This window comes from Dendropsophus ebraccatus, chromosome 9, assembly GCF_027789765.1.
Source record: "Dendropsophus ebraccatus isolate aDenEbr1 chromosome 9, aDenEbr1.pat, whole genome shotgun sequence".
Classification (NCBI taxonomy): domain Eukaryota; kingdom Metazoa; phylum Chordata; class Amphibia; order Anura; family Hylidae; genus Dendropsophus; species Dendropsophus ebraccatus.
In genome coordinates this window covers 105,659,937-105,714,499 of record NC_091462.1, presented here as the reverse complement: position 1 = coordinate 105,714,499, position 54,563 = coordinate 105,659,937, and the positions used below count along the sequence as shown (strand labels likewise).

At 44.2% G+C, this 54,563-nt stretch overlaps 1 protein-coding gene across 4 annotated transcripts; it reads right to left on the bottom strand.

The window, feature by feature from the left end:
- Positions 1 to 12,740: 12,740 nt before the first annotated feature.
- C1QTNF8 (C1q and TNF related 8) lies at positions 12,741 to 29,746 on the bottom strand. 4 transcript variants are annotated; one of them, XM_069982131.1, is made up of 5 exons: positions 29,621 to 29,746; positions 26,277 to 26,379; positions 26,078 to 26,140; positions 14,428 to 14,667; positions 12,741 to 13,496 (listed from the first exon to the last, which is right to left on the bottom strand). In XM_069982131.1, the coding sequence occupies exons 4-5, from the start codon at positions 14,645 to 14,647 to the stop codon at positions 12,949 to 12,951; spliced, it is 768 nt and encodes a 255-aa protein (XP_069838232.1). In that variant the 5' UTR covers positions 14,648 to 14,667; positions 26,078 to 26,140; positions 26,277 to 26,379; positions 29,621 to 29,746; the 3' UTR covers positions 12,741 to 12,948. The 4 variants fall into 4 exon arrangements, with proteins under 4 accessions (XP_069838232.1, XP_069838234.1, XP_069838235.1 ...); XM_069982133.1 differs by lacking the exon at positions 29,621 to 29,746 and adding an exon at positions 26,901 to 26,917; XM_069982134.1 differs by lacking the exon at positions 26,078 to 26,140.
- Between the last annotated feature and the right edge of the window lie 24,817 nt (positions 29,747 to 54,563).

The window sequence follows — 54,563 nt, the reverse complement described above, 5'->3', positions numbered from 1 at the left end:
GAATAACAGGTCATCTGGTCTCATTAGCGTACAAATGACATGTTTACATGTCGGGAGATGGAGAAGGAGCTGCCTGTATGAGTGGGAGTCAGGAGAAGCTCTCGGCATCCACAGGGTCACAACCAACCTTAATTTATCCAATGCCATGTAAACAAAGGAAAAAGGAGAATACAGAAGCCAATTAAAATGCTTGGAAACCTATTATACCTTTTTTTGTATGATTATCCTTAAAAAAATAAATGTAGTTAAACTGAACTTTTAGGGTTTGGAGGGTTATATAAGACTAGAACACATGGCTGACCCCTCATATCCATAAACAAGACCTCACAGGAAGAACTCTGCCCAATAGGGCTGACCGCAAATAAGGACCTACTGTGTCTGAGATACTAGTTATAGGGCACTCTGTGGCTGGCCTGTTATTTATGGGGGCATTCTCTAGCTGGAGCACTATTTATAGGAGCACAGTCTGGTTGGGGCACTATTTATGGGAGCACAGTCTGGTTGGGGCACTATTTATGGGAGCACAGTCTGGTTGGGGCACTATTTATGGGAGCACAGTCTGGTTGAGGCACTATTTATGGAGGCATAGTCTGGTTGGGGCACTATTTATGGAGGCACAGTCTGGTTGGAGCACTATTTATGGAGGCACAGTCTGGTTGGGGCACTATTTATGGGAGCACAGTCCGGTTGGGGCACTATTTATGGAGGCACAGTCTGGTTGGAGCACTATTTATGGAGGCATAGTCTGGTTGGGGAACTATTTATGGAGGCACAGTCTGGTTGGAGCACTATTTTTGGAGGCACAGTCTGGTTGGAGCACTATTTTTGGAGGCACAGTCTGGTTGGAGCACTATTTTTGGAGGCACAGTCTGTTTGGGGCACTATTTATGGAGGCATAGTCTGGTTGGGGAACTATTTATGGAGGCATAGTCTGGTTGGGGAACTATTTATAGAGGCACAGTCTGGTTGGAGCACTATTTTTGGAGGCACAGTCTGTTTGGGGCACTATTTATGGAGGCATAGTCTGGTTGGGGAACTATTTATAGAGGCACAGTCTGGTTGGGGCACTATTTATGAGGCACAATCTGGTTGGGAAGCTATTTATGGGGCACAGTCTGGTTGGGGCACTTTATGGGGCACAGTCTGGTTGGGGCACTATTTATGGGAGCACAGTCTGGTTGGAGCACTATTTGTGGGAGCACAGTCTGGTTGGAGCACTATTTGTGGGAGCACGGTCTGGCTTTTGCACTCATATGGAGTCATCTCTGGCTGGGACACTTTATTATATAGAGTCATCTCTGGCTGGGACACAACATATAAAGTCGTCTGGCTGGGACACTACATATGGAGTAATCTCTGGCTGGGACACTTTATATAGAGTCGTTTCTGGCTGGGACACTTTATATAGAGTCGTTTCTGGCTGGGACACTACATATGGAGTCATCTGTGGCTGGGACACTACATATGGAGTCATCTGTGGCTGGGACACTACATATGGAGTCATCTGTGGCTGGGACACTACATATGGAGTCATCTGTGGCTGGGACACTACATATGGAGTCATCTGTGGCTGGGACACTACATATGGAGTCATCTGTGGCTGGGCAGTGTATAAGAAATGCCCTTTGTTCACACAACTATCTTTGACTTCTAGAAGACATATGCAAATCCTGAAGATGTCCAAAGTGATTGGTTAGTCCTGTCACTGTCAGGCATATTGGGAGTTGTTGTTTAGAGAAATTTGGTTGATCATATTATCAATTATTTGTAGACACATGACCAGGACGTCAGCCCGTCCGCCAGCTGTTCCGGCCTTCACGGTCTGCCCGCTGACAATACCTGTCTGAATTCATCCCGCATCCTTGCGGTAGAAGAAAAGCTTTTGTCCACTGGAGGCTGATGGAAACTTGGAAGGGCTTGTACACATATTGCTGCTCCACTCTGTTTGACCCTGCATCAGAAGCTTTTTGTTAAGGTATGACAAGCTCATAATACAGCTGAATACTCTGCACTGTTTCCTTGAAGTATTTTATGACGGTATTATTAAAACCGCTTTTTGTTTCACACGCAAGAGAAATCTGCAAACGGCGGTATGACCTTATGCTTCTAAGGCAGCTGCTTTTTTTGCATTGTGTTAATTGATACAGGTCGTAAATGGATTATCAAGCTGTATTACCTTCATGTAATGGCTCTCAAGTCTTCTGATGGGCTCAAAACCTCAGTCACATAGCACGATACAAGGTACGGCATGTTCTCCAGATCCTCCATAATTCATTGTTCGGAAACAAAACCTCAAAAATTAGGAATCTGGATTCTAACAGTGACGGAAAGCAATGGAATATAGGATGTGTATTTGGTGTCACATTTTAGGGTCTGGATTAGAGATGAAAGCAACTCAATCATGCTCGAGTCCGATCGTTCTGCATTTGCATACTGCTGACTGAAGAAGTTGGATGCAGCCCTGGAAGTCCTTGAAAACATGGGCAAAGACAGTATACATGTTTACCAGACTCCCTAGGACTGCATCCAACTTCTTCAGCCATCAGGAGTCAAATTCCAAATAACTGGAGCATGCTTGAGTTGCACTCATCTCTAGTCCGGATGAATTTTCTAAGCTAATTTTGACCCCTTTTACTCTATGACCTTCAGTAGCATAACTATAGCCCACCAGCCCAGCCCAACCCAACCCAAAGAGTTGAGTAATAAGATATGTAACACTTATCATATTCTATGAAAATTGAGCACCCTAATTGTGAAAGGTGATGTCAGGAGGTTGCCAACATGGATCCCTCCCTTATTGTGAAAGCCAATCTATGGAGGTTGCCAACATGGATCCTTCCCTCATCATTAGTGTTAAGCATTCTCAGTCAAGCATAGTGCTCGATAAAGCATCGGGGTGCTTGGGAAAATGTGGCCATACACCTTCAATAGCAGTCGTTTGTCTTCCGCTTTCACAGTAAGCATGTCAGGACGGGGAGGTAAGGACAAGACGAGACAGTGTGACCTGAGCCTGAGCCTGGTTAGGAAGTTAGTCCCTTGGGTGAGGGAGGAGTCTTAGTGGAGATTTTGTGGAGAAAGGATGCAGCTCAGATAGCTCTCCACAATGGTTCTACCTGGGCCCTGGCCCTCTGTCAGGTCCCCTCAACAGACAAGTCGCAGTCTTAGTCAGTGCCCCGCATAAGTAGGACGCAGGACAGACATCGCTTACCAACTTCTTTCCTGAAGCACCCACATGCTTTGTGATGCAGTGATAAGCCGTTCAGGAGAGGAATAGCCAACAAATCATCTCAAACTACTCTGTGGACTACGAGTAACCACAGTGCAGGACAGTATCCATAAAAGAGCTAAAGAGCTAGGAACTGATCCGGGTGGAGCAAAGTTACTGGACAGCCTATGAACTCCATCTTGCAGTACGAATGTCAGCCAGGAAACCCTTAGCACTCTGCTCATCCCAGGTAACAAGGTCTAGGGCCTGTGTCACCCATCAGTATGGTTCAGCCAAAGCTAGTGGGCATAAGGCAGTGTGAAGACTATAGGAAAGGTCAACACATGGGCACAGGTTTCTTCTTCTTCTACAAGTATCCTTCTACACACTCCAACATCCCGGCAGAGCACATTACTACTTGAGTTGAGACTCTCACGGCACCCCCCTCTCTACTACGCTACCTCAGTGCAACCTTATCAACTCTACTACATCCTACTCAGCACTTATCACACAGATCTGGTGGTTTTATGTTTGAGTATTTATTGGAACTGTATCAAGTGTATTTCTGGATCCGTTGTATTCCCTGCTGCACCTTTACAAGTAGTAAACCAAGTCAACATTATCCACTGAGTCTGTGATTATTTATTACCACCTGCACAGTACCTACACCGTAACCTTGGGACATCTCCCCTTCCTGTGGGTGGTGGGTCCTACCTCTATTCGGGAGGGTCATTACACCGCTCTGGCCACCTGTGACTACACTATCCCAAGGGACCAGGCAGCAACCCATCAGGACATCGACCACAGGGGAGAAGGGTACAACTGGCCTTACACTATAAAAGCGGGCGTGCCAACACACCTGTGTGCCCACCAGGCACTGGCGCCACGTAACAAAACCCAAAGGTCCGGTTGTATCTAGGCCATCCACCACGAGTGGCGTCACACTTCCATCTAGCAATTGACCGGCCGTCCCACCGCTTCAACATCATCCGGGGGCTCATGACACATTCATTTTAATGGGGTTCATTACTCGAGCATTGAAAATTGCTGGACTTAAGCATTTAAGTGCTCGCTCAACACTTATCATCATGAAAGGTCATCTCAGGAGGCCAACAGGAGATCCTTCTCTCATCACGAGAGGTGATCTCACTCCTTAACATTGTCCAATTGGCTTATTTGACATGGTGGACTGTAAGGGCCCTATTCCACCGGACGATTATCGTTTGCATAATCGTTAACGATTAACGATCTCAAACGACCGCTATTGCGAAAGACCTGAAAACGTTCACTCATTTCCATGGAATGATAATCGTTACTTATGATCGTAATGGCGATCGTTTTTCTTCGCTATTTATTCGCTATTGCGTTCGTATCTATTATGATGTCTTATTCAATGCGAACGATTTGCGAACGAGCAACGATAAAAATAGGTCCAGGTCTTATAAAGCGATTGACGATTTCGCGTTCGGTCGTTAATCGTTAACTGCATTTCAACCGAACGATTATCGTTTAGATTCGAACGATTTAACGATAATCTGAACGTTAATCGTCCGGTGGAATAGGGCCCTTAGGCCTGAAAGATTAAAGCAATTAACCGGATTTTCACAACAACCGCGCCAATGGCTGACAAAGAAAAGAAGAGGTTGGATTTTCCCTTTACAACAGAGGATACAAACAGCTGGGATATAAATGGCATCAATTTCATTCCTACCGGCAATGTAAAGAGGCACGCGCTGAGAACCCGATGTACACTCACCGGCCCAGCACGAGGTGACAGGTTTGTAAATGGAAATTTCCAGGGTGTTATGGATATCATGAAATGCTTCGACTCTCTATTCCTAAGAAAATCTGCAGAGACCTAGTAATGATATTACATGAATCTATCATTTTTTTCTACATTGTGGACTGTACATGGTATAGGGTTCCACTGTATCTGCTGCGTTCTGTATTAAAGGGACACACCATACCATACGAGATTGCCCCCCTTATAGAGACAGCTACCTCAGTGTTGTGTGGTGTCTGGTTGGCAGTGGTGTACACTGACGTAACTTCATATACCATGCCTTCCTGCAAAATTAGGCCAAGGGTTTTCCCAGAAGGGGTTTGTGGTTGACTTGTACCAAATCGATGGTCCATCCTGCAAGATGTTCTTCTATTCTTGTCAGCAGGGAGTAACAACAGGGGGAAGCTGGGAAAAATCCCAATCAACATAGATGCACTTAGTATAGCACAATACAACAAGCCGTACATAATTTTAGGACACGGCCATGGGATCCTTAGAGTAGGGTGTAACCCCAGATTAGGATGGCTCCTAATAGCGCCACCCACTGGCAAAAGGCAACACAGTGTAAGCAAATGAGGAATAAAGGGTTCCTAATAAGTTTTTTGGTGTCTTTCTTTGTGACTCTCAATCAAGAGTATAAAAACATTATTTTTAAATTTTGGATATTTTTGTAATTTGTAGTTAAAGGTAGAAAGTCTTTGCTGGTATCAGTGGTAAGTCATGTCTATTACACAAAAATAGTCTAGTTTTCTGTTGTGATGTGGAAAAATCATTATGGAGCTCCGTACAGAATACAACGTGCGTTACGCTCCAGGAAAAGATTTGGTTGAGGTGAGATGAAATGAGATAGGAAAATAGTCAAGCCTCTTCTTCTAAGACTACCAGGGACCCATGACCCATCTGAACCTGGTAATAATTCTGCCTCAGGTTTCCTCCCACAACATAGAAAAATGTTGCGGTGCTGGGGTGAAGGCTGCCCGACCCCCCGCTAGAGACCCTTATACTTACCCTTTCTCTCCAAGACCCCTGCCTGGAGCCGGTCACGGGACGGAGATATCCCTGTCGAAAGCTAGGCGCACACACTAGTCTGACGCCCATAGAGAGGGCGGCCTTCACCCCGGCACCGAGGGTGACAGGCTCCCTTTAAGGTTACCATCCCTTTAAATTAATATTAGCATTTTTCTTATTGTCCCCCACCCGTATTGTTCCCCACCCTGAGTCGTATGAATGTTCCTACTTTTATTAGGTAGCAGTAAAGAATTCTTTCCTATAGTGGTGGATGTTGTATAACGTAGCTCACCTTGGGGTCCATTGTCTCGTGGAACAGAACTGTATCTGACTTTTGTGTCTATTGTGTCCTTGAATGACCATGAATCGGAACATCGTGATCCTGGATTGTGTTACAGTGCTCAGTACTAGGTAAAGAACAGACAGGTTGTTGTTTTTTTTTTTTGTTTGGATCAAGCTTGTCAATGACGACTGTTAACAATGTGAAATATAGACAATGGGGCAGATTCATTAAAGGAGAAGTCTGGTGAAGTATTGTATTGCCCCCAAAAAGTTATACAAATCCCCAATATACACTTATTACTGGAAATGCACATAAAGTGCCTTTTCCCTGCACTTACTACTGCATAAAGGCTTCACTTCCTGGATAAAATGGTGATGTCACTTCCTGGGAAAAATGGTGATGTCACTTCCTGGATAACATGGTGATGTCACTTCCTGGATAACATGGTGATGTCACGACCCAGCTCCCAGAGGAGAGGATGATGGCAGGGGATGCTCAGTGTCCCCCCAGTGCCCTGTGTCCCTCAGTGTCCCCCTGCCATCATCCTCTCCAGTAGCCACAGCCCGCACAGCTCTGGGAGTCGGGTCGTGATATCACCATTTTATCCCGGAAGTGACCTCACCCTGTTATCCAGGAAGTGACATCACCATGTTATCCAGGAAGTGAAGCCTTGATGCAGTAGTAAGTGCAGGGAAAAAAGCACCTTATAATTTCCCGTATTAAGTGTCTATTGGTGATTTGTTTAACTTTTGGGGGTCAATACAATTCTTTAATAAAAAATTTTTTTAGCTCTGGTTATCCAGGCATGATGGAACTCTGTTTAGCTTTGGCTGTCCAGGCACGATGGAAATTGTAGTTTTGTAACTGCTGGTGGGCCTGAGTTTGACACCTGTGATCTACATCATGAATGTCGAGGTAGAAAGTAGATTCTTAAAGCACAGGGCCATATATCCACCATCTCCACCTTACTTGGCCCTAAATCAGACTTTCAAATACTCGTGTTGTACAAAAATGTTGAACGTTCAGGCTCGGCCGATCCCAGTCTCTTGGCATTTGACTCCCAGCAGCTGAAGACGTTGGATGCCACCCTAAGGCTGCCAGAAAAACATGGATATAGACTATGGCTGTACCCATGTTCTCCACGACTCCCTGGGGTGGCATCCAACTTCTCCACCGGGAGTCAAATGACAAGCGGTCGCGTTCGGCCAAGCCCGAACACTTGGTAAGTTAGTTCAACACCATTGAATACCTATTTGCAGGGGCACTGTCACTTTAAAGAATTTCTGACACATCCTGGAGACATGTGAAAAGTTTTGATTGGTTGGGGTCTGGGTGTTCAGACCCCCACCAATCATTAGATAGAGTCAATAGAAGCATAGCAGCTGTCTGTGAAGCTCAGTCAATCACTGGCCGGGTTGTTGCCCCATCTCAGCTGGTGATTGGCTGAGCGGCCTCTCACTGCAAAGATGGGTTTGGAAGCTTCATCAGCCACTGCAATGAGCGTGAGAAAGCCAGGAGGACACCAGGGAGAGTGGAGAGGTAAGTAAAATGTTATTATTTTCTATATTAGTAGCAAGGGCTGCACAGACATTGCTAGTAATGATATATATATACAGCCCTTGCTGCACGATAATCGAACAGCGTGATAAACAAGCACCGAGGCTCAATAAACAAGCACTGATCTATTAGATCAGCACTCACTTACTGTAATATGGCCATTAGCCAAATGCTTCTACCAGCTCTATCTTATGATCGGTAGGAGCCTGAATACCCAGACCCCACTGATCAAAAATGTTGACGCGTCTCTAGAACATTTGCGACCAGCCTAGTTGTCATCTGGAGTCGTCACAAAGAAACTCACACCACTATGTGATCACTCAAACTAGAGTGATGCAGTCTGAATTTTGGGATTGGGAAACTAGGGAATTTTCTTGTTAATTAGGTCCCCGAAGAAACGGAGTAGGGGCTGAAAAAGAATTGATATATGGGCACTTTATGGAAATGTTATTTGGCTACTGGGGTTATCAATGGAAATGTTGTCATTAGGATGGTCCAAGTCTCTTTGAAAAAAATACTCAGGTCCATCTAACACCCAGAAATGATCAGCAGTGTAGACTCACTGTGCCACCTAGCTGGTTTATTTAGGATCACTCCTGAGGGCATTGCGTAAGTCCCTGGTTTTAACCCTTTAACCCTTGTATAAGTGGTCCTGGTATACTATAGGCTGTGGCCAACCCTGGGACAGGAAAACCACTTTGAAACACTGAGGGGTCAGGCAGGATAGTAGCCAAGGTCTGGACTGGCAGCATATGTGTGGTGTCCCACAGTTAACTTTCTGACCCGAGCCTAAAGCACTTATCCCTTCAGTGGTAATGAAGTTGCATTCTCTATTTTTACCACAAGGTGCCAGTGTTATATTTCACCTTCGTTATATGTTACATAGCTGTAGTCACTCAAGGGTTACTGTTTTTGTACCACATGGTCTGTGCCAGCCAATGAGAGATGCTGTTCTTCTTCTACCTATCCCTGCACTCTTTACACAACACTACCCCTAGGGGACAGTGCAGTGTGTAGTCTAGTGGTGATAGTGGACACACGTATATGGAGAACGCAGGGAATCTTTTCCTAACAACTACACTTGCACTAAAGATGCAGTGCTAAGCACTAAGTCAGAGAACACCTTAACCCACGCAGTGAACCTCTCTTTACAGTGCAGGACGGTATCCTAGACAGAGGAACTGACCCGGATAGAGAAAAGCAGCGGTATCCAAGGCCTACGTACTCTATCTCGCAGTGCAGGTGACAACGGGACACACTCGGACACTTAGCTCATTTCAGGTAACCAGGACTGGGGCTTGTGTCACCCTCGTAGGGCGGGTAACCCGACACTGCAGGGCAGAAGGTGGTTTAGCGACACTCAGGTCGAAACACGGCACAAGTATTCTCTTCTTCTCAATATCTTCTCATGTGTTTCTTCTCACAAGTTCCGGCAGAGCACATTACTAAATTGGGTTGGGGCTCTCCCGACAAACTCCTCTCCACTCCTCTGAACTCTTTTATCCTACCTCAGCATGTCAACATCTCTCAACACAGATTCAGTAAACTCAAGAGGTCACTCGTTACTTTATTATCCTGTATTGCAAGAGACTTGTCAGTAAAGATCAATTTATTTGTTCTACTGGGACTCAATGGTAATTGCACCAGCACCTCTACACACACTCCACACCATCCTTGGGACATTTTGCCCTTATGTGGGTGACGGTACCTACAGTCCAGGTGTGTAATCTCCCTACCGTGATAAGAGCCCAAGGGACCCATCACAGCTCGACAGGTCACCGACCATTGGCGATCAATATAGCCAACCACAAAAACTAAAAGCAAGTATACCATCACACCTGTGTGCTGAACTAGCACTGGCGTCACGACTACATCCTAACCGGCTGAGCCATATTCCAACCACCGACATAACATCATCTAGGTGGTTGAGCACCGGATCACCCGGTAGCACACACCACATATGTTGTATGGCCGGGCAAAGGTGGGCAAAGAGGTCAGAGTGGGCAGCACAGGTTCTTTAGTAAGGGATGGGCCAAGGTCATAAACTGCAGATACAGTGGCTTACAAGGCAGCAGGCAAGGAAAAGGTCAAGGAGACAGATGCCTGACAGTCATAGGTTGGTTAATAAATTAGACTTAATATAAGCGCAGTATGCAGTATGCTCCTAAGCTCCCCCTATAGGCAACGACGTGCATCCATCATTTTATTATTTAACTTTCTGTTCACGCATGGGACTTACAGGTCGCATATTGTTGGTGACCGAGCTTTCTTAGACGGACATAACATAGAGAAGCAGCTCCTTCATTTCCGGGCTTCATGGCCCTTTAACAGTAGACAATTCCTCATTCTTCTCTTGTCTGTGAACGTTTTCGCCTGAAGTAATTTCTTCTCTGTAAATGTAAAATTGCCGCCACCTTTGAGCTAAAGATGCAATTATTTTTTAAACCCATTTGCATTGAACAATAGTATTTATATAGATTTACCCACACTGAATGGAGGAATAATGCAATCATCCATCTCATTGTCTAAAATAAGCAATTTCAGGTTCTCGGAACAATTTAGAAGTAGGTTATTGTGTCCCAAGAGTTCTGATAAAGACATTGTATTATTTTTCTGCATTGATAAAAACAAACACGAGCTCTAAAAAAAAAAAAAATAACGCTCTTCATGGTATGATGAGATTGTGACCAACTGGAGATTTAAAGGGGTCCACCAACAACACTTAACCCTGTCCAAAGCTTATGAGTGCTGCGGGACCGAGCCATTGGAATTTAGCAATCTAAAGAACTAGGTCTACAGCAGGGATGGGGAACCTTCAGCCCTCCAGCTGTTGCAGAACTACAATTCCCATCATGCATGGACAACCAAAGCCTTCGGCTTTGGCTGTCCAGGCGTGATGGGAATTGTAGTTTTTCAACAGCTGGAGGGCTGAAGGTTCCACATTCCTGGTCTAGAGTCTCCATTATCGAGTGCTGTATTTGGCTATCTCTAAGAGTCCCATAGTCAATGAATGGATAATTCCATGGATTTCACTGTTTGGGAGATGTGCGTCTAACCACAGGAATCTGCACCATCATGTGTACAACCTCATGAACCCAGTCTCCATGTGCCATATGAGGGCAGTGGCATAGCTAAAGGTTCACCATTTTATTTCTCTGACTTCTAACCTGTGTGACTCCTGTCAGTGCTGCTGCACAGACCTCCATATACTGCTGAGTATTTTGCTGAATTTTAGCAGGTAAGGCATAAGTAATCAATTCGAATTTAGAAGTGTACCCTTGGGCTGCCTCGATTTGTGGGCCCGGTCACAGCTGCGAACAATGTGACTCCCAGGGGCATAACTAGAAATTGCGTTTTATTTTCAATTTCACTGTGCATATAATTTTTTTCTGGTTTCGCAATATATTTTATGCAAAAATTAAGTCTGCCATTGCAAAGTACAATTAGTTGCACAAAAAATAAGGGCTCATGTGGGTCTGCAGGTGAAAAAATGCAACTGCTATGGCCTTTTAAACCCGAGGAGGAAAAAACGAAATCGCAAAAACGAAAATATGTCCAGGAGGGAAGGGGTTGAAGACCAAAAAACTAAGCAAAGCAGGTTTTTGTTACCATAGTTTTTCTTCACTGAATGCATCTATATGCATTGAATCCTCAAAAAAACTTTGCTTAGAAAAAGTTTAATGAAAACATTTTTAATCCAAAATAAAGAGAGTAAAAGTCGATGCAAAAGAATATAACTACTATAATACTGCTCCTATATACAAGAATATAACTACTATAATGTCGCAAGGTAGAAAACAGAAACTGGGGCACTCACCAACGATTCCAAGCTTCTATATCTTTATTCCGTCAGACTACAATCCATAGGTGAGGGAGGACAGATGGACTGGCGGGCGCCTACACCCTCGGAACGATGTTTCACGCCCACTCGGCACTTCTTCCTTCCCGGCAGGAAGAAGCGCGAGTGGGCGTGAAACGTCGTTCCGGGGGTGTAGGCGCCCGCCAGTCCATCTGTCCTCCCTCACCTATGGATTGTAGTCTGACGGAATAAAGATATAGAAGCTTGGAATCGTTGGTGAGTGCCCCAGTTTCTGTTTTCTACCATGCGACATTGCATATCCTGCCTTTTCATCCCTGGGAGCACCCCAAGTACAAGCACGCACAGGTTGGGTTTTCCATACGTCCGATATCGATAGCGTTGCCGGCAGTGCTGACTGCACTCTACCTTTCTATTATAACTACTATAATACTGCTCCTATATACAAGAATATAACTACTATAATACTGCTCCTGTATACAAGAATATAACTACCTGTCATAGAACATATGAAATAAATAATCCGGCACTCACAGCAGAGTCACGTCAATCATCAATTTATTGCAGACATCGGGTAACAGGCAAGGAAGGGGGAAGGTGGTAAGTGTCTCAGGACGCAACTGTTTCGTGCAGAACAAACTTTGTCAAGCCTTTTGCTCCTGGCTTGACAAAGGGCATTCCCTGCAAAAAGGTTGTCTCCTGAGATGTGCCCGCTTACCACCTTCCCCCTTCCTTGCCTGTTACCCAATGTCTGCAATAAAATGATGATTGTCGTGACTCTGCTGTGAGTGCCGCATTATTTACCTTATATCTTCTATTGGACGGCTTCTTGCTTTCTGGGCACCTCTAACATTGTGTTGTGCGAATTGTGTTGTTTTGAATTTGTTAAATCCATTGAAGTGTCAGTATAGTCTGATGTTCCCAGTGTGCGGCTATATATCTTCTGGCCATATAACTACTATAATACTGTTGTTTGAGGAAATGAAAAATAAATAAATTCACCAAAACAAGTTAAACCTGGATATTTTTGAAACCTTGTTCTTCTTTATCACTGATGACCTGAAATTATAAATCTGCCAAATCTGAATAACTTTGATAAAATAATATTTTTTTTATTTACAAATGCCCCAAGAAGAACATTTCATCTGCAGCCAATAGTACTGATGCTGTAGACTTTGGGTACAATTTTGGTCTTTGGATTCCGCCAACATGGAGGTCATTGGTGCTTTGGTGGCTCTGTATATACTCAGTCATCCATTGCCTTGACCAGATAACCATTGAAGATAATATAGACGTCACTCATCCATTGCCTTGACCAAATAACCATTGAAGATAATATAGACGTCACTCTCGTCATTATATAATGCATTTTCACGTTCTCTCTTGAACATCCTCACCCAGACTTCATCCTTTTCCTTTAAGTGGAGCATAAGACTCTGACTTTGCATGATGCTACGGTCACTAGGTTGTGCATACAAAATGGCTGTCTCCTCACTGTTCTTCATGATATGTAGATAAGTCTCCTTTAAATTCCAGGTATGTACATTGAGGTTAAAGTAGTAGATCCCAGGAACGTAGCAGACGAAGGTTCCTGAGAACATGTTGAAGTGTTCGTACAGGTTCACAAACTCTGTGTCAAATACAACAGTTTGGAAGTACTCGGTACTGTGTAAGGATTTACGACGAGCCACGGAAAATGCTGCATATTGGATTTTGCAGGAATTCCCCGGAGGACCCGTTTGACCCTTTTGGCCCTTCATTCCTGGTGGTCCTTGAAGTCCTCGTTCACCTTCTTTTCCTGAGACTCCCGGAGGTCCTTTGCCACCCATTTCACCCTTGTCACCTGGAAAAATGAGGTTGATTGAATTCAGACATAATGAATGATAAATTGTATTATTGGTCTCTCATAGATGAGGACAAAGATTGTCGAAGAAGTTTTTGAAATTTCTACTGTTACACAAAGTCAATTTAAAAGAAGTTTAAGGGCCTTATTACATGGAACGATAATCGGCCAAATCGGGCCTTTCCGGCTGATTATCGCTCTGTGTAATAAACACAACAATCATCGGCTAATAATTAATATAGGTTTGGACCTATAATTGTCGGGCGCCGACCTTGCATCGCTACGTGTAACAGCGGTGCGCGGCCGGCGGCTGACGATTTCCAAACCGTATAGATTACCTGTCCATGCTGCAGGGCTCCTCTTGCGCTCTGCTTCTCCTGAGGTCCCGCGCGCTGCAGTTTCAGAGCGGCCTGTCTCAGCTGACAGGCCGCTCAGCCAATCACCCGGTGAAAAGCAGAGCACAAGAGGAGCCCTGCAGCATGGATAGGTAATGTATAGAGTTTAAGCAAGGGCTGCAAGAACATCGGTAATGATGTCCATGCAGCCCTTGTTAAATGATTATCGGGCTGTGTAATAGGCCCAGTAAACGAGCGCCGATCTAGCAGATCGGCGCTCGTTTACAGTTATTATCGGGCCCAATCGGCACGTCTAATAGGACCTTAAGACCTCACAAAGACAACCCTTTCCCATAATGGCCTGGTAGGGGTTAGAGGCATCTTAGAGGGTGGAGCAGGCTTCTGTTAGCTCTTGATCTGCTAGACCATGTATTACATAGTTAGCCTAGTAAGTAATACTATATCTACCATGCTTACACAAGGCAATGATCGACTGAAAGAACTCTTTTAGGAAAACCAGTTATCATTTATCGACCCATCAATGGCACCACTACCATATCCCTTAGACCTCACACTGCAACTCAATCACAACTCACCTTTGAGAATAGTCATATCGATATGAGGCTGGACTCTCGGCATCGGGTAGACAACATATTCCTTCACTCGGCTCTTCTTGGGAGGTACCGCAGGCTCCTCGGAGGCTGAGCAGCATCGGACGCATGAGGGGTTCCCAACTTCCTGCCATAAGAACGTTCTTGGCGTGGCAGCATCAACAGACACAAGAGACGCCAAGATGACGGCCACCAGGAAATGCATCACAGGTCCTTTTGGCGTCACTGAAATACAAATTGTAATCAAGTCACTTTAGGTCGTCTTCTCCTATAGTTTAATACATTTAGTACACAACACTATAAAATCTCTGCTACCAACATGCATTCACTAACAGATGGAACAAACGGAACAGCAAGGTGACTATGTAAGAAAATGCAAACCACAAGTGCCGACTGTTGATAAATGTGGTGGCCGGAATATTTTTCCATTTGAAAGGTAAGCCATTGGCAGTCAGGCGTTTGTTCCATTCCTAGGAAGCATAATACAAGGCAGGGATATGGTTGCTTATGAAATCCAAGTATCCAGGTGTTTATAACAGAAAGCTAAACGTGGTCCCTAAGACTGTCATCTGTGGCCGTGGGACTCGGAAGCTCCTAACAGGGGTGTCTCTAATACAGGGAATCCAGGGCACAGGTCTGTGATTTTTAGCCTGGTGACCCAGATCTCTGGTCAATTGCCTCCCTTTACTGGATCCTCCAGATGCAGATGCAGTAAAGTAGCATGGTGACGCATGAGCTATATGCTATCTGCTCCACAATTTACTCTCACAGGTTGTATACAGTTCATACCTGCAGCCTGTGAGCTGCCACGATGAAATCCCCATACTGATCGATGCCATCATGGTGCCTGCCCGCGCATCACGTAACAGAGGAGCAGCAGCTGTAGTCAACAAGTGGGCAGGATTATGTGTTAGTTTTTCTGTTTAGCCATTGGGCATTACAGTATGAGGGCTCAGGGTGGACTATTAATCTATGAGGACACAGGGGGACTATTACAGTATGGGGGCACACGGAGCATTATTACTATAAGGGGGCACCATTACAGCATGGAGGCACAGGCAGATTATGCCATTGGGGGCATTTGGGGGGTACAGGGAGCATTAGTACTGTATGATGGCACAGTGGGCATTATTACTGCATAGGGGCACAGTGACTATTATTACTGCATGGGGGCACAGAAGGCTTTATTACTACAAAGAGGCACAGGGGGCATTATTACTGCATAGGGGCACAGGGGGCATTGTTGCTGTATGATGGCACAGGAGGCATTGTTGCTGTATGATGGCACAGGAGGCATTGTTGCTGTATGATGGCACAGGAGGCATTGTTGCTGTATGATGGCACAGGGGGCATTGTTGCTGTATGATGGCACAGGAGGCATTGTTGCTTTACTAACATTCATTTTGTTTGTTTTGTATTTTAAATGAATGTCGCCCATCAACTTAAATTTTTTTCTATGTGCCGCACATGTACCCTGTCAACTTTGTTGTTAGGCGACGTCTACCGGAAAACAATGGGGTAGATTTATCAAACATGGTGTAAAGTGTAACTGGCTCAGTAGCCCCTAACAACCAATCAGAGTCCACCTTTCATTTTCCAAAGAGTCTGTCAGGAATGAAAGGTGGAATCTGATTGGTTGCTAGGGGCAACTGAGCCAGTTTCACTTTACACCATGTTTGATAAATCTACCCCATTGAATGTTCTTAGAAATCTTTTTAGCATCTTAAAGAGACTATCTCTGAGCTCTGCTTAAGGTTTTGTTCCAGTTTCGTCACGTATGAAGGTCGGAGACAGGTGCATTAAGAAACAGCATAACATTTGTCCATTTTATACAAAGATTTCGTGCAGACGTGACTGTAATTCATTTTTTACAAGGACCGTGGAAAAATTCGACCTCAAACATACAACTTGTATCTATTTACGGAACACACGATCCAGATGCCGAGCAAGAATTTTTTCCTGTTCTCTTTTAGTCGTCGTTTATTTTGAGCATGAAAAAAATAAACAAATTAAAAACAGAAATTTTCTTTGTAGATAAAGACTTTTGTAGATCTATTAGTACTATGGAGATCAGTCCACCCTTAAAGGGAAACCATAACTTTTTCATACCACTAAAATCATCAAAACCTCAGAATAGCTTTACCCTTTAGACTTAAAGGGAACCTGTCACCCCCGTGCCGGGGTGAAGGCCGCCCGACCCCCCGCTAGAGCCCCTGATACTTACCCCATCTCGCCAAGTCCCGTTCCTAGAGCCGGTCCCAGGACGGAGATATCGGATACTGAAGCCCGGCGCTTGCGCTGCTGAGATGGGTCCGACGCCCATAAAGAATGATGGCTCGAGACGGGGATCTCCAGGACCGGCTCCAGGAACGGGACTTGTAGAGATGGGGTAAGTATCCGGGGTTGTAGCGGGGGGTTGGGCGGCCTTCACCCGGCACGGGGGGTGACAGGTTTCCTTTAATAGCAGAACGTCTTCGCTCTGGGGCATCTTTACCACCCACACTTACTCACACTTTATTTGTTCGCTTTCCTATATGATCTGGATAGACTATAGACTAGTGGTAGTCATTGTGTTATGGGAGGCTCATTTTACAACCACATCCATGGGCCACAAGCATCCCCCCCAACCCCACCCCCGCCAGTTTGAGAAGAGAGATCCCCACCATCACCACCACCACCATGAGAGTCAAGGAATGTTCACCCCATCTTTTAGGCATCTGAAACATAAATACATCAGCACCCTTTCAATATGGGATGCCGACATATTCATACTCTGGCGAGCATGCATTCAGAACCAGCTCAGCAGTATTAAAGAGGTATACCCATCTGGGATACTAATAGCATAACCATAGGATATGGGTTCCACCTATCTTCAGAACGCTACGGTAGAGTTGCATGGACTTTGAGCTTGCTTGAGTTCCTCCAAACCTGAACATGAGGCATTTGATTAGCGGTGGCTGCTGAAGTTGGATGAAGCCCTAAGGCTACCTGGAAAGCATGAATACAGCCAACTCTACATGGATAGAGCCAACTCTACTCTCCGTCCCGTTCTGCCCTGAAACCAGCCGCCGGCGGTGGTCGAGAAGCCAAAAACTTCATGAGGTCTGGCACGATGTGCTGATGTTGCGGAGCACAGTGCCGCTCCCATGATGACGTTCATCAATCAATGTCGGGGTTCCAGGAGATAAATACTTAACATCCCACCTGTCCCAGATAACAATACCCTTTCATATTAGAATCTCACGTTGTCTATATAAGTCAGCCCACTACTTCCCCCGGGCTGCTGTGCGCTCACTAACAAGAGCAATCTGTGTGAGCTCAAACACCATCCAAACCATATAGCTGGAGGACAAGTTTCCTCAGATCCCATCTGCTATTGATTGCGGCCTTTGAAACCAGCCGGCACATCATGCACTGTTGCCGGAGCCCTCTAGGGCATGAGCGCCACCATGGTCCAGGACATAATCCTCTCCGCTTTGGTACGGCATGTGGATTTCTCCTGTTCAAAGTTATCACAAAAAAACAAAAGTTTGAGCTTTCTTAGAGAAAGAAATAATTTTGAGAAAATAAACTTTGGGACCCGTTTCCGCTGGCTGAGGACACGCCGGCTGCGTGAGAATAAAACAAATGAGGGGATGATGAACAGGTTGTTCCTTGTGCCTGCTGTTCCCCGATTCCATTTGCTGAATTTCTAATACGTGTATACAGATAGCAAAAGCTTTGATGTGGTATCAAGTTACTGGAGACAGGCAGGATAAGACTGGAATAATGCACAAGCTGCTTAAAGAAACAGGCAAGAAATTCATGAGATGCCTGTGAGTCTGCAGAACTTTCTGCTTCTGACACAGGAATCTAGCAGAGCAAGGTCAATGTCCTCCTGATCCCCACCATGTTTATTCACATAGGCATGAAAATTCATTGCCGGATTGCCTACAAGGTAGATCTTTGCAGAGTTACAAAATAAAATTCTGGCTACTTGTAGCCACCACTAGGGGGAGCTCATTGCATACAAATTCATAGAGCTTCCATTGAACTTAGAGAGATCATCCGGTGCAACAAACATATGTTTTATTACGATAATGTAGGGGCTGTGCAATTTTGTTGCTTACTAATGTGGTCGTGTTTCACTTTAGGAACTTACAGCCCACGATTTGCCTGGAAGTTTAGGATTCAAGGGCCGAATTTGTTACTTATCTTGCTGACAACACGTCATGCCAGTGAGACTGATATGCTCAGGAGATGGCAGGCAATGCAGACCCATGGTGACATCTATGGCAATAGTTTTCTCCCACCAGATTACCCCTTAATAATGAATCTGTCTTCAGTTGGCTGCTGAGCTCCCTCTAGTGGTGGCTGTAAGCAGGCAGAAATGTATCTCTCGGTTATGGATATGCCATGAATGTCTAAAAGATGCAGATTCCACCTGATGCAGATGCCACCACTGGGACTAACTGAATGGGCTATTGTTGAATGCACATGATGGAACTTCGGCGCAGTCCTCGGTGCGTAAGGTACAACCGTGACTGCATTTTTGGCCATAACCTTCCACTTATTCTGTGTTTTGTTTGTCTTTGTCTGTGCCCAGTCTGAACTCTGTCTTATGTCTTCTGGTCTGCTAATTGTTTTCCCTGCCCCACCCGTATCTGTTCTGCTAGTTTCATCTGGTCAGTTAATGGTTAACCTGGTTTTGCCTCTGTGATTGACAGCTGGTTCCTCCAATCACCTTCTGGACTCAGTTCCTGGTCTCCTATTTAAGATCTCTGATTGTACCTTTGTCTTGCCGGTTATTCCACGGGGCGATTATCGTACGCATAATCGTTAACGAAAAATGATCCAAACGACTGCTATTACGAAAGACCTGAAATCGTTCACCCATTTACAGGGAAAGATAATCGTTACTTATGTAATGTCGTCTTGTCGTCGTTATTGCATTCGTCACTACTGCGAACGACCGAACGACTTCTTATTCAATGCGAACGATTTGCAAACAAGCAACGATAAAAATAGGTCCAGGTCTTATTAAACGATCAACGATTTCTTTTTCGGTCGTTAGTCGTTAACTGCTATTCAAACGAATGATTATCGTTAGATTCGAATGATTTAACGATAATCTGAACAATAATCGTCCGGAGGAATAGGGCCCTTAGTCTCTGTCTGCTTGTGGATTCTGTTTCTTTGTATCTCCTAATTTCTGCTTTGTATCTCTGACCATCCCTGCTTGCTGCCTGCCCCTGACCTTATTGCCTGTTTTCTTACTGCGCCTATTTGATCCTAATTTTGTACTTTTGCTGCCCCACCATTGTGACCCGGATTCCTGACTATTCTTGTTGTGTTTGTTCGCCTTGTCTTTTTGTTTGACATATCCAGGCCAGGCTCCGCCACTCAGTTGCAGGCTGCCATTTTAGGGCAGATAGCGGCAAGTAGGCAGGGAGAGTGGGCGGGGCTGAGCTTAGGCTACACTGTCCGTGTCTCTCCTGCATCTCTCTGTGACCTGAGTCATGACAGCTATTTTGAGCAGTCTCTATAAAAAGATATAGAGAGAACTAATGGTCGAATACTGGGGGTCTCAGCATCAGGACACTCCGATCAGCTCATCATCAGGGACCCATTTAATCACAATTGCCTATAAGGACAATCCCTTTAAATACCAAAAGGTTGAAAAACTATTATTTTCATTTTGAAGAAATGAGAAGGGCGCGGATGTCTTTACAAGCAGCTGAGATGATGAAATACCATTCCTTAGGGAGAGTTAATTACAGAGGGACGAAGACCGGACCTTGTTTTCTGAACCCGAGGTCAATGGCTTCACATAGTTGGTTATAGTTATTTTGCAGTATGGAAAAATCCTTCATAGAGAACCTTCACATTCTACTCATGAATAGATCATCAAGAACGCTGCTAAAGCCATAACATGTTCCAAGTACAAGTGTATTGTTTAATTTAAAAAAAATGTACTGTTGTCTAAGTCTTATCCTAGGGATGTCTGTGCAATGACACCAGCTCGACACTAGATGGCAGAACTGGCTTCATCTATAGCTGTCACCTTACTTGGCACCTATCTGTAGCTTTAAGTACTCAGATTCCCCTAGGGCTGAATAGTATGACAGTATGAATATGACAAGCAGAGATTTGCAAGACAAGCGTACAAAGATTACAGTATATCAGTAGGTAACAAGAATAGACAAAAGGAACCGGATATGATGAAATGGGTAGTAATCCAAACAAATGATAGAAGTCAGGGATGAAGTAGATGACAAAATAGGAATAAATACAAGGACTGAGTCTAAAACTTCACTATAACTATAGCCTAAACTTTACCTATCAACAGAAAAATGAAATCCACTTTCCCTCTCTTTACACCATCTGTAAATACTCAAGGAACAGCAACATGTAACCCCATGCTTGTACCTAGGAGAAAGACATAATACGGCAATAATTCTGAAGACCAAGTTATTTATTAACTTGATACGATCTACGATCCACCCAAAATATACCCTAGAGATACCTCATGTGGTGCCAAGATTTCATAACCACCATCTGCATCAATGACATGTTACATAGTGTATTTACAAAACAATGAAAGGGAACCAGTGACATTGCAGATTGCCGCCATATTGAAGCTGACATAACGTTTATCACGGGAATTGTCACGTCTTTGGTTGCCCACGATTGCATCTAGTTGAGTAGAGAAGGTCTTTTCTCCTATTTTTGTAGCTTGTTTTATGTCCCTATTTGCTGGCCAGATACTACTATGTGTTGTCCTTTTGGCTGGAAGCTGCTAAATACAGAGGAAATAACACTTCTTAGCAGAATCTTAGAACAAGTTAGGAAGATCAGAGGTGTCGATGGCTGTAATTGTTCTCACACCTCTCCTGGAAGTCACTTCATCTTCTGTATTACTCCCAAGGGTTGGGAAACTGGCCAATTGGTCATGGAGGGTGGAGATATATGGGAAAACACCAACAATTAGACTCGCATACAGCCACACTCCAAGTCTGGATTATTTTCCCAGTCCACATGGCTCTGTAGGCTTAATAAAGGGCTGGGTTAATAATTCAGAAGGTAGAACCTGGTCCCCAATATAAAACCTGGTCCCCATTACCATATGCCATTTACAATACTGGTGTCCTCTTGTGAACACCATGTGGAGGAGCGGCCTTTGAACCTTCTCAAAGACTAGGACATAGGTGGAACTACGACCTATGCACCTTCACCCGTATAGCTATACCCCTGGTGTTACTGGTCCAACATTTGCCCCTAAGCACATTCATCCATAGATAAGACTTCATGACTACATAAGTCAATAGTGTCGATTGTTATATGGATTTGACATTTTTATGCAATTTTTGCCTTTTGGGTGGTGCTACAGATACTTTTCTTCCCTCTTGAAGAGAGTTAATTTGCATATACCTTCCCCAAGCAGCACTGCCTGCAAGTATCAATGTAAAAAGAAATAATATACAGTACTAGTATTTGTCACTAGACTATGCAAAAGGGCCTAGACAATGCATTTCGTAGATTTTGTGGTTGCTAAAAGACCTAACCCATACAGAACTAGCCAATGTGCTGGCAACCATTAGACTCAACTTACCCATGTTCTTTGAATAAGTGGAGTAGTTATTAGATACACTGGGCACTGAGAAAGGTTGATAGGAGACATCAGGTGAGAGGGATCCTGTAGGACTAGAATCTCAGGGGAGGAGCTTAACAGACAGGAGCTCATGGGAGGAGCTGAGCAATTCTGGGAGCTTATGGGAGGAGCTGAGCAGTCCTGGACACTTAAAGAAGGAGTTGAGCAATCCTGGAAGCTCATATGAGTAGCAGAGAAATCCTAGTAGCTCATGGGTGGAGATGAGCAATTCTTAACAATAACAGAAGGAGCCAAGCAATTCTGAATGCTCATGGGAGGAGCTTTATAATCCTTTCTGCTTATGAGAGGAGCTAAGTAATCCTTGCTGCTCATGGGAGGAGCTATATAATCATTTCTGCTCATGGGAGGAGCTAAGTAATCCTTTCTGTTCATGGGAGGAGATGAGCAATTTTGGAAGCTCATGGGAGGAAATGAGCAATCCTGAAAGCTCATGGGTGCTGATGAGCAATCCTGCACATTAAAAGATGCTTCTGAGCAATCCTGGAAACACAGGGGGAGGGGAGCCGGAAAATCCTGGAAGCTCATGAGAGGAGATGAGCAATTCTGAACACTAACAGAAGGAGCCGAGCAATCCTGTAAGCTCATGGGAGGAGCTCAGTAATCTGCGCTGCTCATGGGAGGAGCTAAGTAATCCTTTCTGCTCATGGGAGGAGCTAAGTAATCTGCTCTGCTCATGGGAGGAGCTAAGTAATCCTTTCTGCTCATGGGAGGAGATGAGCAATTTTGGACATTAACAGAAGAACCTGAGCAATCCTAGAGGCTCATGGGAAGAGATGAGCAATCCTGGAAACTAATAGAAGGAGCTGAGCAGTCCTCTGAGCTCATGAGAGGAGATGAGCAATCTTGGTAGGTCATGAAGCTCTGGAGAAAAGCTGAGAAGTGAATACAAACTCAGACATCTGCTCATGGCAACTACTTGTAATCATATTTAATAGTAGCTCATGCAGAACTACGCCGAAAGAAATGTTCTCCTTCAATGGATGGATTAAGGAAATCTTTTTAATGACTGTATGAAAATCAGAAATTGTCGCCTGCCACACTGCATACAGTATTATGGAGTCATCCTTGCAGAAGCCCCATATGGTGCACCAGTTTGCCACTGTACTGGGCATTCCAATGCACAAGAGTCCCGAGGGTGACAATTCGATAAAATTACTATTGCATAAAAAATCCCAGTCCATCCCACATCAAGCACAGAGGCTCATAATGGTATGTCGGTCAGTAGTGAGGAATGTATAATGGATACGGCCATTACAGTATAAGGTAGGGTCAGATGTTGTTGTTGCACCCCAACATGATGCATTGTGATATCGAGGTGGGGGGGGGCTGATTTTAGTTTTTCCCAAGTATAGGAGCTTCAAGTTACATTGAAAGTCTTAAACCAGCATCTTGAAGGGACACGACCCTGTTTACATACAGCTGGCGGCATGTCCTGACAGCCCGAGGCTGCTGCCGCACACTGGAGTCTGTAGTTTAACAACAGCTGCAGCGTCACAGGTTGGAGATTGCTGTTTTAGCCAGAGGGCTCATGGCTGTATCTATGGGCTTGTCTCCTCGCAGCTGCTAATCTATAGCCGGCAACCATGGACACCGCGCCCGCCACTCATTACTCTTTATACTCTTAAGATAAAAACACTCCTAGCTGTAGCTGGAAAGAATTTCTTGTACACGTTCTTCAAAGAGATCGACTACTGCTTCATATAACGTGTGCTGAAAACCGTAATGTAAAACAGACCGCTCAGTGCAGTTGTATAAGACTTAACCCTATGATGCCAAGGAGAGCCAGATGATGCCAAGGAGAGCCGTAGAGGTGATGACCATTGGTACCAACGCAGTAATTACAAGTGGCATCAAAAAAACATGCATGGCGCAGGGTTTATCAACGACGTGTTAAATACATGAGGTAAAAAAAATATTAGTGACTTTTACCAGTTTTCACAAGTTTTTCATGCTCAATATTGGTGACATAGAGTGCATTAAAGGGGAAGTCCGAAGTCGGGCATTTTTTCAAAAGAGGCTCCAGGGCTGGGGTCTGATGTCCCCTCCCCTCCGATTCCCAGTCCCCCGGATGCCTCCTGGTCTGATCGGGGACCTGGGTGGTGACGTGTCAGCCTCTCTCAGCCAGTCAGCGGCCAAGGTAGGAGCCCACTAAAGCCACTGAATGGCTAAGCAGGGCTAGCACGTCACCACCCAGGTCCCAGGCCAGGAAGCAGCCGGAGGACCGGGAACTGGATGTGGGGGGGGGGTAAGCCGGGGAGGTAGGTGCATGTTATATTGAGCCAACTCCTTCCCGACTCTTTTGAAAAAAGTGCCTGACGCTGGACTTCTCCTTTAAGCCTTAAGATGGATGGATTGTATATGACTAGAGATGAGCGAACCAGGTTCAGGTTCGAGTCGATCCGAACCCGAACGTTCGGTATTTGATTAGTGGGGGCTGCTGAACTTGGATAAAGCTCTAAGGTTGTCTGGAAAACATGGATACAGCCTATATCCATGATTTCCACATAGCCTTAGGGCTTTATCCAACTTCAGCAGCCACCGCTAATCAAATGCCGAACGTTCGGGTTCGGATGGACTCCAGCATGCTCCAGGTTTGCTCATCTCTATATATGACACATGATAAATGTCCTACCCCTGGCATCATATCAACCATGTCATATAATCTTTGACTCTACACACAAAGCTGAAAATTAGAGTTGAGCAAACTTCCTGAAACCCAAACGATCAGCATTTGCGTTCCACTGCTTGGAGAAGGTGGATGCAGCCCCAAGAACTACCTGTAAAACATTCAAACGATGATCGTTTGGGTTCGTGTGAGCCCGAACTTTTGGCAAGTTTGCTCATCCATGTTTGTTAAGGGTAGAGATGCCCACCCTACCACCTAAAGTGGACGTCAAGATGAAGATGGCACCATGCTCCTCTGACATATGGCAGATGTGGTGTGCAGCAGCACAAATTGTTACCTGGATGTCAATCAAATTTTATTTATTTGCTTCAATGGAGGGAATGAGTCGGATCTCCGAGCTTACCAAGGAGTGGAGTCCGGCCATGTGTTTCACCTGGCTATATCTTAGGATGGCAGTGGGAGACAAAAGTTCATTTATCTGACACTAACACCTTAAATCTCTTCTGTATGATCCCCACTAAAAATGAACAAATTAAAAAAAAAAAAATTGTTTCTGTTGTTGAGCAAACTAGCCGAAAGTTTGGGTTTGGCAATGTTCATGTGGAGCATTCGGGTTCAGACAAACGCTCTCAAACCCGAACTTTCGGCAAGTTCACTCAACACTATTTGTTTCGGGTCCAATTCTTTAGAATTAGCTGTCACATTCATTTCAGTTGGAATACATTCAGTCCAAATTGAACTGGCCTCTATTGCCCGGAAAAGTCCTGTTTGGGGCAGGTAGTAGCGGTGGTTATATAGCGAAGGAAATTCAAAAGTTTTAGAATCGCAGAATCAGCAGTCCATTCCCACAAATCCCCAGTCGCTATTATGCCTTGGTTTCCCACTGGGCGCAACTCGCGACCTCAGCCATACCTTATAACTGCATTGTCTTTGTAGGATTCAGCTTTAAAGAGGGAAGGGCTTATGCAAATATACCCCAAAGTAGGCGGAGCTGTGAAATTTTGTGGGTATTCCTAGAATTTGGGTTTAAAGCTCAGCAACTAGGAAACTGTCGGCACGGAAGCAGTGGAGGAGCTGAGAAAAGGGTTGCGAGTCTGGGGTCAGGAAACACCCCTTTAAATTTCCCAAAGGGACTTTTTGAACTTGGCTATACATACTAGTAAAAACAGGACAGGGACGCGCTATATAACAAACCCTGATCACATCAGAGGGTTAAGAAACTTGCTTTCGGAAACATAAAAAGAGCAAAAAAACAACAAATACAAGAAAAAACTAAGTATAACAAAGCTGAGAGGCTGTATAGGAAGATCTGAACTTTTTACGAGCTGATGGTAATAATAATAATAATTATAACTTACGGTCTGGAAACCTCAGTTGTTTTCATGAACTGATCCGTGTTGTGTTTGGAGTTTGCCTAGTTCCTAACAAAAGACATTGTCAGATTTTAGGACTCCACCCTTGGTGGCGGTTTGGAGGGGAATAACAAAAATTGCAGCTTGTGCAAATGCCTGAAGTGACTACGAGGATATCCCCCACCCTGCGGTCTCCTACTCTTACCTCTTCTTCCTCAGCTTCTTCTCCCGGCTGCTGCTCGAGGTCTGAAGTTTCTCCAGGAATTTAGGACTGCCAGAGATTCCCTCAGACACGCTGCACAGTCCGCCTGGAGAGGAGAAGGGAAAAGTGTTACATTTGGCTCTCACTTGTGAATTTGCAGCCTTTTTCAATCAATGTCCCATTCCCTGCCGGCCCGAGGCAAAAACACAAAGACGGAGAGATACAAGCACTGACACTAATAAAAGGTGAAGCGGGTGCCAAGGGCTCGTCCTCCATACATACACCCCCACACATGCCTGTCACTGCATGCACCCCACCTGGCATCAATATTCTGAAGATCCTTAAACCCAGCCAGATTATACAATTCTTCCACCTCATCCATATGTGGCGACCAGGTGGGGTTTCTTAAAAAGACAATTCCAAATGTAAAGGGATTGCTTAGAATTAGAAAAATACGGATGTTTTCTTAAGAAAACGGCGCCACTCCTCATCAGAGGTTGTATGTGGTATTACAGCCAGGGTCGGCTCCAGGTTTTTGCGGGCTCTTGGGCGACAGAGCCTCAGTGGGCCCCTCATTTACACACTATGCACAATAACATAAGACACCACTAACATGTACAAACATACATTATTGACATAGACACTGACTGACACACTCAGACAGTGACACACAGCAGTTGCAGCTCAGTCTTCTCCCTCATCCTCTCTGTCAGGCTGCTCTCCACACTGTAAGGTAGAGGACCTTTAGGTCATGTGATAAGGTCCTTATCCCATTTTTCTCTCTGTGCAGGTCCTGTTCTGTCTCCTGTGTCTTCTGATGTTCAGTTTTCACCCTGCACTACAGTGAGGGGGCTGAACATCAGAAAACAGGGCCCTTCTCCCTCTCTGGGCCCCTAGAGATGCTGTGGGCCCTGACACTTGCCCAGGTAAGCCTTGTGCTGACGCCGACCCTGATTACAGCTGCAATACTACACACAACCAGTGGACAGGTGTGGCGCTGTTTCTAAAAGAAAGCACACATGTTTTTGAAATCTTAGAGAGTCGGCGTAACCCCTTCCCACCGCAGCAATGTTCGGAGATGGCATTTTCTTTTTTCTCCCCCTCCTTGCTGTGTAAATGTCAGGAAGGGATTGCTGCCTGGAAAACATGGATACAGGCAAAGGCCATAGGCCATAGCCTGTATCCATGTTTTCCAGGACTCCCTAGGGCCGCATCAAACTTCTCCAGCCACCGGTAATTGAATGGCACACGCTCAAGTTCAGACAAACCTAAACATGCTTGAGGTTCGCTCATCTTTAGTGGTCATGTGACTACTTTACAAGTAGTTTAGCTCCACCTTTCCATCAGACATGTGACCTATCAGTTAAAGTGTAGCGTCATTACAAACAATTCTGCATAAATAGTACAAGCAAATATAAAAAACAAAACATATAATAAATCTTATCAGAGAAAAATGCCTACTTCTCCACTGATCTCTTTCTCTTTCTGGCTTACCTATTACTAAGGGTAATCTGAGACAAACATGGTGTAAAGTGAAACTGGCCCAGTTGCCCCTAGCAACCAATCAGATTCCACCTTTCATTCCTCAGAGACTTTTTTGAAAATAAAAGGTGGAATCTGATTGGTTGCTAGGGGCAACTGAGCCAATTTCACTTTACACCATGTTTGATAAATCTCCCCCATAGACTTTAAAGGGGTACTCCAGAGGAAAGAAATTGTTTTCAAATCAACTGGTGTCATAAATTTATATAGAATTGTTAACTACTTCTATTTAAAAATCTCCAGTCTTCCAGTACTTATCAGTGGCTGTATGTCCTACAGGAAGTGGGGTATTCTTTCCAGTCTGACACAGTGCTCTCTGCTGCCACCTCTGTCCATATCAGGAACTGTCCAGAGCAGCAGCAAATCCCCATAGAAAACATCTCCTGTTCTGGACAGAGGTGGCAGGATAGACTGCGTCTATACCCATTGTCACCCCCTGCTGTACAGTTTCTGCAGTATCAGCAGGGGTGGCAGAAGGAAAGTGACAACCAGTCGATTACTTTATTATGTTGGTGGTCAGGTCCCTCTGAGTCTTTTCTATCTAAAAGCCTGTAAGATGACATCAGCATATTCTCTAGATTCTCTTATTCTCTGTGGAAGAAGCTTTGCCCTGTGCTTATTGTCACCTCCTGCTGCACAGTGTCTGCTGTATCGGCACAAGTGGGTGAAGAAAAGTCCCTTACTTATGGTGGTGCTGTCGGGTCCCCAGTCTTCTTTACTACATTACAAGCATGTATGATAACCTCAGCAGATCCCCATGATTCCTTAATTCTCTGTCTGTGGGAGGAGCTTTGTCTTGTGCTCATTGTCACCCCCTGCTTAACAGTTTCTGCTGTATGAGGGGGGAAAGGAAAGTGTCTACTCTGGGTCCTTTATTTAAGCTGGTGTACCCAGGTCTCCTGTAACATTAGCACACCCCCTAGATTCTTAGTGGGAGGAGCTTTGTTCTGTGCTCAGTGTCACCCCCTGCTGGACTGTGCTAAATCGCCAAGAGTAGGGAAAGGAAAGTGACGGCCACTCTGAGCTCTATTACTTTCTTAGAAATGAGCACATGATGTTCAATGTCCAAAAGACATAAAACTTTCAGGAGAACAGTGCGGAATATTATTTGACACAATGTCGGGTTCTGCTAATATTTGCTAAGAAAACAGGAGTTTCTAAAATTGTATATGATGAGTCTTCCTGCTGTACTCCAATTCTGCAAAGTCTTTAAAGGGGTTGTTCACCAGAAAAAAATAATAATTAATTGACTGGTGCCAGAAAGTGTCAGGGAGTGGTAATTTACTGATTAAAAAATCTTGTCTTTCTGTACTTATAAGCTGCTGTATGTCCTGCAGGAAGTGGTGTATTCTTTCCAGTCTGGAGAGCAGAAGATGTTTTCTATGGGGATTTGCTACTGCTCTGGACAGTTCCTGACATGGACAGAGGTGGCAGCAGAGAGCACTGTGTCAGACTGGAAAGAATACACCACTTCCAGTAGGATATACAGCAGCTTTTAATAATTTTAATAAATTAATTTACATATCTCTGACACTTTCTGGCACCAGTTGATTTGAAAGATTTTTATTTTTTTAGTGAACAACCCCTTTAATCCAGAGATAGGGAACCATTGACCCTCCAGCTGTTACAAAACTACAATTCCCATCATGCCCAAAGCTTTAACTTTGGCTGTCCCGTATAATGGGAGTTGTAGTTTTGAAGCAACTGGAAAGTCAAAGGTTACCCATCCTTGATATAATCCATCACTGTCCTGGACCCTGTGTACACTGTGTGAGACCCAGCATGCATTGCGCTGTCAGACTCACCTGAGGACCAGGCTTCAAGGCCTTGTTTTCACAGGCGGCAGGAACACAATTCCTTAATGCAGAAAAGATGTGGATGGAGCATTCCACCATAGGGCTGGCCGGGGGCGGTATCTTCACACGAGGTCACTCGGGACGTCCGGCTTCTCCTCCAGTAATTGTTTGTTATGATATAAATAGCTATGATAATAGGGACCGAGCTGTAACATTCTGGGGAGAGACTCTAGCGGAAGTGGCCGATAGCCGTGCAGCCGAGCTGAGAGAGTCAAGGACTTCGGCAGAACACAGAAATATTTTTGCAGATTGTTAATCAACATGATGGGGGATGGGATCCTAATTTGTAAGGGTCTATAAGTACAGTGTGTGTCGGGAGCAGGCAGACGTCTGCATCCGCTGGGTAACATAAGGCCAGGGCTACATGAGGAGTTTGGTCATGCAACACAAACGTGGCACCTAATGTTAGGGCCCAATTACATGGAGCGATAATCGGCTGAATAGGACAATTATTGCTCCGTGTAATAGAGACAACAATCAGCCCATAATCCTGTCATCACCTGACCATGTCTTTACGTTTGAACCTAAAATCATCAGTCGCCGACCGCACATCGCTACTTGTAATAGCTACGTGTAATAGCGATGCGACGGTGACGGCTAACGATTAAATAAACTCTTATACGTCACCTCTCCACGCTCCCGGTCTCCTCCTGTTCTCTGCTTCCTCCCCGATACTGCGGCTGCAGCTTCAGCTCAGACAGGCCGCTCAGCCACGGTGTTCCTGGACAGTGATTGGCTGAGAGGCCTGTCAGCTCAGAGACTGCTCTAAAGCTGCAGCCGCAGGGCTGGGGAGGAAGCAGAGAACAGGAGAAGAACAGGAGAGGTGAAGTATAACAGTTTAGGGCAAGGGCTGCACAGACATCGCTAACGATGTCCGTGCAGCCCTTGCTAAACAATTGAACCGTATAATAGGCTCAGTAAACAAGCACCGATCCAGCAGATTGCAATCGTTTACATTATTGATCGGGCATATTTAATGCGTCCGTAGTGCATCCATATTTCTGTAAATCCTTTTTTTTTTCAACATGTCAGTTATAATTCATCTGTATTTTTTTTTTACAGAAATACAAATGCCAAACAGGTTTTCTATGAGAGGATCCGTAAAAAAAAAACTTGGACCGCACTAGAACACGTCTTTGCTTCCTTGTAATCTACTGATCAAATGAATAGCCGTATTCGAGTGTTCTAACTTGAATACGGAAATACCGACCTGTAGATTTGAATAAGATGTTAGGCAAAACCTAACACTGCTTTGGATACTCATAGTCCCAGTCATAATGTGGATGGGGATGCAACAAGGACATATTCTATGTATCTACAGCAAGTTACAGAGCAGGGGTCCCTACTGGGTGGAGGACTATCTATACGGGAGATAGATACTTAGGGGATACTACCTACTACCTGCACAGAGAAGCCTAACTACCATATGGATGAACAAAGGAGGCCTAACTACTATATAGGGACACACAGTCGGCCTACCTAGTATATGGGGGCACAAAGCACACCTAACTACTACATAGGGTCTACAGAAGGGTTTTAATACTAAATGGGGCCCAGGGGGACCAAACTCCAATATGGGCACCTAGAGGGGCCTAATACTGAAGCAAAGATCCTAAAATGTTTCTCTGGCAGATTCTTCTGAGAAAAGTCATTGCCCAGTTCAGCTGGTATCTACCACTATATTGTGGTGTCCCACTAGGGGTGTTACTGCTGTTCACACCCTTCACAAAAGTCTGTACTTTTTGTGGTCTTATTGCAGCCAAATTAGTATTAAGGGATGACCACTAGATGTCGCTATGTTATGTATTGAAGTATGAAAGCTGCACAGCTGAAGTATCTCAAAGGGTTATTGTATTTATGTGTGCCAGAATCTGTGAACCAGTAGGATCTTTACTTTCTTCTGTCCTATCACCTTTCTGCTCTTCTCTTGCACTCTTTCCACCCAACCACAGCGCACCTTACATGCTGGATAGGAAGTTAGTCTCTTGGGCGAAGGAGGAATCTTAATTGAGATTCTGTGAAGAAAGGATGCAGACCAGATAGCTCTCCACAGTGGTTCTATCTGGGCCCTGGCCCTCTGCCAGGTCCCCCCTAAAAAGTAGTAGTCTTAGTAAGTGCCCCGCATGGGTAGGACGCAGAACAGTGCGCTCTTACAAACTTTTTTCTTTAAGTGCCTATACCTTGCATAATGCAGTGTTAAACCCCTCAGGAGAGGACTAGCCAACAGATCATCTCAACCCTGGACTAGGAGTAATAGTGCAGAACAGTATCCACTAAAGAGCCAAAGAGCTACGAACTGATCCGGGTGGAGCAAAGTTACTGTAAAAGTCTAGGAACTCCATCTCGCAGCATGTGTGTCAGCCAGGGAACCCTCAGCACTCTGCTCATCCCAGGTAACAAGGTCTGGGGCCTGTGTCACCCATCAGTACGGTTCAGCCAAAGCTAATGGGCATAAGGTGGTGTGAAGACTAGAAAGGTCAATACATGGACACAGATTGTCTTCTTCTTCTACAAGTATTCTTCTATACACTCCAACATCCTGGCAAAGCAAATTACTACTTGGGTTGAGACTCTCACGGCACCCTCCTCTCTACTACACTACCTCAGTACAACCTTATCAACTCTACTACATCCTACTCAGCACTTATCAAGCAGATCTGGTGGTTTTACGTCTTAGTATTTATTGGGACTTTGTCAAGTGTATATCGAAGCACCTCTGTATTACCTGTTTCACATTTGCCAATAGTAAATCGAGTCAACGTTATCTACGGAGTCTGTGAATATTCACTACCGTCTGCACTGCATTTACACCGCAACCTTGGGACATCTCCCCTTTCTGTGGGTGGCGGGGCCTACTATCTGGGAGGGTTACTACACCGCTCTGACCACCTGTGACTACGCTATCCCAAGGGGCCCGGTAGCAACCAACAGGACACCAATCACAGGGGAAAAGGGTACAACCGGCCTTACACCTTAAGGCTATGTTCACACTACGTAAAAGTACGGCCGTTGTTGTGGCCGTACTTCGTGCGGTGAGTAACATAGCCTATCTTGGGATCCCGGCTGGAGCGTATACACATCGTATACGCTCCAGCCGGGATCCCGTGCAGACCCGCAAATTACTGACATGTCAGTGAATTGCGGCCGCAGAAAGACCTGTCAGTTCACACAATGAAGCGAGCGGCTCCGGCTGCTGTGGAGTGTTCTGATGCGCGCATCAGAACCCTGCGGCCAAAAGATTATCCGGCCGGTACTGCAGTCATTTTATGGGGAAAATGATAAATTACCCAATATGGGCTCATAAGTCCTGTGGGATCACAAAGCTTCTATGTCTCCTATGAGATTTATTACCATAGAGCAATGTATGCCACTGCTGTATGTATCTGCTGTATGTCCTGCAGGAAGTAGTGTATTCTTTCCAGTCTGACACAGTGCTCTCTGCTGCCACTTCTGTCCATGTCAGGAACTGTCCAGAGCAGGAGAGGTTTTCTATGGGGATTTACTACTGTTCTGGACAGTTCCTGACATGGACAGAGGTGGCAGCAGATAACACTGTGTCAGACTGTGAATACACCCCCTCCTGCAGGACATACAGTAGCTGATAAGTACTGGAAGACTTTATTTGTTTTCAAATAGAAGTAGTTCACAGATCTGTATAACTTTCTGACATCTGTTGATTTAAAGACATCAATGGCTGCAAAGTTTTCTCCTTTAAAAGTGAAGTTTATTCCTTGCCTTGCCTGTCTACATATCTGTCTGTATACAGCCGCCTGCTCCAACTTGATGCTGGAGTATTGGAACGATTGGCTTTTGTACCCAGAATGTTCTTGTAACTGAGACAAAAGCTTATATGGATGATAAATTCTGTGAAGAGTCAAGTGTTGTTTTCAAGAAGTAACAATACACTATACCGCGAGTCAGAGAAGACCACACAAGAATATATAGACTCCCAACAAAAGCTCCTCACAAAAGGTGCATAGAAATGTAACATCCACCGCTGCGCAACCAGACATAATACAGGAGAAATGTGAGTAATACACCTTATCCAGACAGCACAGAGTATAGAATATACATTGTTTAAACTAAGTCGATAATTCATGCAGTGTCCTAGTACCCACATCCCAGCTACCATGAACCTAAAGTTGTCATGTGGCTAAGGGATCTATTACAAAATGGTTTAAGTGTATGGTATGTACCGTCATACTGTTAAACAGCATATACTGAGGTGCAAGGGTTAAAACTGCTGTCTATTCACATGTAAAGGAAGTAAAGATTCTGGTCACATGACACTCAGTCAGCTTCAAAGTAAAATTAGTTGTGAGGGAGGTTAGATACAATCCCTGCAAAAATAAGTCCAGCCCCCCTCCCTGGAAGACTGGGATTTTCTAGTTAGTCCTGGAGTGACCAGGGGAGTGAGAGCATCTCTCCACGTATCCTCCTGTTGGACCTCTTATGAAGTCTTAGGCCTAGACAGTTTCCGGTACTAGCAACACTAACCTGTATACACTACTACTGTGGTGTCCCACCACGGGTGTTCTTTTCTCTCTCTTGTCGCAAAAGTTTCTCACTCTAGATTAAGTGGTGATGTAGCGCACTTTAGAGTTTTACCACAAGTTGTCAGTAGTTTATATGTGTTCTCTTATGTATTGCACAGCTGAAGTTAACAATGGCTTACTGTTTTGTGTGTACCACGTGTTTTGCTAACCTACAGGAGATGCTCTTTACCTCTAGCACACGTTTCTTTGCACACGTTCCTTTCCACCACTCACAGGGTACCTTACTTAGCCCATGTAGGAGGCTTAGTGTCAGTTCTGATCAAGATTCTCGTTGGAGAAGGAAACACAGAGCAGACATCCCTGATGTAGCCAAGCCAGGGCCTGGCTCTGCCAGGACCCTTGTCTGGGACAAGTCTGAGTCGAGTATAAAACACGAGTGAGGTCAGATGCAACTAGAGACACTAAGTTCTTTTAGTACTTATCCTATATCTACTATGCAGTGCTAAACACTACAAGAGGGAGAAGAGTCTGGGAACAACCTAGCCCACGCCGTGAACCAGTCTAAAAGGTGCAGGGCAGTATCCTGAGACACAAGAGCAACTAGCCTGGATAGGACAAAGCTACCATAAGGTCTATGTATCCTATCACGCAGTGCAGGCAACTGGCACATCCCAGGGAACTTAGCTTCACCAAGGTAACCACAACTGGGGCTTGTATCACCCTATTAGGACAAGTCACTCAACACTGTAGGGCAGAAGGTGGTCAGACTATAGTCTATACACGGGTACAAGTAACTTTTTACTCTAAAGTATACTCTCAAGTTCTGGCAGAGTATATTGCTATATAGGGTTAGGACTCCCTTGACAAACTCCTCTACACTATGCTACTCTACTTCCAACCCTTCAAGCACCGCTACAACTACCTGTACTCTACTTCTTCAAGTATCTCCTCCGCACAAACCAGTTCAAGCACTATAGTCCATGTAAAGATTTATCTATTTCCCGCCAAAGTGTTTTGTACTACTGAGAGACTTTACAGTAAAGCTGTTATATTTTTACATGGGTTGTTTTTACATCCTTCTCTTCCGTTAGTCCGGGTGGGTCAATTGCCACTTAGGACTACCATGACAAGAGCCCAAGGGACCAATCACAACCCGGCAGGTCACCGACTGTTTTGGGGAATACAACCAGCCACAACACAAAGCAGGTACCAACATCACACCTGTGTGCTGAGCTGTACAACAAAACCAACCAACCATCACAGAAGTGGCGTCACCAACAACATCTTAGTATGTCACCTTTCGAGCACCACACTACCAGCTACACTCAGCTGCATACACTACTACCAGCAACACTAACCTGCATACACTACTACCATCAACACTAAGCTGCATACACTACAGTCCCACTGGTTTTGGGCCAGAAACAGCGCCTCCCTTGATCATAGGCTATCTCTGGTATTGCAGCTTAGCCACATTTTAATGAATGAGGCTGAACTGCAATACCAGATACAGCCCATAGAGGAGAGACGGGACAAGACTATAATCTCACCAGACCTTGACTTTTACAGCTCATTACTTTGTGATCCTGATTGATGTGATTATTGTACATGTGTATCTGCTCTTATTAGGATGAGGTCTTTTTGTGTGTTTTTTTTGCCTCCCTCCTCCTCCTCTCATCTTCTGCTGCCTGTTTTACTTGGCCCCCTGACAGAGCAGTCACTCCAGCACCGTGCCAGTAATTCCATCATAAAACATTTCCACTGAGAGAATCAAATGAAAAGCAGAGACATACATACACGGAACAGAATTTTCATACGTGATCGTGCAACTGGGTTATGAGAAAAGCCGTGGAAGACAGATGTTGCGGAGTGACTTCCGTTAACCCATTCACTGCTCGACAATGGACTAAAATCCTCGGCTCCAGGTCCGGAATTCTAAAATAATTTCCTTACGTGTCCTTATAATTGTTAGCGCACAGTTTTCTGACCCAACTTTAGTAATAGTAGTCATGGAGTAATGTGGAGGCTGCGGGGCAGGCAGAAGGTTATGTTATAAATCAATGGTTTGCCCAGACTGGAGACCACTATGAACACTATGACACCTCGAGAAGTACTCTGTATCTCAATCTATTCAGTTGACCCCTTAAAGGAGAATTCGGGGCTGGAGTGATTTTTGGCAGAATGCTGGGGAGCGGGAGGATGAAAGAAGTAACATGCTATCACCTCCCCCCACTGATGCCGGGGTCCCACAGTTCCAGTCCCCCGATCCCGGACGCTTCTGGGTCTGAGTGTAGACCTGGGACGTGTTGTTTCAGGCCCGCTCATCCAGTCAGGACCCTGATATGGCTGCTGACTGGCACGTTACATCCCACGTATCTTGTCTCACCAGGAAACGACCAGGACTGAGGGGCAAGAGCTCCAGAATCCCGGCATTATCGCTGCAACGAGGGAGGTGAGAGCATGTTACTTCCTTCATCCTCCCCCTTCCCAGCACTCTGACGAAAATCACCCCAGCCTAAAGTTCTCCTTTAGGCTATGTTCACACCACGTAAAACTACGGCCGTAGTTCTCGCCGCAGAACTACTGCCGTAGTTTTGCGGGGTGGGACATAGCTTTATTTTTAATGGGATCGTACACACATCGTGTGCGCTCCGGCCGGGATCCCGTGCGGCGCCGGAAAAAACTGACATGTCATTTCAGTGAATTCTGGCCTCAGAAAGACCTGTCAGTTCGCACAGTGAAGCATACGGCTCCGGCCGCTTGCTTCACGGTGGGCTATGGGAAGCTCTGATGCGCCCGCATCAGAGCTCTGCGGCCGGAAAGATCACCCGGCAGGTACTTAAGTACCGGCCGAGATGATCCGGGCTTAGACCGGCCGTTCCGTGACCCGGCTGGGGTCACGGAACGGCCGGTTGTTCACGTAGTGTGAACAAAGCCTTAGAGTGGAAATGGTTCTTTGGTTTGACAATTTGGAAGATAACAGGAGGACACATGGCTGTTTATCAAGGGTTGGACCTCTTATCTTCTGAGAAGCAAAGTCTTATAAGGGTTCTCTGGCAGTAGCGAAAATAATACCTATCCTCATACACAGCGCTCCAATTTCATCTCCCTGTCAAGATCATCGCACATGTGACCAGTGGCTGCATGATGTTCCTGCAATATCGCCCGATGTGAATGTGCATACAGATGGAGCGATGAGGAGGGAAGATGGCCAAAAAGGAACTTTGCTAGACTTTGTGGTTAAGAAGAAATATTATTACCCTCAGAAAAACTCTGCAGATCTGTCACATGATTTCCAGAGGGACACATGCAGGAGTGCAATCACTGACATGAAAGCCGATCAGCACCGTCTCCGACAGGAATTTTACTAAGAGAAGTGCAAATGCCAGGGGGCCTTTGAGCAGCATTATCTAACCCTGGACTAGAAAAAGGTTGTAAAAGTTATCCTTTCAGCGCTGACTGGTAGTAGTTACTTGCTTGTAGCAGGTTAACGGCCTTGAAGGGCAAAGTCTCTTTACTTGGAGGAAAAATCTTCTTCTATGGCTTGACCTTTACAGATGAAAAGCTTGATGAGTTCAGGGGAAACTTCAGGAGCTAGAACTTGTCTCCCTATTTGCTTTCTTCCTCTCTAAGCTGTTACAGTGGATTTTTTTTTACATGAGCTGATGAGTACTGGCACAAGGATGCTGATGGAATGGTCCCTAATTTGAAACGCCGTCCGATTTCTTTGGCGGGCGCCATTGTTTAGCCGTGCACTGGCCCAGCTCTATGAACCCCCAAGTGTGATCATACCCCCTCCCCTCTGTGATACGGCTCCATTAATTCTAATGGAACTTTGTTACAGAGGCGAGGGGATATGGTAACACTGGGGGAAGGGGGGTGGGGGGCCCGCCGCAAGGAGTTTAAAAAAGGACACAATGATCACGTATAGGCCAAGAATTATACATTTCTGCTCAGGATACCCCTCTATTATCCAAAGAGCTGTGGTGGACCTGTGGTGACCAAGAGGCTGCAAGGTGGTAAATGCAGGAGCTAGGGGTGTTGAGATACCCCTGCTGCATTTGTTATGGGGTCTGGGGGGTACGCTAGCTCCTCCCGAGGTCCTCAAACACACACTTTGTAAACATTCCTATAACCCATTTCTATGGTGTGTTGGTGCTGGACAGAGTCACAGAGACTTCAGGAGTAATTTGCAAAAAGTTAACTTTACTTAGGAGTTCCTTAAGGTGCAGATACAGCATACATTAACAGTCTGTAAGAATAACATTTTGTCCACGAGTTGAGATGGCTTGGGAGTGAGTCTGTCGGTTATTTCCCCTTTAGGGTCTGTTCACACGTACAGACTCGCTGCGTAAAATTTGCACAGAACTCGCATCAAACTCGCATGAAAGTAGCTGCGTTTTTTGTGGTGTTGAACTTGCCTGTGAAAATCAAAACTCGCATGTAAAAATCGCACCAAAGACGCAGCGAGAATACACATACATTGGCTTGAGAGCAATCAGTATCGCTGTGGATTTATGTGCGAGAAACTCAAAGCGATAAATACGCAGCGAGTCTGTACGTGTGAACAGACCCTTAAGAATACTTAGACTAGAGAGTTTTGGAGACTGGAGAATACTCGAGAGAGTCAGTTGCAATGATTTGAGAATAAGACTTAAAAGCGAGACAACCAGTACTCACGGTTGATAATCCATCTTGCCGTGATGAGTACACGGGGTGGTACAGTAGTATTTGGCCGTAATGCATCACTAGGAAGAGCTGACCTTTGACCCTTGGCCAATAGGACTCAGCGAAAGTAGGGGGTCACATCTGCAAGAATACACAGCTTGTCCAACCCCTGACTAGACATGACACTGTGGAACGCAAAAACTTGACTGTAGATGATGACCTTTTCAGCGTGCACAGCAGTGTTAGGCTAAGGAATACATGGAATCAAGAACACAGTAACAGACACTGGCCAGCGACCAGGCCCCTGGAAGATGACTCTCTGGCTCTAGATACAAGTGGACACAGGGACAGCAGGGAACTGAAAATGGAAATAGACCCTAGGCCTACACTAACAACCTTTCTTATAGTTTAGGGAAGCTAACCCATTGGTGGAGGTCAAATGAAGTTACACACAGCTTAATTGGTAAGATGTGTTATATCAAACAGGGGAGGAGCACTTCCCACAATAATCTTGTGCAGACACTGAACAGGCAGGGACACTGGGGGATTTCAGCTCTCAAGCCCGTAGAACTGTGAATCACACTGTAAAAGGAATTTTCTACAAATCTGTTTCCTCGCTGTTAGTCGGTCAGGGTTATCAGATTATCAGTGGGGTCCGGCCACATATCATTACAGATTGGCTGTATGTGTCAGAGATCACCAGGCAGGGGGAGGGGGTGAACGCTCCCTGGTGGGATGGAGATATAAAATGGAATTACCTTAAGTCTCGGCTGCACTTTCACATTTCCCATTGCAGCAGAATAGACAGTTCAATGCTGTTTTTCCATCTGGCCCAGAAGTGACTGCCCCCCCACCCCTGTTCCTTGTGGCCGGTAATTCATGGAGCTCGGCAGGAGCCAAAATGATATTTCTTTGTGCAGATTCATTTATTGTGCCGCCTGAATCCTGGAGGAGAAAAAGCGTACAGCAGAGGCGGTTAAGGTGAAAAACTGTTCTGCTGTGCAGTAAATGTGTCACCGCCGGGCGGAGAGGGTAATGATATTAGTGTAAGCAGCTGGACTCTGCCCGATATTGTATGTATATCTGATCCTATATATCATACTGCAGAACCTCATAATGCACCGCAGCTGCTGCAGAACCTCATTACACACCATAGCTGCAGCAGAACATCATAACACACCTCAGCTGCTGCAGAACCTCATCATACACACCTCAGCTGCTGCAGAACATCATAATACACAGCAGCTGCTGCAGAACATCATAATACACAGCAGCTGCTGCAGAACCTCATCATACACAACAGCTGCTGCAGAACCTCATCATACACAACAGCTGCTGCAGCACATCATAACACACCTCAGCTGCTGGAGAACCTCATAATAAACACCTCAGCTGCTGCAGAACCTCATCATACACACCTCAGCTGCTGCAGAACCTCATAATACACAGCAGCTGCTGCAGAACATCATAACACACCACAGCTGCTGCAGAACCTCATAATACACACCTCAGCTGCTGCAGAACCTTATAATACACAGCAGCTGCTGCAGAACACCATAATATACACCTCAGCTGCTGCAGAACCTCATCATACACAGCAGCTGCTGCAGCACATCATAACACACCACAGCTGCTGCAGCACATCATAACACACCTCAGCTGCTGCAGAACCTCATAATACACACCTCAGCTGCTGCAGAACCTCATCATACACACCTCAGCTGCTGCAGAACCTCATAATACACAGCAGCTGCTGCAGAACATCATATTATACACCTCAGCTGCTGCAGAACATCATCATACACCTCCGCTGCTGTAGAACCTCATAGTACACATCAGCTGCTGCAGAACCTCATAATGCAGACGTTAGCTACTGCAGAACCTTATAATACACCTCAGCTGCTGCAGAACCTCATAATACACCGCAGCTACTGCTGAACCTCATCATACACCTCAGCTGTTGCAGAACCTCATCATACACACCTCAGCTGCTGCAGAACCTCATAATGCACCGCAGCTGCTGCAGAACATCATAATACACAGCAGCTGCTGCAGAACCTCATCATACACAACAGCTGCTGCAGAACCTCATCATACACAACAGCTGCTGTAGAACATCATAACACACCACAGCTGCTGCAGAACCTCATAATACACACCTCAGCTGCTGCAGAACCTCATCATACACACCTCAGCTGCTGCAGAACCTTATAATACACAGCAGCTGCTGCAGAACACCATAATATACACCTCAGCTGCTGCAGAACCTCATCATACACAGCAGCTGCTGCAGCACATCATAGCACACCACAGCTGCTGCAGCACATCATAACACACCTTAGCTGCTGCAGAACCTCATAATACACACCTCAGCTGCTGCAGAACCTCATCATACACACCTCAGCTGCTGCAGAACCTCATAATACACAGCAGCTGCTGCAGAACATCATAATATACACCTCAGCTGCTGCAGAACATCATCATACACCTCCGCTGCTGTAGAACCTCATAGTACACATCAGCTGCTGCAGAACCTCATAATGCAGACCTTAGCTGCTGCAGAACCTCATAATACACCGCAGCTACTGCTGAACCTCATCATACACCTCAGCTGCTGCAGAACCTCATCATACACACCTCAGCTGCTGCAGAACCTCATCATACACCTCAGCTGGTGCAGAACCTCATCATACACCTCAGCTGGTGCAGAACCTCATCATACACTTCAGCTGCTGCAGAACCTCATCATACACCTCAGCTGCTGCAGAACCTCCTCATACACCTTAGCTGCTGTAGAACCTCATCATACACCTCAGCTGCTGCAGAACCTCCTCATACACCTCAGCTGCTGCAGAACCTCGTCATACACACCTCAGCTGCTGCAGAACCTCATCATACACACCTCAGCTGCTGCAGAACCTCATCATACACACCTCAGCTGCTGCAGAACCTCATCATACACTTCAGCTGCTGCAGAACCTCATCATACACTTCAGCTGCTGCAGAACCTCCTCATACACCTCAGCTGCTGCAGAACCTCCTCATACACCTCAGCTGCTGCAGAACCTCCTCATACACCTCAGCTGCTACAGAACCTCCTCATACACCTTAGCTGCTGTAGAACCTCCTCATACACCTCAGCTGCTGCAGAACCTCATCATACACCTCAGCTGCTGCAGAACCTCGTCATACACACCTCAGCTGCTGCAGAACCTCATCATACACCTCAGCTGCTGCAGAACCTCGTCATACACACCTCAGCTGCTGCAGAACCTCATCATACACCTCAGCTGCTGCAGAACCTCATCATACACCTCAGCTGCTGCAGAACCTCATCATACACTTCAGCTGCTGCAGAACCTCCTCATACACCTCAGCTGTTGCAGAACCTCCTCATACACCTCAGCTGTTGCAGAACCTCCTCATACATCTCAGCTGCTGCTGAACCTCGTCATACACACCTCAGCTGCTGCAGAACCTCATCATACACCTCAGCTGCTGCAGAACCTCATCATACACCTCAGCTGCATGAGAATTATATTTGGCTTGCTATTGTAATGTAATGTGAGAAAGAATATGTGTGATTCCCACATCCCAGTGTCCGCCACTCCTCACAATGTTCTCACTCTCAGCCCATCCTTATAAATATTACATCTAAATCACAGAGAAAAGATTTGGGCAAAGCTAAAAAAGGAGAACTCCATGGGGGCACAAACTTTTCTATTGCTTAAAATGAGCTGTTTTATTCTCGCTGCAGGTCAGTGATCTATTGACTGTATACACCAAGTGTACTGCCTGAGTATATATCACTGCTGAGAGCAAAAGGAGGAAGAGGAGGACACTGGGAGTGTAATACTGCCTTGTCAGGTCCATGTTCTGATCAAAAGGGAGCAGTATTATAGTAGTTATATTCTTGTATATAGGAGCAGTATTATAGCAGTTATATTCCTGTATATAGGAGCAGTATTATAGTAGTTATATTCTTGTATATAGGAGCAGTATTATAGTAGTTATATTCCTGTATATAGGGAGCAGTATTATAGTAGTTATAGTCTTGTATATAGGAGCAGTATTATAGTAGTTATATTCCTGTATATAGGAGCAGTATTATAGTAGTTATATTCTTGTATATAGGAGCAGTATTATAGTAGTTATATTCCTGTATATAGGGGGCAGTATTATAGTAGTTATATTCTTGTATATAGGAGCAGTATTATAGTAGTTATAGTCATGTATATAGGGGGCAGTTTTATAGTAGTTATATTCTTGTATATAGGAGCAGTATTATAGCAGTTATATTCCTGTATATAGGAGCAGTATTATAGTAGTTATAGTCATGTATATAGGGGGCAGTTTTATAGTAGTTACAGCCTTGTACATAAAAGTATTTTTATAGGAAAAGTATTTTTAGGAAAACTGAAATCTTGTTTGAACCCTTGGAAAGCTTAGAATAGGCTGATCACTAAGGAGTTAAATAAATGCAGCTGAAGCTAGGGTAAAGGTGAAGCTGGTATGCTCTGCAGAACATCTCCCCTAAGGATCAGAGGTTTTCTGAGAGCATCCTGGGATTGTGAGGATAGAGACCTCGGTGATGCATGTGCAGTAACAGTGGATGCTGCCGTAGCGGAATAATTCAAGGTATCAATATAACGCGTCTCCCGGATCACAATGTACCAAGCACCACAGATAAATCCCCACTCTGATACCCATCTGCTGTATTATGTATAAGTGTGCAGCCCATGAAAGTTCATTGTAAACCAAAACCAGGGCAATTACATCTTATCAGGGGCCCCGGCTCCATTGTTATGGATTTAAGTCATCCAGGGGCTTTTCTGAAACCTTCTAAGTGAATAAATTTGGGGTTTTTTTCAGTCCATATTTATAACCTGCTATCTGGAGCGCTGTGTCCCCGTATAGCCTATCTGAGTTTTGGGAAAAGTTTTCCTAGGAAAAAAAAAAATGTAAAACTTTGGCAGATGTAGCAGAGCTTTAAGCTTTTGCAATTGCCCACCCGGACTATTGGTACCACCACCCACAGAAAGGGGAGACGACCCAAGGAAGGTGCAATTACTGTGTCAGTGTTCAAGTAATAATCACTGAGTCCAGTTACCATAAAAAAACTTCTCTTTACTTCAGGAATATTTGATACAGTGATACACAATAGACGTCTTACTTGACAATAGACTTTAGACTTGACTGACAAGACTTGTGCTGAGAGCTTGAGAGGTAGAATAGCCGTGCTGGCTTGGTTACGTGCTGAGAAGTAGGATAAGTGCAGAGGAGTAGAGAGGAGGATGTCATATAAGTCCCAACCCAATGTAGTACTGTGCTCTGCCGCAAGTAGAAGTAGAATACTTGAGAGTAGAGAGAATCCTTGTGCCCATGTATTGACTTCCTGTCTTTGAACCACCTATTGCCCCCCAGTGTTGGTTGACCTGTCCTATGAGGGTGACACAAGCCCCAGACCTTGTTACCTGGGTTGAGCAGAGTGGTCAGAGTTTTCTCATTACACTCGTGCTGCGAAATAGAGTATGTAGGCTTCTAGCAACTTTGCTCTATCCGGATCAGTTCACCTTGCTTCAGCATACTGTCCTGCGCCTTTAGACTTGTTCTCGGCGTTGGCTGGGATGATCTCTGACTTGGTCCTCTCTGAAAGTATTTAGCACTGCAAAGTGTGTATAAGTGCTGCTTTCAAAAAAAGATTGTCCGTGCTTCTCATAAGTGTTTGTAGGCTAGACTGTCTTGTCTTGTTCTCTCTGTACGGGAACCAGACTAAGACTGACTAAGTGTGTGACTACACTTTCCCCCTGTGACAACCTCCTACAGGGTATGTAATACCTCCTGTGAGTGGTGCAGAAGAGAGTGCAGAAGAAGGAGAATAGAGATAGGTGGAGAAGAGAAAAGAGCTCTCATTGGTGCACAAATGACAAAATAATAACCCCTTGAGTACTACAGCTGGGCAATAAATAGGTACAAGACATACATACTAGCGACATCTAGTGGCATAACTTCATTACCACTTTTACTTTGAGTACAGGCTTTTGCGAGGGGTGTATACAATAGTAACACCCAAGGTAGGAGACCACAGGTACATTGCATTGGGTTTCGCGCCGCCACAGGAATGCCGGTGCCACAGTCCTTTTTTAAACCGCTGCCCAGTTCCCGCGCACAGTGCTGGTGTATTCCCAAGCACCGGCCCGGCATGAAGCACTGAAGGCGGGCCCACTGGTCACAGAGTGGAGGAGGTTTTGTCATACTGGGTGCTTCATGGTGGTCCGGTGCCTAGGAATAGATGGGCACTGTATGTGGGAACCGGGCGGTGGTTCAAACCTAGTGGTACAATCACTTTAAAGACATTAGTGCAATACAGGTTACAGTGGTAAACAGCTCACTAGGTGCAGGTATAGGTGACAGTAGTGCATGAGGTAGTGACTTGATGAAGGACAGAGTAGAAGAAAAAGTTTGTCTTGACTGAGAAGAGGTGAAGGGGGCCTTCTTGGAGAGGTTGTCTAAGTAAACGTGTACATTGCCGGGATGGCATAGAGTATGACTGTACGGTAGAGAATCCTCATGCTCACAGTTAGAAAAAAACAGTAGATAGAATACCGCTTTTTGCCAAACTAGCTCTAAACCTGTGCCAGGTTTGGTAGCTCGAGTCCCACGTTTGAACAACTGGGCGACGCTAATCTCTGAAGATTACCCAAGTAAGTTGAGCATTATCAATAGGATACTTCAGCCTAGGCTCTTTGTCCTACTGGGGATCAGTCTCTTGACTTTGTAGACTGTCCTGACATTTAAGAAGGATCCCAGGCATAGACAAGGTTGTCCCGGGGGCCACTTACACCACCTTTGGTTTTAGCAGTGCATCTTGTGCTTAAAGTCTCTTTCAGAAGAAATCTGTAGCTCTAGGGGCTCTAGGGGTGACTGGGTCTTACCTCCTATTGGTGGCAACAGTGTAGAAGAAAAGAGAGGGAAGAAGTGTAGTGAGTGGTTTGTGTGTGAGGTATCTGCACCAGTGATTAGTCAAACAATGAACAGTAAAACTAAGCAGTTAACCCTTTACCTTCAGCTGTGCTTACAAAAGACTGGGGAGAGTGAGACACCAAGTGGTGATGGTGCATAAAGGCAGCCATCATCCCAGAGTGTGACACCTAACAGAGTAACCATTAACCAGGTGGCATAAAACTTAGTGGCACGACACTAAATATATATTTCTGTTGAGTGGCAGCAGTTAGGGGTGGCACAGGCCTCTGCTGCCACCAACATTATTGTTGGGAACTGCAGGGCTGCCTAATGCTGGGGCTGGAATGCCCCTTTAAGATGTAGCAATATAATCATCTATCCCGAAACAGATTCTTTGATTTGAATTTTATAATCCAGTTTAGTAATATCAATAATCACAGAGGGCTGTCTATGGGGCGGCTGTGTAGATCCGTCACCAGATATGTGTACATAAAGAAGGAAATACTCGCTCAAGATTTTTCAATTTCCGCGAAGAGCAAAATATTGCTTCCTTTTTACATTTACTACGTTAATCCCGACCAGGGGCAGTGTACGCCGTATACTCCTCCTGTGCTGCCGCATCACAGTCGATAACAAGGCAAATGGCAAAACAAAGGATTTGTGCTGTAGATATAGTGTAAAAAGCCTTGATCAGTGCTGGAACCACCATATAAAATAATCTCTCCTGCTCTGGACAATTCCTCATATGGACAGAGGTGGCAGCACAGTGTCAGACTGGAAAGAATACACTACTTCCTGCAGGAAACACAGCAGCTGGTAAGTACTGGAAGACTTACAATGTTCATATATAAGTACATTACAAGTTTATAGAACTTTCTAAAACCATATCATTTGAAAACAAAAGGTTTTTGCCGGAGTACCCCTTGAAGAAAAAAAATCTTTGTAGTCCAATATAGGTATAGATAGATAGATAGGAGATAGATAGATAGATAGATAGATAGGAGATAGATAGATAGATAGAAGATAGATAGATAGATAGATAGATAGATAGATAGATAGATAGATAGATAGATAGATAGAAGAGATAGATAGATAGATAGATAGATAGATAGATAGATAGATAGGAGATAGATAGATAGAAGATAGATAGATAGATAGATAGGAGATAGATAGATAGATAGATAGATAGATAGATAGATAGATAGATAGATAGATAGGAGATAGATAGATAGATAGGAGATAGATAGATAGATAGATAGATAGGAGATAGATAGATAGATAGATAGATAGATAGATAGATAGATAGATAGATAGGATATAGATAGATAGATAGATAGATAGATAGATAGATAGATAGGAGATAGATAGATAGATAGGAGATAGATAGATAGATAGATAGATAGATAGATAGATAGATAGATAGATAGGATATAGATAGATAGATAGATAGATGCTTTAAAGTGGTGCGGCACTCGAATGATCAGTGATTGCTGGGTGCCAGCGGTTGCACCCTGACCCACGGGTGTGTTTACGTAGACAACCAAAAATATAACTGCAGCACTCCAGTCTTGTGGTAGACAAACGGTGAAAATTTATTCCATAAAGAGAAAAACTTGGAACAGCAGTAGCGACGTTTCAGTCCTTCAATGTGGACCTTGAAAAAGGTCCACATTGAAGGACTGAAACGTCGCTACTGCTGTTCCAAGTTTTTCTCTTTATGGAATAAATTTTCACCGTTTGTCTACCACAAGACTGGAGTGCTGCAGTTATATTTTTGGTTGTCTAGATAGATAGATAGATAGATAGATAGATAGATAGGAGATAGATAGATAGAAGATAGATAGATAGATAGGAGATAGATAGATAGATAGATAGATAGATAGATAGATAGATAGATAGATAGATAGATAGATAGATAGAAGAGATAGATAGATAGATAGATAGATAGATAGATAGATAGATAGATAGATAGATAGATAGAAGAGATAGATAGATAGATAGATAGATAGATAGATAGATGATAGATAGATAGATAGATAGATAGGAGATAGATAGAAGAGATAGATAGATAGATAGATAGATAGGAGATAGATAGATAGATAGATAGATAGATAGATAGATAGATGATAGATAGATAGATAGATGATAGATAGATAGGAGATAGATAGATAGATAGATAGATAGATAGATAGATAGGAGATAGATAGATAGATAGATAGATAGATAGATAGATAGATAGGAGATAGATAGATAGATAGATAGATAGATAGAGAGGTAGATAGATAGGAGATAGATAGATAGATAGATAGATAGATAGATAGATAGATAGATAGATAGATAGTTTGCAGAAGGTCCGGTTAAGGTGATGAACAGTTCTTTCACAACTTAGGAATCTCAAGAATACAATAGACACTTGAAGTAGATTAGACCTTGATGAGAATAACTTAGAATAGCCTAGTCGGACATGGCTAGGGTGTCATTAGACATACAGAATAAGGAACAGTCCCACAGCAGGGTCCTGGCCTTAGGCCAGGGCCTGGAAGAATCTCTCAGCATACACTGACCAGATCTGTATAATCAATAGTCACTACTAAACTGAAACTGAAAACTGCTCTTAACTAACCCATCCCACTATATGTAAGGCTCTTTAGGGGGGGATGTAAATGTACTTCTATTCAAAAATCTCAAGTCTTCTAGTACTTATCAGCTGCTGTATGTCCTGCAGTAAGTGGTGTATTCTTCCCAGTCTGGCACAGACTCTCTGCTCTATGCTGCCACCTATCTGTGTCAGGAACTGTCCAGAGTAGTAGATGCAGAGAGCACTGTGTCAAACTGGAAAGAAAACAACACTTCCTGCAGTACATACAGCAGCTGATAAGTACTGCAAGACATAATATTTTTAAATTGAAGTAAATTAAAAATCTATAGTACTTTGAAAGTTTTTTTTTCCTGCTGCAGTACCCCTTTATATAGACAACTGTATGAAGTGGCACCACTACAGATTGTTTGATCCAGGTTAGGTAAGAGTATCTACCTGAAAATACACATATTCTTTTGGGGTCGGACAAGCAACCCCTTCCTCTTGGGATTTGGATTTATTTATTTATATGCAAACAATTAAAAAAATATTATATTAGTAAAGTAAAAAAAATTAAAATATTATATTAGTAAAGTAAAAAAAAATTAAATAAAAAAAAAACGTGTAATTTTGAATAATGACAATCAAATCTTTGTTTCCGTAATCCACGCGAGCAGACGGCAGCTCCAATTAGAATTGATTTGCATATTGAGAGGGCACAAAGTAATATAACAATTTCCCATCGCCAGGAGTAATAAAGTTACAGACGGGTTAGGTTTTGCTAGGTTTCGAGTCTCTGGGGTAAGTTGGATTCCAGATGACGTGAATATAATATTGTGGTTTGGTGATTAGACCAACATTACCGCGCTGTTCATTACTTACAATCACATTAGACTCGGAATGAAAATTACCAATTAAATTGTATTGAAAAAATAATCAATTAATTGGAAGAAAATTAATATCTTGAAGTCAACCTATCCCCAGGATAAAATAAATGTCAAATTTTAATTTAAAAATTTCCCTTTTTTTTTTTTTTTTTTTTACGTATCTTGTTACTGGCAATATTCTGGAATTTCTAAGAAGTTCATAAACTAGTAAAGGTTGTGGCATGTATGACAACTGCTTTAACCCCTTAAAGTGTACCTGTCATTATAACTTTCAAAATCTAAATTAACAGTAGATGTGATATAAAGCAAGTTTGCAATTTATATTCGTAATTTTTTTTTTTTAGTTATCATGTAGAACACGGCACTTCCTGTTTTGTTTTTTCAGTCAGAAAACAGGAAGTCCTGTGTATCCCAGGCCATCTGAGCGCTCTCAGAGAGAAGGCAGTCATCTGATTGACGGACACATTGAGCCGTGACTATTTGTACTGGCCGGAATTCCTGTGTTTAGTTTGTTTTTTTCTACCAGCACAAGTCAGAAAATCTGCCTTCAGGAGACTGGACCTGGATACAGGTAAGTATAGCTTTGTTATATAGCAGCCTTCAGGATACTGGACCTGGATATAGGTAAGTTTAGCTGTTATATAACTGCCTTCAGGAGAGTGGACCTGGATACAGTAAGTATAGCTGTTATATAGCAGCCTTCAGGAGACTGGACATGGATTTATGGTAAGTTCAGCTGTTATATAACTGCCTTCAGGAGAGTGGACCTGGATACAGTAAGTATAGCTGTTATATAGCAGCCTTTAGCAGGCTTGACCTGGATACAGGTCAGTATAGCTGTTATATAGCAGCCTTCAGGAGACTGGACCTGGATACAGTAAGTATAGCTGTTATATAGCAGCCTTCAGGAGACTGGACCTGGATACAGTAAGTATGGCTGTTATATAGCTGCCTTCAGGAGACTGGACCTGGATTTATGGTAAGTTCAGCTTTTCTTTTACAGCATGATAACAACAAAAATAATGAATGTATTGAAAGTTATAACGACAGGTGCACTTTAAGGTCTGAGCCAATTTTCATTTTTCAAATTTAATTTTTTTCCTCCTCATGTTTAAAAGGCTATAGCACTAGTATTTTTTTGCCTAGAGACCCACATGAGCCCTTATTTTTTGTGCCAATAATTTTGCTTTGCAATGGTAGACTTAATTTTTCCATAAAGTATGCTGTGAAACCAGAATAGAATTATATGTGTGGGGAATTTTTTTTATTTGGGGGGTTTTGTGTTTACACCGTTCACCCTACGGTAAAACTGACATGTTATATATGTTCCTCAAGTTTGTATGATTATAACGATATGTAACTTTAAATTGTAATCTTTAAAAAAAAACAAAAAAAAAAACAAAATGTTTCTTAAAATTGGTCAATAAACATGCTTATAACACTTTTATCCTTTGGTCTTTGGGGCTTTGTGAGGTGTCATTTTTTGCACCATGTTCTGTTCCTTCTATCGGTTTCTTGTTTGCGTATATGTCATTTTTTATTGCTTTTTATTACAATTTTTCTCAATTTGATGCGATCAAAAATGTGCAATTTTGCATTTAAAAATATTTTTGCACTTACGCTGTTTACCGTGCATGATCAGTAATGTGAAAATGTAATAGTTCGGGCGATTACGCACGTAGCAATACCAATTATGTTTATTTTTAATTTTTTTACTTATTATTTATTAACCTCTTAAGGACATAGGACGTACCGGTACGTCCTATGTCCTCATTAGCACTTCAAAGCGGGGCCGCGCGGCGGCCCCGCTTTGAAGTGCCGCGATCCCGGGTGCCGCGTGTAGCCCGGGACCGCCGCTATTAGCGGGCACGGTCCGATCGCCGTGCCCGCTAATTAGCTAATCGGAGGCAGCTGTCAAAGTTGACAGCTGCCTCCGATTACCGGAGGCAACGTTTCCCTGGTGTCTAGTGGGGGAGATCGCTCCTCCGGGACCTTGTCCCGGAGGAGCGATCTCCGTTACTGATGCCGGCCGGGGACGCGTCCAAGATGGCGCCGTCCTCGGCTCGGCACTCGTTTGTTTCCGGCTGCAGCAGCCGAAAGCAAACGAGTGCCGATCTCATGGATCTCTGCAGCATATCTATGCTGCAGAGATCTCTATGAGAGATCAAAGTGTATATACTAGAAGTCCCCCAGGGGGGCTTCTAGTATATGTGTAATAAAAAAAAAAAACGTGTTGTTAATAGTAAAAATCCCCCTCCCCTAATAAAAGTCTGAATCACCCCCCTTTTCCCAGGTTTTAAATAAAAGTAAACAAATAAATAAATAAATAAACATGTTTGGTATCGCCGCGTGCGTAATCGCCCGAACTATTAATTAATCACATTCCTGATCTCGTACGGTAAACGGCGTCAGCGCAAAAAAATCCCAAAGTGCAAAATTGCGCATTTTTGGTCGCATCAAATCCAGAAAAAATGTAATAAAAAGCGATCAAAAAGTCGTATATGCGCAATCAAGGTACCGATAGAAAGATCACATCATGGCGCAAAAAAAGACACCTCGCACAGCCCCATAGACCAAAGGATAAAAGCGCTATAAGCCTGGGAATGGAGCGATTTTAAGGAATGTATATTGGTTAACAACGGTTTGAATTTTTTACAGGCCATCAGATACAATATAAGTTATACATGTTACATATCGTTTTAATCGTAACGACTTGAGGAACATGCATAACAAGTCAGTTTTACCCCAGGGCGAATGGCGTAAAAACACATTTCCCCCAAATAAAAGAAATGCGTTTTTTTTTTCAATTTCACCACACTTTGAATTTTTTTCTGGTTTCGCAGTGTTCTTTATGCAAAAATTCAGCCTGTAATTGCAAAGTACAATTAGTGACGCAAGAAATAAGGGGTCATGGGGGTTTCTAGGTGGAAAAATGCAAGTGCTATGACCTTTTAAACACAAGGAGGAAAAAACGAAAACGTAAAAACGAAAATGGGCCATGTCCTTAAAGGGTTAAATGGGAAAAGGGGGGTGATTCAAACTTTTATTAGGGGAGTGGATTTTTTAATAAAAAAAAAATGTATTTTTTAAACACACAGTAATTAGAAGTCCCCTTGGGGACTTCTATATACACAGCACTGATCTCCCATCGAGATCAATGCTGTGTATATAATAGAGAACTGATCCATTAGATCAGTGCTCTATTTCTCTGGGCTGCTGCAGACCAGATCTATAGATTACCGAGCCGGGATCAGCGTTATTCCGACTTTAAGGCCCAGCCAGGTATGGAGAAGGGATCCCCCCACTAGACCACCATGGAGGGACACCATAGGGCATTTAAATGTTCTTTTTAGCAGGTGCGGCGATCGTCCGCACCTGCTCATAGCCGTGGTTCAGAGCGGAGTCTTGCGTTGGTTCAGAGCGGGGTCCTCTCTGAACTCCCCTAACAGCGCCATACCGTACGAGGCTGTTCACAAAAAAAATTCTTTCAAATCAACTGGTCCCAGCAAGTGCCAGAGATTTGTAATTTACTTGTATTAAAAAAATCTAAAGTCTTCCAGTACGTATCAGCTGCTGTATGTCCTGCAGGAAGTAATGTCTTCTTTGTAGTCTGACACAGTGCTCTCTGCTGCCACCTCTGTCCATGTCAGGAACTGTCCAGAGCAGCAGCAAATCCCCATAGAAACCTCTCCTGCCCTGGACAGTTCTTCACATGGACAGAGGTGGCAGCAGAGAGCACTGTATCAGACTTGAAAGAATAAACCTCTTCCTGCAGGACATACAGCAGCTGATAAGTACTGGAAGTCTGGAGATTTTTTATTAGAAGTAAATTACAAATTTCAGGCACCAGTTGATTTAATAGAAAAAAAGGTGAACAAGGTAATCTCTCCTAGTTTCTCTATGCGCACTTAATGCTATAATTCCAGATATATACACAGCCACGGTTTTCATTTTACAGTCCTTCCACCGTTGTCTTATTTCAGCTGCTGAAAGAAGGATTTGCAGCAAGTTCTCTGACACCACCGGAAGTCGATTCCCTTTAAGTCATTGTTTTATCCCTATAAGAAGCCTTAGAACACGGCTGGGAATTTAATAGGCCAAGCCAGAAACTCCCCAGAAGGAGAAGTGACCCATCTGTAGACAGCTGTTTCAGTATTGCTACACCTCCTTCTGGGAGTTTTTGGCATAGCGTATTAATCCCAGTCATGTTCTAAGGCTCCTTAAAGGGGAACCTCCTTAAGGTTTCAACCTTAAGGTCATTTTCTCAGATGTCTTTGAGAGATGTGCTACAATAGCATTAATGGTGACCATGGATGGGGTTGGGTGGACTCCTAGGCTTCACGAACAACATGATCTGATTGAGGCGGCCAAATTTCAGTCCACATGAGAGGACAATACATAATCTGCATCCAACTCTTTTTGAAGGAATGGTCTTAGCTGGCGCCAAGTTTTTTGGCCATTATGACCGTCAAGTTTTCCCCAAATAATAATTTTTGAGATGTCTAGACAGAGTACATAACCATTACAAACCAAGAAGTCATGTCAAAGGAAGGGCCTGGTGGAATCCAACTTACTTTCTCCGATTAAGGGAGTGGCTTCTATAAGAGAAGGGGTTGCCTATATGAGACAACACTTCAAGGACATGGTGGTCTGTGAAATGGACGACCATGAATGAATGGGATTATGGAGCAGATAGGAGCAGCTCTCCACTCTAGGTTATAGAATGGGTCCTGAATGACATTTATAAGCCGTATCGGTATATAAAATTTTACATCCATAACCGCAGCTGATTAGCCATTAATTTCAAGCACTTGCAACCAGCATGGCCACCATAAGGGCCCTATTACACCAAACAATTATTGACCATATTTGGCCGATTACCAGCCGTTCCGGCCAATAACCGTTTAATAGGTGTAATAGGTCATGTTACAAGCCAATAATTAGCCGACATGCACAGTCTGTTGAAAGTCTGGTGCCAGTCACTCCGAGTAATAGGAGTGGAGGCAGTAGACCACCATTTTCTTCAGTGGGTCAACCGTCGTGTCAGCTCCCCGCTCGTTGTCTGTGAATAGAACGAGGAAGACGCTCGCTTCCTCCTCTTACTTGTGCTATGTAATACGGCCCTAAGATGTTACCTGGAGTAAAAGGAAAATCAGCCAAGGTAAACGTTGGCCCACCCACCCAGGTAGCCGCACCGTGCAGTCATAGCTACCCAACAGCTAATTTTTTGAAAATATTTGGAGGGATTTTTGGAGGATTTTATTTTAAAGTGGAAATTGATGCACTGTTCCTTTATTTTT

Bases quoted from the DNA above. Each gene is read 5' to 3' on its own strand.
- C1QTNF8 (XM_069982131.1), bottom strand. From the start codon at position 14,647: ATGCATTTCCTGGTGGCCGTCATCTTGGCGTCTCTTGTGTCTGTTGAT. The intron at 13,497-14,427 runs GTGAGTTGTGAT...TCATTTTTCCAG, and splicing joins CGATATGACTATTCTCAAAG to GTGACAAGGGTGAAATGGGT.